Source organism: Lycorma delicatula, chromosome 1 (genome assembly GCF_047948215.1).
Source record: "Lycorma delicatula isolate Av1 chromosome 1, ASM4794821v1, whole genome shotgun sequence".
NCBI classification, from domain to species: Eukaryota; Metazoa; Arthropoda; class Insecta; order Hemiptera; family Fulgoridae; genus Lycorma; species Lycorma delicatula.
Window position 1 is genome coordinate 130,063,359 of NC_134455.1, and position 72,089 is coordinate 130,135,447.

General features: G+C 30.6%; 1 protein-coding gene across 1 annotated transcript; it reads right to left on the reverse strand.

Moving 5' to 3' along the window:
- Positions 1 to 2,513: 2,513 nt before the first annotated feature.
- LOC142318183 (uncharacterized) lies at positions 2,514 to 42,547 on the reverse strand. Its single transcript, XM_075354735.1, has 6 exons — positions 42,465 to 42,547; positions 35,323 to 35,516; positions 24,521 to 24,663; positions 19,460 to 19,556; positions 15,720 to 15,763; positions 2,514 to 3,184 (listed from the first exon to the last, which is right to left on the reverse strand). The coding sequence occupies exons 2-6, from the start codon at positions 35,504 to 35,506 to the stop codon at positions 2,825 to 2,827; spliced, it is 828 nt and encodes a 275-aa protein (XP_075210850.1). The 5' UTR covers positions 35,507 to 35,516; positions 42,465 to 42,547; the 3' UTR covers positions 2,514 to 2,824.
- Positions 42,548 to 72,089: the final 29,542 nt, after the last annotated feature.

A 72,089-nucleotide genomic window follows, 5' to 3' on the forward strand; every position in this document is an offset into this window, starting at 1 on the left:
CTTCTTTGACTTAGAGAAAGTAACTTATTATGATTCCATTGCCGTTTTTAATAAATAGCCGAACAAACTGAAAATCTTCCAATTTATTTAAAATACAATTAAAAGATTTTCTTTTGTGGGAACAGTATTATTCGGTTGATGAAGTTTTAAATAATCTAATTTTTAAAAAAACTTGCTTTATCTGCATTCTGTTTGATGTTCATGTAAGTATGTGCTTTGAAGTGTCCTGTTTGCCAAAATGTATTTTATGATGAGCAAAAGTAATATTTTGGTTACACTGTGATATGTGTTTTCATTTATGTTTGCAATTAAAGGAGATAATTTATTGATGATAAGAGTAAGCACTACATCAGCTATTTTAGTTCTCCAAATTTAATATGTGAATCTGATAATGAATATTAACTACTGAACATGAATGAAGAAGTAAATGGAAGCACGACCATTAGAAATTATCCACACACTTCAAAATAAACTAATCAATACAGAGCAATTCAAATAAAACTGAAGAAATTGTTTTTATTTATTAATTCATTAGAACAGCTGCTGTGAGATGATTGCACACATATCTGTTGTTTTCTCATTATTTTTTTATAACAATGTTATTATTGTTTCAATACAGTTATCATCATTGTAATCTGAGGTGAAATACACAATCAGTAACATCTGTTCATTGTGAAACATTACGGAATAACAACAAATTAGGTTGCAGCTACGCAAAGGGCACATCAGATAAAATTTGGAGTTAGGCCAGACAGGAACATAATACTGGTATAAATTCACAAGTAGGAAACAACTGGTAATCTTCTGAGGTAAATGAAACCAGAACACATTATTGGATGTTCAGGAGACTGCTGTGGTCACCTGGTAAGTCATTAAGGCACCATGAATAACCACAAATGGTTATCCAACACTTTATTGAATTAAACCAATTAAATGTCTACAGCACCATTACTGTTAAAGATAACTCTAAAGCTGAGTTTCAAAAAGTTATTAAGAATATTTTACAAAGCATATGAAAAATAAAAACCAAAGTGCAGTAAAATCTGTGAAGATTATTCCTGGAGTGAGATATTGATTTAAATGAACAAAACCTAATAAATATTTAAACAAGCAATATAAATAAATTATGGTTATACTACTGACGGATATGATAGACTGACTGACATATGGTCTTAAGGAACTAAAACTGAATACAAGTGATGTCACAAATTGGTTAAAGGAATAAAACTGTCAAAAGAATAAAAAAAGTAAATAAATTTAGTTTTGATATTGCATTAGATAAGATAACTAACTGCCACATAAAATTGAGAAAGGTGGTGAAAAAAGTACAATGATGTCCAAAACCAAAAACGCTCTGTCACTAGGTTTTCACTAGTTATCACAAAAAATAATGTTGATGAGTTATTAAGTGATCTGAAGCTTAAGTGCATAAAACCTGAAACAAGCTACAGTAACTGAAAAAACTATCTTGATTTTTTGTTAAATACAATGTTACTAACTACAAATTTCAAGTAAACTTACAGATTTCACAGGAATACATTAAAAATATTAGATTAATTATATATTAGATCTCTTTCTTATTGTTTTACTTGGCATGCACATGGAATCTACTGATCTTTAAGTGAAAAAAAAATAGTACTAGTTGTATTGATAACAGGGAATAAGGAATTGGCTTCAGGACACTGCATAGTAGCCTTCGTTTAAGTCTTGTGTGTGTTCGTGTAGCCTTCATTTAAGTCTTGTGTGTGTTCGTGTGAGTCATTAGTTTTGCCAGTCCAGCTGCTGCTATTGGCACAGAGCAAACACATGATGTGCCGGCTGGATGCACGCCAATGATCTCTGCCGTACAATAAAGAATCCATTTTTACTGCTAAATATTAACTAATAATCTCTTTCTTTTATTACTAAAAATACAACTATAAATAAAAGCAATCTACACTTAGAAATTAAATAATATTGTAAATTAATTGACAATGGACTGCTTCTAGTGGGAGTCAGCATGCGCAGCTGTCCGGCACAATTGATCCGCTCAGCGCTAATAGCAACTAAAACAAAAATGTGAGCATATATGACAAACAAACAAACCCATGCACCATCCTTTTTTATGAGAAAAACATGCATAGTTTTAACATTTTTACAGAAAACTCTGGGTAGGGCAGTATAATTAATCATAGCGTCATTACTTACACAATTTTATAGATTTTTATTTTAAGGCATAATATTAAAACAAAAAATATATATATAAATCTAAAAAAATAAATTCCCAGTAATGAAATCTAAGTAACTTCCAGTATCAGAACATCAATCTTCTTTGTTTCCAAATTATTTTTGTAAAAAAAGGTATTCATTTCAAGCAAAACTTTTAAGATACTTTTTTTCTAATTGCTGTTAATTTATGCACTACAATAATTTTATAATGATGCAAAATTAACAATTAAAACTATAATACCCAAATTTAATATACCAGTACTGTACGTAATAAAACAGTTTATCAGATTTTGAACTAGATAAAATTCATTAAAAAATAATTTTATTGAAATATAGGTACACATATAATAAAAATAATACTTTTTTAACATTTATACATAATGGAACTGAAATTTGAAATAAATAAAAAAATCTATAAATATTTCATAAAACTTTTAAAAAACTACATTTAAAAATTTGTAACTACATGAAAATTTTAAAAGATAAAGGTAAACAAGAATGGCATTAAAAAGGAATAAATATCCTGCTTTGAACAGACTACCATATCATGTTATTTACATATATAATATTAAATGTTATATATATACTGCGCGTACAGTTTTCAATAAATAAAATATCAATATTTTGAATCATCATCATCATCATCATCATCATCATCATCATCACTGGATAAAAATGCAGCAAGATGTTTATAAAGTTTTTCTAACTGAACTTTTGTTTCACTATTTAATGAAGGCATTTCTTCCCGCTGGAAACCAGGAGTTGGTAAAATAGTAACAACTCTTCCATCATGCAGAGGCACTGAAACAGTAGCAACATCTTCTCTTGGAACAGAAGATAACATAAGTGGGCTTCCAGACATTGATACTGCTTGCTCCCCAATTCTTGCGTGCCTTAGCACTGTTAAAGGTTTGTTCATATTAACTTTGGGAGTGATAGGGGTCATTGGAGAACGAAGCATTGAATTGACTGGTGTCTAGAAAACAAATAAAAAAGAATTATAAAGATAAGTAAAATACACGTAATAACAAAAATCAATAAACTAAAGTGAATTTTAAGTTTAAAGTAAATTGAAGGTGCTTAAACTTTAAAAAACACAATCAGAAATTGCTCTGATATATTTATAACATAGGAAAACTTAAAAAATAAATCAACCTCACCAATATATGTTGTGTATAGGAGTCTAAGGCCCAGTCATTTTTGTAAATATTACATAAACATATATAAAAACTACTTATTTAAAAACACATAATTACAAGGTATGAAAATAATTTCAATATACTGAAAGTTTGTCACAATGATAAAAAATTTTCATTTCTGATAAACTGATCATTATTCATATTTTTTGTTTTCTCCAACCAGTTTTCCAGGTAATGCCAGGTTTGAGTGTGAGTGCATGTGTATAGGCAGATGCAATTTCTGACACTGGCTTGCTAGGCCTGATTTAACTGCAGTGTAAGTTTAAATGTTCCAGTAAACATGTAGTCTGGAACAGATTCAGGTCAACCACTCCTGGGGTGTGTGGTTAATTGAAACCCAACCACCACGAAACACTGGTACCCACAGTCTACCATTCAAATCATATAAAAACTGCCTTTTCAAGGACTTGAAACCTTTGAAGTCTCAACTTTGAAAATCAGCTGATTTTGCAATGATCAGTTTAACCACTAGACTAACCAGTGGGTTCTTATTCATATTAATGTACAATATTCTTATATTTATTTTAAATACAAACTGATGAGGATAACTTTAAAGTTTTTCTGTTAAGTATTTTAAATAATATAAAGTTACTTTATTGTTTTGATGATTAAAAACTGATAAGAGAACTGAATTCTGTATAATGAATACAGTCTCCTTTACATAAAGTTTACTTTTGTTAATTCACGTATTTCTGCCGAAAAGAAATTACCAACAAAAATAATGTTTCTTTCCATTGTCACCGAGCAAGATGACACACCCTTTTATCCACTATCTACTCTAATTACATTCTATTCTCATCATAAATTATTGTATTCTATCATCATAATGATAGAATATAATATTTAACAGTATAATTCAGTTTTTTGTTTGTTAATCTCGTTACCATTTGACAATTTGCTTATTTTTGATTTCATTAGATTTTACCTTTTTGTAAACATACAAAAATGCAACTCGCATAATCTTCATTTGTTTCTGTAAGATAGCTTTTCCATAAAAAAAGTGCGTGGATTTCTTTAAAATTTTTGCACAAAAAAAGATTTTTTTAATTTCTTTAAAATGTTTGCACATTTTTATTTTAGTTACTATTGGCACAGAGCAGACCAATGGTGGTGTGTCAGGCAGTTGCATGCAGCATACAAACGATTTATACTTCTTGATACGGAATAATTTATCCAAAATTATATTTGTGTTTTGGGGATAAAAAAGGAAAACGTAGGGTTAGAGCTGTCAAAAAATCACAACTCAAAACTAAAAATGTTCAGGATTTTGAAGCTTTTCATTGTAAGTTTTTGTTAGTATGCTAAATTCATGAACATTAGTTACAACTGGCAAAAACATTAAACAAAATCATGTGTAATGTATGAAGCATAAACCATGTAACATTTTCGCAGCAGGCCACAGGTCCACCTTTTTCCTTGTTCAATTTCCTATTGCTTCGATTACTCCCATTCTGTTGTATGAAATATACATGAAATGTACAAATGTTTATGTGCTATCTTGCTAGTTTCAAAAGGAATTCCTCTGTCTCCTTACACTATATACTTTAATATGACTTTGGCTGTTTGCATTTCACTTTGCCTTCACCCTCTTCAATTTCCAGGACACTACTACCTTAGATATTTCAGAGATCTAACCATCAAGTTTGTTAGTAATGCAATTTACAATCTTACCCAAGATTTCACTTATTATACAAATTTGAGTTTTTTATAAATATATGTGTAAGTAGCATCCATTCTATTTCATTGATTACACTGGTCAACATGATTTTTGTCTCACGAGTACCAATATATGTACTTAATGCAGGTTTTTTATCCTGTTTTAAAATATATATTTGGAATTTCTCAATCACCTACAGTTTTTTGTTATTTTAATTTTTTTAAATATTTTAAAGCATTTTTTCACCAATTTGTCCATTGTCAAGTAAAAGCTACTTACAGCATTGTAAATATGATGGAACCAAATGAGCTAACTCAAAGGGTAGCGTTACTACTGTTGTGCAGGTTCAGATGTGTATAGATATGTACAAAAGTGGTCTAGTGTAGCACACATTCATCAGAACGATGCTAGTTGTGAGATAGTAGTGAACCAGTAAACACGTCATTGTGAGTGCTTATCTGTCTGAATTATTGTGTAATACATATTTACAGCTATCATTTCTTTTAATTTGTTGTTAGTTACAAAATTCCTAGTTTTTTAAATCATCCTAACAATTTTTTATACATGTGGTGAAGTAATACTCAAGTCCAAAGGCAAAAACCTTACCCCATTAGTAAAAAAAGAATTATGAACTTTATTTTGGGTGTAAAGTCTGGGACCAAACAAGGGCTTGAGCCTCACATATCTGTTGTTTATCATTTTCTAGGCTTCTTACTGCATGGAAAAATGGCACACGCCACATGCCATTTGCTATGCCCCCTATTTGGAGGGAACACAAAGATCACTCTTCCGACCATTATTTCTACTTAACAAACATAAGGGGATTACATCAAAATCAAACATACAGTGATGTACCCTAACTTACAATCTGCAACAAGACCAGTTCCACACTACAAATAATTGCCCATACCAAAGCCTCCAGAACATGTGATATTACATGAAGAGAGTTCAGAGTCTGATGGAAGTAAGGAAGAAAAAGAAACAGATTCTGGTGATACAACATTTAAACAAGCAGTTCATCTGAGCCTCATTTACTAACAAGAAAATCTTAACGATCTCATATGAGATTTAAAGTTATCCATAAAACAATCTGAAATGCCTGCTTCCCAGCTAAAAGGATGGAATCTTCAAAAGAATACAAAGATATGTACTTATCATAATCGTCATTCTGACTTTAAAGACTCTTTTTGTGAAGAAAATGTCTTAGTGTTTTGTAATGACATTTCTTCTCTTATGGAGACACTTTGTAATAAGCATAACCCAACAGAATGGCACTTGTTCACAGACTCCTCTAAAGTTAGTTTAAAAGCTATGCTTCTGCATAATGGCAATAAATTTCCATCAGTACCTGTGGCTCTCACTCTGCTAGTATGAAAGAAGCATATAAAACTTTAATTTATATTGGAAAAGCTTCAATATGCAGTGTATGAATGGAATATTTGTGGTAATTACACTTATTGCAACTTACATAAAGTACTGTTGTTTTTTGTGTGAATGGGAAAGTAAGGACAGAAAAAACCATTTCATTAGAAAAGAAAGGCCTAAACATGAATCACTCATTCCTGAACAGAAAAATATGAAACATGACCCATTTTGTAATCCTAAAATGTGTTACACATCAAACTAGGATTAATGAAGAATTTTGTCACCTAGAATTCTTCCAGGAAAATCTTGGCTCAGTGAGCAATGAGCACGGGGAACATTTTCATCATGAGATTTCAGCTATGAAAATTGGTAAATGGAATCCTAACATGCTGCTGATTATCATCGGACCATCAAGAGGGATGCTCCACAGGTGGAATAAGTAGAAAATCGTCATTTCTTACTTTCTAGGTGAGTCAAGTGTTTGAATATTGTGTAGTTACGAATGCAGAAAGTTTTATGTTTGAAATTATAAATGCCTGTCTCCTGGAAACCTTGTGTGATCGGGAAAAACTGCATATTTGAATTCAGGAGAAAAAATACTAATGGAATCACACATGTTTCTTCCAGAAAAAAAAAATTCATCTTCGTTCCCCAGTGTTATCAATACCAATAAACATTAGAACAATAAATGGAGTTAAAATGACTAATGATCCAATTATCTTTTTTCTAAAGCAACTCCTGGTTCTAATCAAACTTCCAGTAATTATTATACTTATACACAGTATACAGTAGGGAATGTCTGGGAATTTTATAACAGACTACACTTTCTACGTAAACTCTGGTTTAAATTCTGCCTATATGTGTATCATGTTGGCTAAAAAGGTCAAGATGTAATAATATTTTGTCAGCTCTTTGAGCAGTGTACCAGATTAAATAGAGAGCAAACAATAAAGGAAAACATAAATCATCTTATTGGTCTCAGAACCATTTCTAATTTTTGAATTTTTGAGGGCAAAATTGTTGAACTTAATCAATTAAAGTGATCTGGGGAGATGTATTTGAGTTTATGCTCAATAGAAGTACAAAAATATATAAATAATACTGGTATCCACAGGTTTTGGTATATAAGAAGTTTGCTGCGTTTGAAACTTTTTACACTGAATTTAAAAAACCTACAAGTATTTAACCAATGCACATAAGTTTTTTAAAATAACATTTTTAATGTACGGCTGCCAAAATTTCAGATATTTTTTAATTAGTGTTAACTAATGTAAAAAAATACTTTAAACAATTCTGAACAGAGGACAGGACTCCTTTGTTAGAATGAAAAGAACAATAATGAAGATGATAGTTGTATATGCAGGATAATTCATTCAATAAATGCATCATGACATGTCACCAGACAGCAGTGTACTTAACCATTCTGCTGTGGTCGCAATGTTTCATAAAAGTAATTTCTAATTTACCAAACTAGTCTTAACTGCCTCCTCTATGAATCATGAGACCTTGCCGTTGGTGAGGGGGCTTGAGTGCTCAGGGATACAGAGTAGCTGGACCGAAGGTGCAACCATATCGGAGAGGTATCTGTTGAGAGCCAGACTAAGGAATGATTCCTGAAAGAGGGCAGCAGCTCTTTCAGTAGTTGTTAGGGGCGTGAGTCACAATGACTTAAACGGCCGTATCAACATCACTCAGTCCTCTGAGTACTGCGCAGCTGAAAGCAATGGAAAACTACAGCTGCTTTTTTTCCAAGAAAATGTGGCTCTCTGCATTTTCACATAGCAACAATGGAGGCGCCTTCCTTGGTAAAATATTCCGGAGGTAAAATAGTCCCCCGTTCGGATCTCCGGGTGGGGACTACTAAGGAAGGGGTCACCAGAAAATTAAAAAATAACATTCTACGAGTCGGAGCGTGGAATGTTAGAAGCTTAAAAAAGGTTGGTAGGCTAGAAAATTTAAAAAGGGAAATGGATAGGGTGAATGTGGATATAGTAGGAATTAGTGAGGTTCGGTGGGAAGAGGAAGGCGACTTTTGGTCAGGTGATTTTAGAGTAATTAACTCAGCTTCAAATAATGGGCAGGCAGGAGTAGGTTTCGTGATGAACAAGAAGATAGGGAGGAGAGTGGAGTATTTCAAAACGCATAGCGATAGAATCATTGTAATAAGGATAAAATCAAAACCTAAACCGACAACGATTGTTAACGTTTATATGCCTACAAGCGCCCATGATGATGATGAGGTAGAGTGTGTATACGAAGAGATTGATGAAGCAATTAAACACGTAAAGGGAGATGAAAATTTAATAATAGTTGGAGATTGGAATGCAAGCATTGGAAAAGGCAAGGAAGGAAATATAGTGGGTGAATACGGGCTGGGCAAAAGGAATGAAAGAGGGGACCGACTTATAGAGTTTTGCACGAAGTATAATTTAGTAATTGCCAACACCCAATTTAAAAATCATAATAGAAGAATATACACTTGGAAAAAGCCAGGCGATACTGGAAGGTATCAGATAGATTATATCATGGTTAAGCAAAGATTTAGAAATCAACTCGTTGACTGCAGAACTTACCCTGGAGCAGACATTGATAGCGACCATAATTTGGTGATAATGAAATGTAGATTGGGGTTTAAAAACCTGAAGAAAAGTTGTCAGATGAATCGGTGGAATTTAGAGAAGCTTGAGGAAGAGGAGGTAAAGAAGATTTTTGAGGAGGACATCGCAAGAGGTCTGAGTAAAAAAGATATGGTAGAAAATGTAGAAGAAGAATGGGAGAATGTTAAAAAGGAAATTCTTAAATCAGCAGAAGCAAACTTAGGCGGAATAAAGAGAACCGGTAGAAAACCTTGGGTTTCAGACGATATATTGCAGCTGATGGATGAACGTAGAAAATATAAGAATGCTAATGATGAAGAAAGTAAAAGGAACTATCGGCAATTAAGAAATGCTATAAATAGGAAATGCAAACTGGCGAAAGAAGAGTGGATTAAAGAAAAGTGTTCAGAAGTGGAAAGAGAAATGAACATTGGTAAAATTGACGGAGCATACAGGAAAGTTAAGGAAAATTTTGGGGTAAATAAATTAAAATCTAATAATGTGTTAAACAAAGATGGTACACCAATATATAATACGAAAGGTAAAGTCGATAGATGGGTGGAATATATTGAAGAGTTATACGGAGGAAATGAATTAGAAAATGGTGTTATAGAGGAAGAAGAGGAAGTTGAGGAGGATGAAATGGGAGAAACAATACTGAGATCTGAATTTAAGAGAGCATTAAAAGATTTAAATGGCAGAAAGGCTCCTGGAATAGACGGAATACCTGTAGAATTACTGCGCAGTGCAGGTGAGGAAGCGATTGATAGATTATACAAACTGGTGTGTAATATTTATGAAAAAGGGGAATTTCCGTCAGACTTCAAAAAAAGTGTTATAGTTATGATACCAAAGAAAGCAGGGGCAGATAAATGTGAAGAATACAGAACAATTAGTTTAACTAGTCATGCATCAAAAATCTTAACTAGAATTTTATACAGAAGAATTGAGAGGAGAGTGGAAGAAGTGTTAGGAGAAGACCAATTTGGTTTCAGGGAAAGTATAGGGACAAGGGAAGCAATTTTAGGCCTCAGATTAATAGTAGAAGGAAGATTAAAGAAAAACAAACCAACATACTTGGCGTTTATAGACCTAGAAAAGGCTTTCGATAACGTAGATTGGAATAAAATGTTCAGCATTTTAAAAAAATTAGGGTTCAAATACAGAGATAGAAGAACAATTGCTAACATGTACAGGAACCAAACAGCAACAATAACAATTGAAGAACATAAGAAAGAAGCCCTAATAAGAAAGGGAGTCCGACAAGGATGTTCCCTATCTCCGTTACTTTTTAATCTTTACATGGAACTAGCAGTTAATGATGTTAAAGAACAGTTTAGATTCGGAGTAACAGTACAAGGTGAAAAGATAAAGATGCTACGATTTGCTGATGATATAGTAATTCTAGCCGAGAGTAAAAAGGATTTAGAAGAAACAATGAACGGCATAGATGAAGTCCTACGCAAGAACTATCGCATGAAAATAAACAAGAACAAAACAAAAGTAATGAAATGTAGTAGAAATAACAAAGATGGACCACTGAATGTGAAAATAGGAGGAGAAAAGATTATGGAGGTAGAAGAATTTTGTTATTTGGGAAGTAAAATTACTAAAGATGGACGAAGCAGGAGCGATATAAAATGCCGAATAGCACAAGCTAAACGAGCCTTCAGTAAGAAATATAATTTGTTTACATCAAAAATTAATTTAAATCTCAGGAAAAGATTTTTGAAAGTGTATGTTTGGAGTGTCGCTTTATATGGAAGTGAAACTTGGACAATCGGAGTATCTGAGAAGAAAAGATTAGAAGCTTTTGAAATGTGGTGCTATAGGAGAATGTTAAAAATCAGATGGGTGGATAAAGTGACAAATGAAGAGGTATTGCGGCAAATAGATGAAGAAAGAAGCATTTGGAAGAATATAGTTAAAAGAAGAGACAGACTTATAGGCCACATACTAAGGCATCCTGGAATAGTCGCTTTAATATTGGAAGGACAGGTAGAAGGGAAAAATTGTGTAGGCAGGCCACGTTTGGAGTATGTAAAACAAATTGTTGGGGATGTAGGATGTAGAGGGTATACTGAAATGAAACGACTAGCACTAGATAGGGAATCTTGGAGAGCTGCATCAAACCAGTCAAATGACTGAAGACAAAAAAAAAAGTCTTAACTGCTTTTGTTATCTTTAATTTCAATGTTGTCAAAGTTCCTAGAAGTCTAATTTTCTTTGTTAGCGATGATGTCATTTCTTCAACTTGTTCGTATTCAGAAATTATTTTATCAGTCTTACGTAATTCTTTAACGGTCTGCTTGCTTGTAAATTATTTTTGTTTTGTCTTCGTTCCTGAATTCCACACGTTTTCTCTAATCGTCCTCACACTAACACTTTCACACACACTCTTCTGTCCATTGCCTAGTTCGCTTCCTCTACTTCTCACCACGCCACATTTTGTCATTCCAGTTCAGATCTGACTTTCACTATGTGTGGATCGTTCTCGTCTTTCTCTCTCTCTCTCTCTCGTACAGTGTAGTCCAGGAAAGACTTTCACTATGTGTCGTTGCCTGCGATTTGATTTCATCTCTGTCTCTCTCATATAGTTTGGTTATATTCATTGCCTTTGTGCATTCTTAAACGTTGTGGTAATACTCGGCTGCCATATCGTCTTGTTGTACTCTGTTGAAAGTGGTTCAGCTACTACAAACCAGCCAAATTTATCGACGCAGTATCTTGCGTCGATAAATTTGCTCCGTATTGTTCAATTTCTAGTAACTAAGTGTTACCTCTGTATTTTCTGATACACCACTGTAGATTACGCCAAGGATAAACTGTATGTATATATGTGTACTTTAATTCACGAGTTCATTTTTTACAAAAAATAATGTGTGATTAAGGCAAATTAAAATTATTCATTATTTACTATATTAAACAGTTATGTTATTAGTAAAATTAGTGAAATACTCAATTAATTGTACATTATGAATTTGAAATTCAAGATTGGCTAAAAAAATCATTTCTTTACTCAAGTGTAGTCATGAAATGTGGCTTAGATAAAGGTTATGTTATTATTTTTCATGCGTGACATATTTTATATGTTATTAATGATAACTATTATTAATAATATTCTGGTTGTTCATTAAAAGTCTTTGAGTCAGTTGCTGAGGGTAAATTACGTTTTTACTTGAAATGTTTTTAAATACTGACTCTATCATTTAATTTAATTTGTTAAGTGCAGAGATTAATTCTTATCTATTCATGAACTGAATTCATGTTACTTTTCTTAAATTAATCTAAAGAAAATAACTCCTGAAGTGAAGTTATGATTTTGGACTTCTTTGTAATTAATATTGTGATTTGTTCTAGTAATATTTATTGCTTTTGTATTCCATCCTGTAGTTTGAATAATAATGTATTTAGTTCTTTAAACTATTTTTAGACTTGTATTTAATACAAAAGATTTTCAAAATAGTTATTTGAAAAATGTATGTTTATGTATTTGTCATTCAATATTATAATTGATAAGTTGATTCAGCTGATATTCCTTGCATAAATACTGTATAGGATTAAGTTTATTTTGTAATTTAATTTACAAATTAATTTAATTTCTTTTAAGTTTATGATTTAAAAGAAAAGGTTTACTTGTTTTTTTTTCTAATTAAAGTGCAATTTTTTTGGCAAAAACGAGCTGTGTCATTTTATTTTGTAATTTTACCTGACACTTAGTCTAGTTTCATTATAGTTTAATCAAAAAATTTACTATGTGAAGTGTGTTGCATTACATAGAGAAAAATATGCCAATAGTGTGTATATCATTCAGATACATTCTGTAATGTGTATGGAGATCTGACAAGTAAAGATCAGTGAGAATGTTTGACTGCAATAGTTGAAAATATTTTTTTTTTGTCTTAAGTCATTTGACTGCTTTGATGCAGCTCTTCAAGATTCCCTGTCTAGTGCTAGTCATTTCATTTCGGTATACCCACTACATCCTACATCCCTAACAATTTTTTTTACATACTCCAAACGTTGCCTGCCTGCACAATATATCCTTCTACCTGTCCCTACAATATGAAACCGACTACTCCAGGATGCCTTAATATGTGGCCTAGTCTGTCTCTTCTTTTAACTATATTTTTCCAAATGCTTCTTTCTTGATCGATTTGCCGCAATAACTCCTCATTTGTCACTTTATCCACCCATCTGATTTTTAACATTCTCCTATAGCACCGCATTTCAAAAGCTTCTAATCTTTTCTTCTCCAAGTTTCACTTCTATATAAGGCTATGCTTATACATTTATCTGCTTCTGCTTTCTTTGGTATCATGACGGCTGTAACACTCTTTTTGAAGTCTGATAGAACTTCTCCTTTTTCATAAATATTTCACACCAGTTTGTATAAACTATCAATTGCTTCCTCACCTGCACTGCACAGTAATTCTACAGGTATTCCGTCTATTCCAGGAGCCTTTCTGTCATTCAAATCTTTTAATGCTCTCTTAGTATTGTTTCTCCCCTTTCATCTTCTTCATTTATTTTATTAATTCATTTCCTCCATATAACTCTTTAATATATTCCACCCACCTATGGACTTTGCCTTTCATATTAAATTGGTGTACCATCTTTGTTTAACATATTATTAGATTTTAATTTATGTACCCCAAAATTTTCCTTAACTTTCCTGTATGCTCCGTGTATTTTACCAATGTTCATTTCTCTTTCCACTTAATACTTTTCTTTAATCCACTCTTCTTTCGCCAGTTTGCACTTCCTGTTTATAGTATTTCTTAATTGTCGACAATTACTTTTACTTTCTTCATCACTAGCATTCTTATATTTTCTACGTTCATCCATCAGCTGCAATATCGTCTGAAATCCAAGGTGTTTTACCAGTTCTCTTTGTTTTGCCTAAGTTCGCTTCTGCTGATTTAAGAATTTCCTTTTTAACATTCTCTCATTCTTCTTCTACACTTTCTACCTCATCTTTTTTATTCAGACCTCTTGTGATGTCCTCCTTAAAAATGTTCTTTCCCTCCTCTTCCTCAAGCTTCTCTAAATTCCACCGATTCATCTGACATCTTTTCTTCAGGTTTTTAAACCCCAATCTATATTTCATTAACGCTAAATTATGGTTGCTATGAATGTCTGCTCCAGGGTAAGTTTGACAGTTGAGATTTCTAAATCTTTGCTTAACCATAATATATAATCTATCTGATACCTTGCAGTATCACCTGGCTTTTTCCATGTGCATATTATGTGAAAATATTATGAATCATATTTTGGCTGTAAAGTGGGAATCAAGATAAAAACTGGGTAGTTCATATATGCTGTTCAACCTGTGGAATTTTTGACAAACCAGGCTAAGGGTCCTCAGCAAACTCTGGTATAACCACTAAGTGATAAAAATCAAAAATAATAATCAGGCTTTTACTTAAGTGTTATAAATAATAAATCCAAATGCTCAGTAAAGTACACAAATTTATTATCTGCTATGAGGTACAGTAAAAACTTACTACAACCATATCATACAACATATTTAACTAAAGAAAATGAATTAGGAAATGAGTTATATAATTTCTGTAGCTACAGAAATTCAAAATGAGAAGCAAGGTGATACTGTGAACCTACTCTCATAACTCAAGGCAAATTAAAAGACCTTATACGAGATTTGAAACTGCCAAAATAAAGGCAGGGCAAACTTTTAGATTCTAAGCTGAAAGACTAAAATGTGTTTTTCATATGAAAAAATTTCCTGGTTGTTAGTGATGGAAAAATCAAAGAAATTTTTGTGTACCCCCAAATAAGAACTTGATTAAAGTTGGGGGCCATTCAAATGTGTTGAATATTTTTGAGGAAACCATAGAGCCCTAAACTACTGACACTGCGGGTGAACTGTTAGTCATGTAAGTATAGGGATGCAGCATGTCCCTCAAAATTTATTTCTTGGACCCACCTATCTATATTTCTTCCTAACCAATCTTGGTACCAACAGTGACAAACTGAAAGAGCTTTCCATGTTTTTCATTAAATATAATTTAATTGAATACTTTACATTGTGCATTTCTTTAGTGTAGCAAAAATGTAACAATGATTTGGTTGTGTTTAATGTATAAATAAATATTGAAACAAAGTTAATCAGAAGTAGACTGATTAAATCTGTAAAAGTCAATGTTTTATTTTATAGAATCCTGAATATGTAACAAGCTAGTGAAATTGAAATGTAACTGAAGCACTGACTGATTACCTTCTGCTGCATATGAACCTTAAATAGGTCGTTTCAATAAGATTCAACTACTATCAGATACATTAACAACTTTAAATCTGAAGAATGAATTAAATAAACAAATATTGCCTTAAGATGATATCTGTACATCATCACGAAATATTGTATTAAAAATAACTTTCAGTAGTAATGAGATTGCTTTAGAAGTGTTTAAATGTTAAATGAATGTAAATCACACATATTATTTTATCATATACTAACAGTTTACAAACTACTTTAACAGCTGTTATCACTTACAATTTCACAGACAAAAGACCCATAAATTTGTTCTAATAATATCTTCTGGAAGCACAACTAGTTAAATATTTTATCAAAATACAGCCATTTTTACCAAGAGATTATGAGGAACTACATATAAACAATTACTTAAAATGTATTCCAATATATATTGTAAACATAATAGTTTATATACTCACTCCAGTATATTTTCCGCGTTTCTTTTTACCTTTCTTCAAAACCACTAAAAAAAAATGCAAAATTAGTAAAAAACAAATTAAATCTTTCATAATCATTCAATACAGTACAGTAATCCCAAAATCCTAAAATAAAACTTGAAACCTGTCACAAATTGTTTGTTACTTACCCTCTTTGTAAGAATTGGAAAATAGTCCCACTTGCATGAAGGGTTTTGGGAGGAGGTGGAAAGCTGGTAAAATGTGATCTTTTCCAAATATCTCAAAAATTATGCATTCTACCACAAACATCACTCTGAATTTAATTTAAAGAAAATTAAATTCAAACTTAAATGGTCCTATACATATTTTAAAAGTCAACTGTTACAGAGATGTGGAGTAAATTTCATTGAGTTTCCACTTTTTGTAAAAATTACTTAGAGCATCTTCAGACCAGCTCTCAAAGCGGCAAATTATTTCAGTGCAAGAAATAGGTATAAAATCTATAATAAATTGCATTTAATAAAATGTAATTTTTTACATTTATTAAATGTAATATACATTTTTTTTTTTTTTAATTAAAAAAATGTATAATTTAATCCACAATGGATTAAGTGTCATTTAAATAATTAACTTATCCAGAGCTTTGATATTCTCAATAGGCTTCTCTGCCTCTTCAGGGAAAAATCTTCTTTGTGATCATGATCCTCTTCTGAAAGATTTCTTGTTGCTATCTCAATTGCCTGTTTGTAATTTTGGATGGATGTATGTTAATTCAGTACCTTTTTTTTTCCTGTTTAGCCTCCGGTAACTACTGTTTAGATAATACTACAGAGGATGATATGTATGAGTGTAAATGAAGTGTAGTCTTGTACATTCTCACTTTGACTATTCCTGAGATGTGTGGTTAATTGAAACCCAATCACCAAAGAACACCGGCATCCATGATCTAGTATTCAAATCTGTGTAAAAATAATTGGTTTTACTAGGACTTGAACGCTGGAACTCTCGGCTTCCAAATCAGCTGTACCATGCCAGGCTTACTAGAGAAAGTGAGGCAAGAGAAGCAAAGCATCCCCAATTTTCTTCTTCACTGTGCCAAATGTACGAACTCTAACCAGAGGAATAGGTTTGACTAATAGTTTCCAATCAAGTCTTCTTCAAAGTAGTCCTCTATAATCCAATATAATAAATATCTTTATTATATTGGAATATAAGTAAGAATATAAATAGTCTTTCCATGGCTGGAAAATTGTTTATATTCCTTTTTTGGAATGGCTACCAGCTATGTTGTCATTAAACCCTCTTGATTGACAAATCAGTACCCTTTTAACGGCATTTTAGGAAACGAGCATGACTGGTGAGTAAAGAACTTAATTTCTTTCTTGACCAAGAAATCCTGGATTAGATGTGAGAAATGGATGGCTGCATTGTTGTGATCCATTGCCAATTTGTAGTTCCCACAGGTCTGGTCTCTTGTGCTGAAGTGCAGTGAGAAAGTGATGCAGAATACTTTTTGTCAGCTACACTTTAACTTTGTTATTTACTTAGCTTTTTAGACTCTTACAGATGATGGAGATTTCCACTGTAATGACTAGGTTATGGTTTTGAGTTGTACCTATCCATCATTAGTTATTAAGGTCTTAAGAATGCTAGGATTACCATTATGGTGCAATCTAGTGTGTCCTGAGCAATGTCTGTTCTGACACTTTTTGTTGAATAGAAAGCAGTTTTGCCAAAAGATTTTAAAATAACCATAATCTGTGTATCTTTTAACTGTCAATTAAATTATGTAATGAGAACAATCATTAATCCTTTTCTAGGACGGTCAGCTGATGATATTCCATTATTAAATTGGCATTACTATTAAGACATTTGGATCTCAGCTTGACAATCTACTGGTACAGGCCCCATAATTTTATTCCCAAAAATATCACCAAGCTTTTGGCAGAACTAGATACAGTATTGCTGTAATTCTTAAGTCATTATTAACCAAATTAACATATGACAATCACTTGTAACACTAACACATAGTGGCTTCTGGACAACTGACATAGTCACAGGTTACAAAAAAATAACATGAATTTCACATTAAGTACTACTGCTGTGCTCTAACAAGTGTTATTGCTCATTCGTTTTTTAGAAAAGAAAAAAGAAAATGGCTAAACATTTTGAACAGACCTCTTACTGTAGTTTCACCAGATTTACAAAATCAGAGTAAGATCACTGTATCTGTTTATTGTTATTTTCAACATTTAAAAACTTCCGGTGATGTTTTTTGTGAATATTTTTCCAATGCTCAACAAGCTACACCAGATGCTTGTTGTGTCAGAATTGTAGAGTGAATTACTGCAGAGGGTAATAAGAGCTTTACTAAAAGGAAAGCTGATAACAAAAAAGTGTACATTTTTTTCTTCCCCGAAGAAAAAAGCCATATAATAAAAGTGACAGATTTGAATGGTTATGATTGATTAGGACGTGATACGTAAAACCATCCTTTGAGTTCTATGAGCATGGGGAGTTACAAAGTACCCATTACAAAGTAAAACACAAATTACAAGAGAAAATTAATTACAGTGGTAACGTGATGTTTTTATGGAGAATTTTTAAGGATCTTGGATTTTCATTTGAAAAATGTAACTTCGTCATTAATAAATGGTTGGTCACTTGAAAAAATGTTTTTTCAGTCAATAAGCTTGATCTTCTAAATTCAGTTTAACCCAACTTAACTTCTGTGGGCCCAAATTAAAAAGATGTTGCTGAATGATGCCTTGTAATCACTGATGACTAGGTTAGGTGCATTAGTCATGATGAAAAACTTAAGAAAAACGATTTTGTCAAAGGGCTGAGAAAAGAAACAATGAATAGTTTTATTATAAATATCCATGAAAATGAAGACAATGAACCTGGCAGTTTGTCAAAGTAACTTACTTTTTTTATTTTAAGGTTATTTATAAGTAAAATAAAATAAATCTGTATATTTATGGAAATTTTGTCAAGTTAATAGTATGTTTACTTTATTTTTTTTTTAAACACAGTGCTGTTTGTTCATCAGTAAAATTCATATTATTCAAACATTGTATATTATAGTGATCTTTATTTCAGAGAATAAGTATGAGTGATCAACATCACAGTTCCAAAGAACTGTTAATAAAATAATTATTCTCACAATAAATAAATATGCCATCATCTGATAATACTTATTATTTAACCATGACTTAAAAAAAAAAAAAACGACATTTAACCCATTTGCTTACAAATTTTGCCCATAAAACCCACTATTATCTCTTTATTTATTTTTTACATCAATTTAGTTTTTTAAAAATACATTCAATCAATTTATTTCTTATGCTAATCAATTCTGGATTGGAAAGATTTTTGCTGTGTAAAAAATAATTTCTAATTCCTCTTGTGACAGATTCAAGCATTATGTGCATGAAAATAAACAAAAGTAAGATAAAATAATTTTATCATATTATATAAAATGAGCAATGATCATACAAAAAGACCTAGGAAACAAACAATAAAATATGTGAAGTACGACTGACCAAAATGTGTTTCAATGAAACTGGTAACCCAAACCATTTTATTATATATTATTTTTTAAATTTAAATCAATTAAATACAATATTTTAATGTGTAAGGTATTATACCAAAGAAATGAGACCTGTGAATTCATAGCGAGCCATATTTGTCAAAGGTAAGCAAATGGGTTATATATTTCAACAATTTATAACAAATTTACTTAAAGTAAATAACATTACCGTCTGGTATCTTGAATTCTGAAACCAATTCATTATTTTCTTCAGATAGGCATTTTATTTCTTCCTCAGCAGGCTCTTCTATTATATCAACAGCATACTGTAGAGTGAAAAATCACTAATATAAAATGAAGATCACATTGTATCATAAAGAACATAAGAGTTTAACATTAAGTGTACACTTTACGTGTACTTTAATAATTGACACTTGTAAAACAAACCAAAAATGTACTAAGAGAAGAATCTGAAAGATAAGCAAAGGATATCAAAGCAACTGGTTACTTGATATTCCAGTATAGAAATATGTTAATTGCTCACGTTTCGCTTATTTTATCCAAGAATATATGGAGTGCCAACAGTTATCTTTAGCATACACCACACCATTTTTTTTAATTACTGATCAAACAACAGTTTTTTAATTTTATTTTAAAACATTGTTTTAAAATAAAGTTGTTCATATTTTTTACATCTATTTCTAATTTTTAATAAGGTAAATGCACTTCCTAGCACATTGCCATACTATACTATAACCACAATTTGGAATATAATTTAATCATTAAAAAAAAAAAATAAAACTAACTATTCTGCATGCTACAACCCCAAAAAATATAAAACCCTTACAGATTACAAATGCTTTTTATAGTTTCACAAAAAAAAAGCTTCTTACTGAAGTAAATTTTTAAATGAGACCTGCTCCAAAATTCGAGCATTTTCAAAATATAAAATAAATTGTTAAAGTCTTTTTAACCATTTACTGTTTATTTATTGACTGATTTCAATCTGGTCTTGATCAAGTTGGACATTAAAATATTGTTTGTGAATTAAAATATATAAACAGATGTTAACTCTTCAAAAATTGATTTTCTACAGTTTCCAGTTTTCAATTCAAGTATAAACTAAAATGAATTCCTTGATATAAAACTGCTGAGAAAAAAATAAAATAACCAAAACCAGAATTTCCATCATTCCATAACGTGGTTTACACACTATCATGCTAGGATATGCCTTGAATATGTATGAAATGCATATACCTTAAATTACATATACCATATTTTTTCCATCAATGCAGCTTATTGCCCCATTTTACTTCCTTTTACGAAGTAAGGAAGTATTGTGATCGCGAAAGATTTCGGTTTTCAGATTTTAGCTGAAATATCCATTTTGAGTAGTGTCAGCGTGACGTCTGTATATATGTATGTATCTCATCACTCAAAGCCATAGGATGTTGAAATTTTATATTTAGGTCTGTTGTAACATCTAGTTGTACACCTCCCTTTTTGATTGCGCTCACAGAGAGCTTTTCAACAATATATCATAAGTGGTACTTCTTTTCATTGATTCCAGAGTTACAGCCAAATGAAATTTTAATTAATGAAATATTTGGATCTTAGAAGGGGAAGAAGTAATCGGTTCTAATCAGACTTCATCTCCTTTTTTTTAATTTAAATATATTGATTTATTAACGTCTGATTGTAAAAGAAGTTATAAATGAAATAAAATTTTATGTACTTTTCACAAAAAAAAAAAAAAAAAAAAAAAAAAAAAAAAAATGCGTAATGTAATTTAATAGGCATACAAGGAAGTCGAGAGGGGCCCACATCAGATTTTTTTACAATTTAAAAATTCTGCTCACATATATATTAGATGTAGTAGTCCCTTACACATACATACAACCTGAAAAATGTAGATACACAGGTTATATATTAAGTTGTAATTAAATCTGAGGTTACTGATTACTTTTCATTATTTTAAAAACAAAGATTCCTGTTTGTAGTTTTTTTATACAAGGACAACATGAGTTTCAAGTCAATTCTTATGTAAATGTAACCCTAGTTCATTAGACTAAACTTTTTTTTAAATCATCTTTGTCTATGGTATATTAAATTAAAATTATTTTAATGCGAGAATTAGCCATCACCAGATTTAAATATAACAATATTCAAGCTGTCTTTATTTGCAGTAAAAAAATTATAATTAAAATATTTAATTATACTATTAATAGAAATAACAATTAATTTCAAGTGCACAGGTAGGATTTGAAGTCTTACCACAACATAAAACTATCATCATCATAGAAAATTGGTATACAATTATCAAATGTAGGTTCATTATTACAACAAATAAATAAAAAGAAGCATAAACAGATTCCTAAGATAAAAATCATCCTTAGAAATAATACAGCTATATAAAGTATATTTGCACGGTGTTTACGCCATGCGTAAAATTTCGGTATTTCCAATGAATTCAAAGCTAGGGTTGGGTCATGTTGTTATCACAGGCTTGATATATTTATTACTATGTTTTGTTTTGGGCTTGTGTTATGTGCATCTGTTTGTTTAAATTTGTTCGTTTTATTCGAGCCCTGGCGTCAACCAGACGGTGATTTCTGTCATTCTAGTGACCGCGTGTTTTCATTTTTCGCAAATTTATTGCTGCTCTCATACACTCCCTTTTTGCTTCGTTCACATACTAATACTGGCACACATCTCCTGTTGCCAACACACACTCTCTTAGATCTGCCTAGGCTCGGTTTCCCCTTCTTTTCGTTCACGCCATCTTTTCGGCAGAGTTGACCGTCACAATTTAAGACGCCTTTACGTTTCGCTCTCAAGATTTGTGATAATATCTTCATCACCTTCATACTCGCATACACGGTGCGGTATTTCTGTGTCGAAAATATTTTCTAGTTCTACTCATCAAGTTTTTCGTGATTTCACAGTTTTCTATGTTCGTCCAGCCTCGTTTCTTCGTTAAGTGATTCTTCAAATTCTACATTACTTCTCTGTGGAAAGTGTTTCAATCATTACAAGCTGTCAATTCAGTCAACGCCGAATTTTCTCCAGCTTCTTATTACAATATCAGCGAAGCAGAATTTCTTCAAACTCGTTGCTACACATTTCAGACGCCCAGTCTTGCTCAACCTCGAAGCCACATTCTCACCCCTGTATTCCTGATACACCACGGCGGACTACACTCAGGAATTTACTGTATGTATTCGTTTTACCTTCATTCACGAGTTCGTCTCTTACAAATATTTGTGTGCTACAGGCAAGTTCAGTTTTTCATTACTTATTACGTTAAACAGTTATGTTATAAAATTTATGGAACATTCAGTTCATCATACCTATGACTTTCAAGTTTCAATTTCAATTTCATGTTTAGTTTAACACCCATTTACACACCGTACAGTCACAACAGGTGACTTTCATAAAGTTGTGTCAACGTTTCAGCTGCAGCCTATTTTACGTGCTCAATTAATTTCAATGCGATTATATTGCAATTAACTCTTTTTATATTGAAACTATTGTAATTTAATTATCTAAGTTAATGACATCCGTTCATTGCTATTTGTCATATTATAGTATATGTCAGTAGTACAACTATTTTCCAGTTACATTTTTCTATTGATATTATGTTTTTCTAAATTTGCAATTGAAAATAAGGTGTTTTATGTTCTCTTGTTTTCAGGAGTTGTTAAATTGTATATTGTCAAAATGTGTATTTAAAAGATATAGAATTGTAAATATCATTTAATATCATTGTTCATATACTGATTCAGCTGATATTTATTTAACATCATTAAGTTATGTTAACTTCATAATTTCTTTTCATTTTTTAAGATTATGATTTAACTTAAGTTCATTTGTTCTTTCTCATTAAAGTCCAATTTCTTTTGGCAGATACGAGCTGTGTTTTTTGTTAACTTTACCCAACACACGGATTTACACAAATGTAAGCAGACATGAAAAATGTAATCTTTTTTCAGAAATAAAAACTTGTTCTGACCAAACTTGATATATGAATTTGTAACGTAAGAACTAAATTAAAAATTATAAATACAGAATTAATTCTAACAAAAATATAATTAATGTTTGGTCTCATCAAGAAACAGAAATTTGCATTATGTGGTTCAAATGCTACACCACATACCTTAACAGTACAAAAAAAGAAAAAAATGAAGGATGTGGCTGGCTATTAATGGTTAACAAATTTCAACAAACAAGAACAAATTTTTCTCTGTGATTTTTAACTCGTATATGAATTGGTGTGGTTTGCTTCGCATTTCTCCTGCCACCACCCCATTCGGTCGCCCTAAAGCACAAGACCGAATGTCTGTGCCACAAATGGGTACTGAGCCTCGAAACAGTTTAGCAACCAGTATCCAAAACAGCTCCTAGAGCTTACTTAACAGTGTGAGCAGACTAAGCGTGGTGCTATACACCACCGGCTTACATGTCCCATCCGCTCACTTGGTCATATATTTACTAAAATGGGTAGGCGCACCCAATCAGCTACTAAAAATATATATGATACCCATTAATTAAAATTTACTTCGTCTAGACAGTAATTCGCTGCCATGTCTAGGTCACTGAATCCCAGAAAGTACTTGCCCACCATATTAAAGCGCTTGGAGCCTTAATTGGCTGGTAGTCAGCCATATACCTCTAGGTTAGCTTTTGACAGCAGTGTGGTAGGAGTCTTTCCCTTATGTAAACTACTGATGCCGGTTGAACATAGCAACCACATCAAGGAACTCCTGCACAGTCTGACAATGTGACTCGCACCACATTGACTCGCCGCTTGTGAGTGGCAAATCTTCCCCTTGACCTCTAAGTTCGAGGGTGGCCCGATCTCTGTCTCCCCCCAAGAGCAAGGCAATCAAACATCAGGTGTTTATTTGACTGGACCTCCCCGCAAACGCACAGCTCATCAGCTGCCAGGGGGAGCCGAAACATATTGGTCCTATATGAATTATATCTTTTTGTTATAATTACAAGATTGTATGTAAATCTAACTTCTAGAGAGTGTGTTCACTGGTGACAAATCATGGCTCTACGCCAGCTATCTCTCTGTGAATGCGATTAGAGTTTCTCTCTAAAATGCTACTAATTCTGAATATTAACACATGTCAACTTGAAATGTATACGACATGCGAGATTTCAAGATATATCTTGTCCATGCCATGAGCGTTTCTCACTTAGGTAGTTTATTTTTGAATATTTACATTATTTCTAATCAAACTTTAATACTTATAATTACGAAAAATATAAAAAGAAAACTTACCATTTCCCTATATACTTTATATGATTTTAAAGGCTGATACAAAAAAGTTGAAGAAAGTGAAAGTTTTTTCATAACAAATGCTGTTTCAAATGACTCTATATCATCTAGGAACATTTTTTCAAATGCCTTAATATTTTCATCTTCTATTAAAAAAAAAGAAAAACATTCTCAGTTAGATATTATATTATTTAAATATATAATATTAATCAACGTAATCCATCCAAGTACAGAAATAAGAAAATTCTTACCTTATTTTTTATTATCCTTCTTTTCTTTATAATTTTCACGATTCTACATTCACGAGATCCTGCATCATCAGTCATATAATTTGTATACAATTGCATATTAAACACAAAATATTAAAAGATTAAAATTATGCAAAGGCATATGAAGTCATAAGTAAAATAAAATAAAAACATATAATCTGTATGTGGCTAGCCAAATACTAATACTGTGCTATTTAAATAATGAAAATTTCATGTATTACCTACAAAAGTACTGCTATTTATTGGAGCTTTTATGAGTATATCTCCTTCAAAATCTGTCGGTTGATTAAGTTGAATCTTTGCTTATATTTATACATATAATATTTTTCTAAAATATCTTAATTTTTATTTACATTTCCAATATTTCTAAATAATTATTAACATCAGAAATAGAATGTTTATTATTTATAAGCTGCAATATTAGAAAAGCCCAATTTTTTATTTTTATAATACTTAAAATGTTTATAAAATCTGGCTTTAAACGAACTACTGATTTTACCTATATAAATATACTCACAATCATTACATTTTATCTCATAAACCCGAGTATACTTATAATCTTATAGACCAAAGTTACAATTTGATTACTTTTGTTAATTTCAATACTAACATCTAGAAAATTTATTGTTCTGTTTATATCTATTTCAAAAGTAAATTTTAAATTATTACAAATAAATTTATTCATAATTATGAGGTGTTCATTATTTATAACCAGATCATAAACAACATCAACATAATGAGTCTATAATAAAACGTTGTGTGAATAATGCCATAAGACAATTTTGCTCTCAAAATCTTGTATATCTCTGAATTGATACAGATAAAGGAAATCCATAGGTAAGGAATTTTCCTTGTTATTAAATTCAAAGTAATTTTGTTGACATATATTCCTTAAAATAGTGATGTCATCAATAAATGTAGGGCCTTCATGATTATTAATTAATTTTTTATTATATGAATTATTTTATTGATAGGTATGCTAGGATACATATTACTTGCATCATAACTTACCATCACAATGTTTCCCTTGAATGTTAAGTTTTTTTAATTTATTTACAAATTATGCTATAACTATGAGACTAAATCAGATATAAACGGGATTTTATTTTTAAAAAAATTTATTCATTGAAAAATAAAAGGCAAACATAATTTATTTTTCTACGTAGTTTCCTGCTTTGCAAATACATTTTTCCCAGTGAGAAGGAAGGTTTTTTATCGCAGTATCATAGCATGAATATGGTTGCATCAGGAGCCAATTGCACATGAATCCCTCCATGCCCTCATCATCTTCAAATTGTTGCCCTCCTAGAGCTTCTTTAAGCAGCCCAAACATATGAAAATCACAGGGCGATAGGTCTGAGCTGTAGAAAGGTTGATTAAGTTGAGTCCAATGCATTTTTGTTTTGAGAACGTTAAGAGATGCAATATAAGGTCTGGCATTGTTGTGGAGGAGGATGGCCTCTTGAATCAGTTGGTCTCATCTTTTGTGGAGATATTCAGCCCTCGTCTCGTTCAACAGCTTGCAATAATAAGCAGCATTGATTGTGTGTCACTCATGCAAAAAATCAAAGAGCAAAATGCCTTACTGGTAGAAAAAAATGGTTGAATTGAAAGAACCTTATCAGCTGACAGTATTCATGGCTTTCACTGGCTCACTTTTCCACCACTACTCCATACTGGCTAGTTTGGACTGGGGAGTTAGTGGTAGACCCACGTTTTGTCACAGCTGACGATCCGACTCAAAAACGCATCACATTCTTGCACAAACCTTGCTGGGGTATCCCATTTTAATTCAACAAATTTTCAAAGATTTTATTGCATCACTATTTTTGATTTTGATGATATTTGGTATATGATGAATTATGCTGATTTAGGTAGGGAATATGAATAATTAAAATATCAATCTAGGAAAAGTTTATATTTTAAGTTTATTACTAAGCTGCTGGGGCATTCAAAATGAGTTGTGTTAGTCAGTATTTAGCCTGTCAATCCAAACAATTAGTTAAAACAAGTGGAATTTTGCCACAAATCGGCAAAAAGAAACCCAGTCATGTAATTGAAATGTTATTAAATGTGTCAAAGATTTTTACCAGAATGATGAGCAGAGTTGAGTGATGCCAGGCAAGAAGGATTGTGACTCTGTAAAACCCAAATTTGATGATATAAGACTTGATGATTTAAGATTTTATGTTCTGGCTGGTGGTTCAGGTACTCACTCTGTGTGTGTGTGTGTGTCATCCACCAATATGTAAAACTCTAAAAATGTTATCTGATGATAATTTTGATTCTGAAATTATCTTCAAACAGTGGGTTTCTGTTGACTGTTGTGAACCAACTACTCAAATTCTTCCACTTCAAGAGTACTTAGATAAACTTACTGAAAATTTAAATAATCTAAAAAGGCATCATTTTGTTGCAAAGAAACAAGCTAATTTCCTCAACATTAAAAAGAAAAACTTGTTGGAGGGTGAATGTATTGTAATGGGAGACTTCTCTCAAAATTTTCCTTTTGTGATACAGGATGAAGTTGTCATATCACTGATCAAAAGCTTATGCCACAGTGTACATCCATTTCCCATATATTTTAAAAAAGAGGGAAAATTACAAAGCCAAAGCTACTGGGTGATTAGTGAGTACATGAAACACAATACATGATTCTTCTGCTACCAAAAGCAAGTTATAAATATGAAGTAAAAACACTGTTACCAATAATTAAACAATTTTTTTATATTTCTGATGGATCCTCAAGCCAGAATAAAAACAACAAAAAAAAATTCATAAATTTGTGATACCATCAAGAAGATATTGAAATCGCAGCTGAATTTTTGCCTCATACCATGAAAAAGGACCATGTGATGGTATTGGTGGAACTGTACAAAGGACTGTGACTACAGCAAGTCAATTAGGACAGTCAACAATTAAATTGTTACACCTTCTAAAATCTACAATTATTGCAAAGACAATATTAAAAATATAACATTTATTTTCTGCTCTAATAAAGATGTTCCAGAGACTGAAGAATACCTCAGTTCTTTTTATCAGGTAATCACAACAGCTCCATAAGCAAGAACCTCTCACAGTTATCTTCCAAAAAGTCAGAAACGTATTCTGAAAGTCCAGGTGACCACTGAATCCGAAACATTTACGTTAGTATTTGTATACAAGGACATTAGGTTTACCAAAGCCAAAGTGTAAAAATGATGTCTGCTGCATATATACGATGTCAGGTGGTGGTTAGGCGAAGTCACTGAAGTCACATGAAAATGAAGAGGAATATCGAATACACTTCATTCAAGAAATTATTGAGATAATCAAACATGGGTTCAACTGGAAAATATTTTAAAGATTCTCACACCTTCAGAGGTTTTTCTTTCAACTACTGGAAGAGGACACAACATTACACCAAGCACTAAGTTAGTTAAGTTCCATTAGCAAGAGTAAAATAAGGTAAAAGTGAATTGAACAACTTGATAATGTATTTGAATAATCAATTTATTCATTCTAATGACTTTAGTTGTAATTTTTGTAATCTGAAAAAATATATAATTTCAGTATTTTTGGATATGTCGTTTATGGTTAGAATGAGTGGTGTTTTTAGCGGTTTTGTTGGCTTCATTACTTGTCAACTCCTTTGAGTAACAAAATAAATTTTATATGGTTTTAAAGTACATAAAAAGTACTTACTGCAGTAAACATCCCACAATTTTGCCACCTGTCCCACATGTGATCTTTGGGCCCCAAAAATGAGAAATTTTTCAAACTCATACAATTTTGTGGCCATTTTTTTAGAGGACAATTGGCAAGTCCAATTTTTTTTATAATTACTATTATTACCTAAAAGTTAAAAAACAGGCCTGTTACCCTAAGCCTTTCATTATTTAATTTGGACCCAAAATTTAAAAAAAAAAAATTTTTAGACTAACTTCAGTAAACATTACGAGATTTGGTTAAGTAACAAAATGAATTTTGGGTACACTAAGATGAACTTCCATCTTTAATCTTTCCGAAACGCACTTTTTGACCTCTGTATGATGTAAAATAAGAATGCTACAGCCCATTAAAAAAGTTATGAAAACGGCTGTTTATACCAGCTGGCAAGTTAGAAAATAAAAGTTACTCAAGAAAAACATCTTTTAGAAATATAAAAAAATATTTTTTGGCTACTACCAGGTGGATAGTTATCATATACCAAATATCATCAAAATCAAAAATAGTGATACACTGATCATTTGTTGAATTAACATGAAATACCCATACTGTAAGCCTCTGACAGACCTAATGTCTCAGCTTTTGATCTGTGGTCGAAAGATGAGGGACCCATTTGCCAGACATATCATGACAGTGGAACTGTAGGTTGTTTGTGATGATTGCTTGACAACTCCCATAACTTATTCCGACCTATTCTGCAATTTCAGATACTCTCCCCCCGATGATCGTTTTCAAGAATTTCTCGAACCACGTGAATGTGTTCCTGATATTTTCTCCTTCCTTGAACTCTTTATCCCAGGCAAACACACGAGTCCTTGATAATGTTTGGTCCCAAAACTGTGCAGTCTTTTTTCTGGAAAAGTTTTGTTGCTTTAACTCCTTCAGGGGCAAGAAATTTTATAATTATGCGTTGCACAGTGGAGGGGTGCACCTGTTGCTCCGACATCATGAATGTTACTGACAAATTGGTTGGGAGTGTGGAATGGCCGGCTGTCCCCACCCCAGCATACTAGAAGTGCAGGCCCAGTCCTACCAACCGTAGACTCAGGAACAAAAATCCCATTTATATTTTATTTATCCTTGTATAATGTAAATTCATTTTTATCGTAAGGATTTTATCTATAATTTTGGAAACAATATAAGATGGAGCAGATGCAAAATCAACCAAAGGTCGCATTGGAATGCATGCCGGGTTTATGTATTTTTGAAAGTACTGTTAATTTTGAAACAAAGAGTATTAATCACATTACCAGTTTTAATATGTTGAGATTCTTTTAGCTATGTTGAGTTTTAACAATTTTAATCACATAATCAAAGATCACTTGTCCTAAAATATTTAATAATTGAAGGTATGTATTATATAATCTAATACTTAAACAATTTCTTTTGTAATAACCCTGTTTAATTTCTCGTTATCACAGGCTTGATATATTTATTACTATGTTTTGTTTTGGGCTTGTGTTATGTGCATCTGTTTGTTTAAATTTGTTCGTTTTATTCGAGCCCTGGCGTCAACCAGACGGTGATTTCTGTCATTCTAGTGACCGCGTGTTTTCATTTTTCGCAAATTTATTGCTGCTCTCATACACTCCCTTTTTGCTTCGTTCACATACTAATACTGGCACACATCTCCTGTTGCCAACACACACTCTCTTAGATCTGCCTAGGCTCGGTTTCCCCTTCTTTTCGTTCACGCCATCTTTTCGGCAGAGTTGACCGTCACAATTTAAGACGCCTTTACGTTTCGCTCTCAAGATTTGTGATAATATCTTCATCACCTTCATACTCGCATACACGGTGCGGTATTTCTGTGTCGAAAATATTTTCTAGTTCTACTCGTCAAGTTTTTCGTGATTTCACAGTTTTCTATGTTCGTCCAGCCTCGTTTCTTCGTTAAGTGATTCTTCAAATTCTACATTACTTCTCTGTGGAAAGTGTTTCAATCATTACAAGCTGTCAATTCAGTCAACGCCGAATTTTCTCCAGCTTCTTATTACAATATCAGCGAAGCAGAATTTCTTCAAACTCGTTGCTACACATTTCAGACGCCCAGTCTTGCTCAACCTCGAAGCCACATTCTCACCCCTGTATTCCTGATACACCACGGCGGACTACACTCAGGAATTTACTGTATGTATTCGTTTTACCTTCATTCACGAGTTCGTCTCTTACAAATATTTGTGTGCTACAGGCAAGTTCAGTTTTTCATTACTTATTACGTTAAACAGTTATGTTATAAAATTTATGGAACATTCAGTTCATCATACCTATGACTTTCAAGTTTCAATTTCAATTTCATGTTTAGTTTAACACCCATTTACACACCGTACAGTCACAACAGGTGACTTTCATAAAGTTGTGTCATCGTTTCAGCTGCAGCCTATTTTACGTGCTCAATTAATTTCAATGCGATTATATTGCAATTAACTCTTTTTATATTGAAACTATTGTAATTTAATTATCTAAGTTAATGACATCCGTTCATTGCTATTTGTCATATTATAGTATATGTCAGTAGTACAACTATTTTCCAGTTACATTTTTCTATTGATATTATGTTTTTCTAAATTTGCAATTGAAAATAAGGTGTTTTATGTTCTCTTGTTTTCAGGAGTTGTTAAATTGTATATTGTCAAAATGTGTATTTAAAAGATATAGAATTGTAAATATCATTTAATATCATTGTTCATATACTGATTCAGCTGATATTTATTTAACATCATTAAGTTATGTTAACTTCATAATTTCTTTTCATTTTTTAAGATTATGATTTAACTTAAGTTCATTTGTTCTTTCTCATTAAAGTCCAATTTCTTTTGGCAGATACGAGCTGTGTTTTTTGTTAACTTTACCCAACACACGGATTTACACAAATGTAAGCAGACATGAAAAATGTAATCTTTTTTCAGAAATAAAAACTTGTTCTGACCAAACTTGATATATGAATTTGTAACGTAAGAACTAAATTAAAAATTATAAATACAGAATTAATTCTAACAAAAATATAATTAATGTTTGGTCTCATCAAGAAACAGAAATTTGCATTATGTGGTTCAAATGCTACACCACATACCTTAACAGTACAAAAAAAGAAAAAAATGAAGGATGTGGCTGGCTATTAATGGTTAACAAATTTCAACAAACAAGAACAAATTTTTCTCTGTGATTTTTAACTCGTATATGAATTGGTGTGGTTTGCTTCGCATTTCTCCTGCCACCACCCCATTCGGTCGCCCTAAAGCACAAGACCGAATGTCTGTGCCACAAATGGGTACTGAGCCTCGAAACAGTTTAGCAACCAGTATCCAAAACAGCTCCTAGAGCTTACTTAACAGTGTGAGCAGACTAAGCGTGGTGCTATACACCACCGGCTTACATGTCCCATCCGCTCACTTGGTCATCGGTGTCATGGTCAAAGTGTAAAAATGATGTCTGCTGCATATATACGATGTCACGTGGTGGTTAGGCGAAGTCACTGAAGTCACATGAAAATGAAGAGGAATATCGAATACACTTCATTCAAGAAATTATTGAGATAATCAAACATGGGTTCAACTGGAAAATATTTTAAAGATTCTCACACCTTCAGAGGTTTTTCTTTCAACTACTGGAAGAGGACACAACATTACACCAAGCACTAAGTTAGTTAAGTTCCATTAGCAAGAGTAAAATAAGGTAAAAGTGAATTGAACAACTTGATAATGTATTTGAATAATCAATTTATTCATTCTAATGACTTTAGTTGTAATTTTTGTAATCTGAAAAAAATATATAATTTCAGTATTTTTGGATATGTCGTTTATGGTTAGAATGAGTGGTGTTTTTAGCGGTTTTGTTGGCTTCATTACTTGTCAACTCCTTTGAGTAACAAAATAAATTTTATATGGTTTTAAAGTACATAAAAAGTACTTACTGCAGTAAACATCCCACAATTTTGCCACCTGTTCCACATGTGATCTTTGGGCCCCAAAAATGAGAAATTTTTCAAACTCATACAATTTTGTGGCCATTTTTTTAGAGGACAATTGGCAAGTCCAATTTTTTTTATAATTACTATTATTACCTAAAAGTTAAAAAACAGGCCTGTTACCCTAAGCCTTTCATTATTTAATTTGGACCCAAAATTTAAAAAACCCTGTTTAATTTCCTGTTTCATCCTAAATCTTTCTGCAAATTCTTTTGCTTTCAATATATTATTATTAAATTTAGAGCCATATTTATCCTAGCATATTTTAGAATAATCCAAGATATGTTTTATTACAATTTATTAAATGTAATAAATTATAATGTTTAATATGTAATTTTTAAAATCTAAAGGATAATTTTGCTTGGTCAGCATTCATAATTATTTTTCTAAAATCATACAATTATAATTATCTACCCAAACAGCATTATAAAAATTTTCAGGCAATTATACAACAAAAACTCAACTGTTTTAAGTGGTTTATAAAACAACTGACACGTATTAGATAATTAAACTATACACTGTGAATTAATACTAAGTATTTTATAATTTTAATATTAATTTTTTTGGGCTTTAAATTATATTAGATTAAACAAAATTGATGGAGACAAAACATACAACTTTAAGTATTCTTGAACAAAACTGACACTTTTAAAAGTAGTACCTAAATACTACAAACAAATATACTTCCTTAAAAGAAAAATCAAGATAACAGCTTAAATCATATATTACTCGCATTGTTACGTATACTCAACAAGAAGAATAGGCAAGTGGTCTGACTATGTCAAGAGAATAAAAAAACTCAATTGCAATCTCATGTTTACATGATCAACAGATGCCACTTATAATCCTTTATTATGAATACGAATAATAGAAAAAAAATCTGCATATGCATATGTAAGAAAAAAATAAAAATTAAAAAACTACATGGAGATCTGAATCAGAGACTTCACTTACGAGAGTGGAATGCTTGGCTGCTGCTATGAATGTAGATATACAAACAAGTTACTTGAACCACTCAAAAATCTTTATAGTTTATTTTTACCAGTGGGGACAATTTGGAAGCTGCTATTTTGGATTTAAAGTAGGGATAGCGGTCCCCTCCCATCACATCACAAATGGGTATCAATCAACTGTTGCAAGCTGACTGCCCGCCCCTATAACTTCTATTTACTCCTTTATTTAATAACATCATGAATTCAAAAATATTTAACCCTGTACAAGTCTGTTTATAATTAAAATTATTTTTTCATTTTTTTTTGCGAACAATGAAGGTTCATTATTAGCACCTGGAAGCAATGATTCTATAGTATATAAACTACTTTTATAAAAACACGCGTTATGTATAACGATATATAAACTAAATAACAGAAAAATTAAATTAAAACACTAACCACAGAATAACATAGGAAAAAATAAAGCGCACTATAAATAACTACTGCAATAATAGCATGTTTAGTGTGAACTTAGCAATTTATATAAAAATTTTTTTGGAAACTGATAGTTATCATGACTTGCAATCTGTTATATTTGATCATGACAATTACAGTTTTTAATGTGATGGTGACAATGCATTACATGGTCTAAATATTTTATAACTGATTCATGAATTCAAAAATCTTTCATGTACTAAATTGCAAAGTTATGTGTTATACATACATATATAATTAATTAATATTTGATATTTCTTAAAATAACAAAAAAATAGAGAAAAAATAAAACAGAAATCACTGAATATTATTAAGATATTTCACATACAAAATATCCGTAATAGTCATTTCTCAGAAGAAAAATTTATAACAATGTCACATTCATACATGCAGGAGGTTAAACAGTTTGCTTTATCAGGCTGTAAATAAAATAACTAGTTATTATGAAAGTATAAATAATACAATGAAACACACATAAATTAATCAAGAGTGAAGGGCTACAAAATCCTAAATATAAAGAATAAAAATCAATAAAACACCCATAACTAAATTTCAAATGTCAGTAAAATCAATCTCAAAAATTTACTGACCTGCCTAATTTGGCATATTATGCAGTAATGCCAAAACTAAGAGTTTATACTACAATATATACTTGTAAAGAACATAACAGTTTTTATACAATAGTTAAGTAGTAGAGATTCTGGAGATCACCAATCGATATAAGAAATAAATGCACATGCTCTAAATACAAAGAGCAAAGAATGGCTGTAACCCAGCTTCTATTACAGATAGATTTCACATCAAGTTAACAAATATGGCCAATTCACACAGTTAAACCCAACTTTCATGAAGAGTGTTTGTTATAAACTATCAGAAGGCCTATGAGATGGTTGTAGAATGAACAGAAGAAAAGTCATACAAGAGAAAAAACAACGCAATCAATAGATCTCTAATACAGTAGAAATCTAATATTAAAGATTTGATGGGTCAATTTTGTAAACACAAGGCTGAAACACTTTATTGTCCCAATCTTTTTACATTTTTACATAGTTTCAATACTACAAATTCTAATCTCATTCATAACCTTATGAACTACTTAAATTCAGCATAATTTACATAGCAGCCTTTTTTAGCAAATGTATTATCCAAGATAAAGTACAGTCCACCCTCCTAAAGCTTATAACTTGGATGAGTGACATCCAAAATAAACTAATATGACTGATAAAGATAAATTCAAATTAACAGAATGTACAGATTAACAAGGTAATAATATACAACTATACTAAATAAATAACATTTATTTGTATAACACAGATTTAATAAAGGAAAACAAAAACATTAATTACTAACTAAACTTATCATAGTGAGCTCACTATGCACATGCTATATTAAATTACTACAAAAGTAACTAACTCTTTTATCATACTAACTCACCTTCTTTTAAAAATTTTTTAATCTCTTTACGGTTACTCTTACATATAGGAGAAGATGAAAATCCATTTACACCTAAAGAATCATGGTTTATTGTAGAAGATGCTAGACTTGATATTCGAACCAGTGCACGTTCAACTGCAGCAGTATTTCTAAATGTTGACTTAGGTCTTTTTGTTCTTCCCATATTTCATTCACTTGAAAATTAAATAATAATAACAGAAATTAATAATGTGTAGGATTTACACTGAATTATTAGGGAAAAAAATTAGTACATAATATCTGTCAGCAGCAAAATCCTGAGATACTAAGTCATAACTTAAAAATAAGATTATATGATCAATGGATGAAGCCTTTACTTGATGAAAATTCATAATAACAAAAAGAAAAAATGAGTTTTTTGATTTTCAAAAAAATTATTAAAAAATGACAGCTATTTCAACAAACATAGTATCTTCCTTACATGTTGTATACAGAATAACAAAGAACAAGTAAATACATAAAACCAATAGAGATAAAATAAATTAATACAACAAGCAACAAGAGGGAGTGTATACATGTATCAGTAATATAAAAATTTAACTGTAAATACTATTGGTCAATCCAGAAAAGGGGACAGGGCGGTATTTACAGTAAGATACAAAACTTACCTCACTTTCATAAATTTAATAATGGTGAATTATTAAAGTCTAATTAATCATATAAAAGCAATTAGAATTTTTAAGTTTATTAATTTACAGTGATCAAAAGGTTCAGTTTCAACAAATTGAACTTTTTGTTTTCAACACAAGTATTTTGAAATATGATAATAATGATCAACATAATTAAAAATATGATTTTAGTCAAATGACAAGCATGATAGAATCCCTCTTTTTATTAGCAAACAAGATTTGTGATCCCTTATACATTTTTCATAAGATCTATTAGTCTATCCAATGTAAACTTAATCACAAGATCTATATTCAAGTTTGTAAACACTCCTGATTTTTAAACTTATCAGTTTTATGAGAGGTTATCTCTAAAGTAAAGACCATTTGATTGTAAAAACGTTTATCATGAAAACTTGATAAATAGTTTTTATTTCTCTTATAACTACATACCTTCTCTATATAATCACCACAAGAATTATGACATTTATCGTAGCTATACACCAGCTTCAATACACCCTCATTGTAATCTTCTGCCGCCAGTTCATTTAGCCACTGATTAACAACATTTTTAAGTTCATTGTCACCTGCAAATTGCTTACCACTCAAAAATTCTTTCAATTTCCCAAACAAATGGCAATCAGAAGAAGCTAAGTCCGAATTATATGGTGGGTGATCGTAAATTTCCCATTCAAATGTTCTCAGTAAATCACATGTTGGACCCGCAACATGTGGACATGCATTATCGTGCAGCAGGACGACACAGTCGGTTATGGCACGCCATAACTTATGTGGTTCACAGTAGGCTTCTGTATTTATAGTTGTTCCACGTGGCATGAAATCGATCAGCAGTATGTCAAACTGATACCAAAAGACTGTGGTCATCAGTTTGCATCCAAATGGCTATGGCTTGACCTCTGTTGGTCTAGTTGGTGATTAAAGATGATACCATTCACTCTACAACGTGTAATATCTATGTAGTAATAATTATAATAAATGGCGTGCAATATCTTGTGTATCCCTATGCTATGTTTCCTTGCCAGTAACAATTGAATTAAAGAATGCATCACCTTTTTCTGTGTAGTGCATCAACAGTGATCCTATTTGTATTCTTTTGTGACGTTCAGTGAAAACATCAACAATGCAACCAAAAAGAGCTCTTGAAACATCAGAAAAAAGAAGGGCCAGGTCGGAAAACATTGAGCAACGACCTTTTCTGATTTCATCATAGACTCGTTTCAACAAGTCCTTGGTGATTATCAAGGGCTTCCCTGAATGTTCTTCATCATGCACATAAATTCTGTTACTTCTACCACTTCACACCATTTCTTTCACTCATTACATTATCACCGTACACAGCAACCAACAGCCTATGAATTTCAGCTGACGTAACATTTTGATTGTTTAAAAAACGTATGACTCCAGGTATTTCACAGTCAGCAGCAACATCGATTTTCCTATTCATTTTATAATGTAATAACTCACACGTAATCAAAGATATTACAATGTGACAACTATGCAGTGTGTACATTACTAGCGTGGCCATAAATGACACAGGTTTGCCAACCTTAAGGAGAGAAATTTCCCAGTGGTCTTTAGTTTGGAGATATCCCACATACATTTATTATTCTTAATGAATTTACCTATAGAATTATCAAATTTGAAAACAATAACAAAATCTGCTTACGAAAAACTTATTAATTTTCTCTGTGGGTTTATCTATATGAGTGTGTAAAATTTCTTTACTGGAGTGAATTACTTGAAGAAGGAAAAACTTCACTAACTGCAATTTTGTATAATTTATTCTGAAACAGTTGATCAGACTCATTTAGTAACCATTATTTACGGCTGTTTGTCTTATAATATTACGTTCTTTCTAAAAATTATTATCTGAGATTGGAATATTTAACAACCTATGAATATCACTATTAAAAGCAGCCAATTTATGTGCAAATGGATATAATGATATAGTATGAATGACAGTATCAGATTGTGAGGGTTTGTGATGAATGCTAAAATTTAGTTTTTAATAACATTTACATCTAAAAAGACAATAGAATTATTTTGTTCCACTTCCAAAGTAAAAACTACATTTTTTTATGTGTTAATATATATCTTAATATAATTCAAGAATATTCCTACTTTTCTCACGTTATTAAAAAATAACCAAAATTATCTGCGCATCAATACAAAAATTTGAAGGGATGAGCCAAAATTTTGTTTACTTAAACATTCATAAAAATTTCAGCAGCTAAAGAGCTAGGTAGATCATGTATAATTAGACCTTCTTCAGTGTAAATGTTAATGTTCAATTCAAAATAATTCTAATTAAAACTAACATTCAATGTTTCAACCAACTTGATTCTTGTAACTTCATTAGTTAACAGTACTGTTAACTACACTGTTGCCACACTGTGGTACTTACCTATTGTGGTAATAAAGGAAAAACAAATTTCATCAAAAGAGATTAAGAGTAGAATTATCCAGAATATATAAATCTTTTAACATTTTCAACAAGCTCAGTTGAGTTTTTAAACTAACTGTTATATATCATCCTCCTAGAAAATTTAAAAGCAGCAGCATTAACATATGAAACTACTGGCCTAACTGAATGATTCTCTTTATGTAGTTTAAAACTGGTTTCAACAGTAAAATTTGGGTACAAATTTGGGTACTTCGGGTTTCATTACTGTTGAAACCATCACTCTCCCTGAAAATAGAACACTTTTTAATAATTCTTTTAACTTCTATTTGAAATTTAGCTGTAGGATTCAGCTTAATAATATGAAATTTGTTGGGATCTAAAAATTCAAGTTTTTGAGATACATTAACTTTTTTCCAAAGCAATAGTTTTTCTTGCCTCATTAAACCATGCAACAAACCAAAATATAACACATATTGGTTTTAATTTAATTTAGTGCAATCCAAGCGAGAAAAACATTTCTCTTTACTTGCAACATAAAACTAAAGTAAAAATAACTTGCAACATAGAAATTAGAAAATTATGATAAAATAACTATCTTGAAAATAAAATTTTTAAAGAAAGTAAATTACCGTTACATTAAATTTTTTCAACCAAAACTAAAAAAAAAAATTTGTTACTACAATTTAAGTTTAATAATGGTGAACTATTCAAGAGATTTTGATATTGCTTTCAAATATGATAATCTAGGTAAATTCATTATGAATAACAGAAGTAAAACTGATGAACTTAAAAAATCAGGAATTACAAACTTGAATGTAGTTCTGGTGATTCAGTTTATATTGGACAGACTGGTAAATAAGAGACCACAACAAATCTTATTTTTCCAATAAAAAGATGGATTATAATTATGCTTGTCATTTAATTGAAGAAAATCATGTTTTTTAATTACAATTTCAAAGTACTTCACATTAAGAACAACATATTAGAAACTGAACCTTTTAGTCATTGCACATAATTTAAAAATTCTAATTTGTTTTTATAAGATCAATGGGACTTGAATAGTTCACCATTATTAGATTTATAAAAGTGAGATAAGTCTCGTATCTTACTGTAAATACAACCTGTTTTTCTGAATTGACCAATAGTCCTTACTGTTAAATTTTTATATTACTGATACATGTATGCACTCCCTACTATTGCTCTATTTTATATCTACTGGTTTTATGTATTTTCACCTTTAAACTTTTGTATTCTGTACATCACATCAATGATGCTATGTACAGAAACAGCTGTCATTTTTTAAACAAATTTTGTGAAAATCAACAAGAAAAATGTTTTGTTTACATTTTCTTTTTGTTAGTAAAATGATATATTTGTAAGTTCCTAATCCAAGGCTTGATCTGATTCTCACTCCAGCTACTATTAATTTTACAAAAAGCTTATTCAGTAAAGCACTGATACATAGGTGCGTTAATGGCAATAAGTTATAGTGCACTAGTCATCAATGTCACAAAAATTGAGGCTCAACATGAGATGAATCAAATAAAAGTGTCTGGGGAAGAACCAAATGTTATACGCTACAGGGGTTCTGTTACAATCCTTTAGTAAGAATTATTTTTACAGAACAGAAAATATAAGTATTTAGTTAGTAAATTTGAAAACAATACTAAGAAAAAAAACCATAAAAGAAACATACACATATTGCTATCCCTTAAAAAAAATTCCAACACCGTTTCTAATGGATATATTAAACTCCTTTACTGTTTAGAGCACTACTATATACATATACCTCTTATCTGATTTTTATAAAAATCTAATAGTAACGAATCGTATGTAAATCACCACCAAACCAATTAGAATTAACAAGCAAAATAGATACACATGAGAAGGAGAGAACAGCACCCACGTTTTTGCAACTTTGAACTAGGGGAACTGAAAAACAAAGTACAAAAATAAAATACTGGTTATCCAAAATTTTAACCCATCATAACACTTTGTCCAGATGTAGTATTCTGTAATTTAATATCCAGGAAAGTAAAACTGAAGTATGTAAACATGGTTTATGAGAATAGATCATTTAAAATACAATGAAACATTTTATTATAATCTTAAAAACTAGTGCACTAGTGTTTTAGGGTACTTCTTCCTTCTTCATTTGCAGCTCCAAATCTATATTTCAGACTGCTAAGTGGAGCATCAGTATTGAAGAAAACTCTACTAAATCTTAACCAAAAAATTGCTGAAAAAATATTTACAACTTCTCATTAACAAATTAGTAGTAAATTTCTTAACACTTATTGCAGTAAATACCTTAGAACAATTCAGAGAAACCATTACACTTTTAATTTACACCTTCAGTTGAATATTGACAATTAATGGGGGCATCTTGAAAAAGTAGAACATAGTGGTATAAATTAGTTATTTCACATTTAAATGAAAAAAATCAAAGTTAACTGTAGACTTACTTCGCAGTTTACTCAAGACTAGAGTGCTTACAATTCCAGCATGCCTAAAGAAATTCAAAAGTAGATTTAATCACTGAACATTTTCAATTTCAGCAAGGGTTATGATAATTATCTCTGAAAATTAGGTTTCATCTATCATAAAAAAAGTTTTATGAATTTCAGAAAAATAAAAATTTTATTGTACAGTAATGATGACAAAATGATTTTTTTTGTAGTTAATTTACCACAAGCTTAGTGAATCTGGGAACACTCCCACAAGGAATAACAGTAAATAAATATTTTAGTTCACAAATAAACCATCGTAAAATTCACTTCACTGACATTAAAATTCTCCTAATTATCTTACTTAATGTACACTGAAATGCAAAAATCTGCTGAACTTAAAAAACTTTTAAACTAACTTAAGTAAATTAAAGTAATAAATTATCAAGACTTATTATATAAATAATTTATGGGCCAAATTTCACAGTAATTGTAATTTCATTAAACAGCTTTTATAATTTCTGTAATAATCATTCCACCTTGAACAAGGATTTGCAATCACAATGTAACAGAAAATATTAAGGTTGCAGTAGCAATATACAAACAGAATCAGGTTATACCAGCATCATTATAATAGTCAATTAGTTTAAAATATTGTAATAAAAAAGGTTAAGGGCTCTTTTTAATACAAAAGAAATTATTAAGTATAAGTGTAACATGAAAGTGGATTCTCAAACACTGAAACTATAATTCCTAGGAACTGGATCAAGCATGTAAATTAGTTAACAGACATGATCAATTTCCCTGTGTGAAGCAGGTAATTGTGTATGTACTAAGCATAATAGTCATGTTACATCAAGTCATGCACCAATGTATTAAGTTTATTTGCACTTGTGAATGCGTGTGTGTATATAGTTTGTGCAAGCAGGTTTGCTGCTACTAGACTAACAAGAATTTAAAGCAGCATTTTAAAATTCTTAATTATTTTTGAAAATTTACAAAGGAAAAACGTAATTTCATAATTTTAACAATGAAAAACATGATTATTTGTTAGTCAAATAACTTTTTACATAAACTAAATCATACAAAAAAAAAAATGGATATGCAAATTCTGCTAAAACGAAAAGCAACCTCGTCAAATTGTAAATAATCTAATATTTATACAGAACTAATAAATGTTAAAAATTGCGGTCATAAGAATGTAATCGAAGAATTGCGTTGTAAGAATATAATTATAATTGAACTCTTTTTTTTTTTTAGAAATATTCTATTTTTACCAGGTTAACGAAATGTTATAACCATAAAAGTTTACTTTAACTTTTACAATATTTCACATGAACAAAAGTACTTTCCGACGTAACCCCATTTAATGGGGTTCAAATGTACCATTTAATTTTAAACATAAATAACTAAATTTAGGAAAAAGCGTTTGTTAACCAATAATTTAAATAAGGCAGTAACAACATTTTCACGTTACTAATCGCCATTTTTTAAACTGCTAATTTTACCATTTTCGATTTACACCATACTTTATTTTTTAAAATATTTTTTGGTAAAAAATCATTCATGGAGAAATCGAATAAATAATAATTTACAATTCACAATGATAATAAAAATAAAACTTACAGGAAACAAACACTTTTACACAAGCACACGCCACAGACTTCAACTGAAACATATACAGCACAACAAATTACCGGTTAAAAGCAGTTTAACCAACACAAATCTTATTATTTCAAAAACTTTCTTTCGAATAAATAACGTCTTCTGAAGTCCATCGGATGGCTGCAATGAATTTGAATTAACCAATCAATTGACAGAACCAACTGTGGTTTAAAAGCAAACTATTTTCCTATAAAAAGTGTATTTAAAATCTGTTTTTTACGTAATAAAGGAAGTTGCAAAATTTAAATCTTTGAATAAATTTTCCTTTATTTTAAGATAATAAAATTCACATTGCTTTATTTTGTATTATTTTAACACATCGGTTATTGTTATTATATCTCCATAAAGTGATTGGTCATGAAGAATTTACTTAAAAAAACCGTTTAAGAAAATAATAATTTTTTTTTACATCTATATTTACAAAATTGTTTCAGATTATTACAGTTATTAGTAGTGGTAAGTAGCAGTGATAATAGAGCGGGTAAAATCATTATAATTTTTCTCTTTTTTTATGAAAGAGCAGGAATTAACAGCTCTGTCATTAGCTTGTAAAATTAATTTGTTATCGACATGAGTGAAAATGCTAGCTAATTTACTGTAAACTGTATATTTTTTCTTTTTCAGTTTAGCATCCGGTACCACCGTAAAGTATTACTTAGGAGGATGATATGTAAATGAAATGCAGTCTTGTACAGTCCCAAGTTGACCATTACTGAGACATGTGGTTTATGGAAACCCAACCAGCAAAGAACACCGGTGTCCACGATCTAGTTTTCAAATCTGCATTAACGTAACTGCCTTTACTAGGATTTGGACCTTAGAACTCTCGACCTCAAAATTATTATTTCTGATCTGTGATGACGAATTAACCACTAGACCGGCCTGTCTGATTTACAATGACGAGTCACTACTAGATTAACCCAGTGGGTTATAACCTCTACACCGATATGATCGTAACTACAGCAGGGTATTTACGTTAATTACTTTTGATCTGAAAGAAATTTTTAGCTGTTCAAATTCAATTATAACCTTTTTCTTGAAACCAAAATAATTTTAATTATGTGAGTTCAATTCAAAAGATATATAACCTGAAGTTTTGATATATTTCATTTGTAAATTTTTTTTATGAGCATTTTCAAATTACTAAAAACAACGTAGGGTAAATTTGATTTGGAATGCGTTTAGAAACATATTTGTCTAGTAACTTGTGTCATGAATTGTAAACTATAATTTTAGTTACTCAGTCAAGTATTTTTTTTTTTTAATGTATTTTATAACTTTCCTCAACCTTAAGATTTGTTATTTTTAACTACATGAATGTATTAGTTATGAATGCACTGACTTATATATAGTCCAGCTGTTTTATTGTGACAATTACCATTAGCCTACATAAAAAAATGATTAAGCTATTTATTACATTTGCAACTTCAGTGGAACACCAGTTTTCCAGACAGTTTACACAATTTTAATAAGTAAAATTGTGTTTCTAAATTTAATTTATGAGAAAACACGCTACACTTTTGTGGTTTTACAGTATGTGATTTAATCATTTTATTTCACTTATTTTTCAGACAGAATAATATAAATGAGAAAATTAATAAATTACGGCATGTTCACTGCCTGTGCTTTAATGCTTACCCTACAATGGAGGTATCTGTATGAATTTATACCAAAACTATACATAAAAAACAATTTAAAAAAAAATCAATCAGATCAGCCTCTTACCTTTCAGTTTTTAAGTGATTATTGATACAAATGCACATGATGTAATTTTTTTAAGCATCAATCTTAATTTAAACATATGTTGTCCACATCAAACAAGCCTGTCTGGAAAGATTGATTTCGTCAATTTCAATATGCTTATTGTTAAATCTCAATAAAAGATAAAATGAGGGGAAACTTTAATACATCACATGCATAAACATTTACATTTATTATTAAAAGTTTCTAAGGAAAAGTATAAAGATTTTAAATTTAAATGGGTTATTAAATATTAATGACAAAAACTTATTAATTTTTTCAGTGGATGATTAATTGATGAGTTTTAAAAACATATATTTATAAAAATAACTACAGCAATATTTAATGTAATTATTAATGTGCATTATTTAGAATGATTATTTAAAAAAAAAAAAAAATGCAAAAACAAGCTGCTACAAGTATACATTGTAATTCCACTATGAGCAACTCTTTAATAAGAGTAATCACATTTTGTAAGCTTTTGAATGGCTATTTTGATCTTCACTCGGTGCATTACTCATCAAAGTTTAGAAAGAAATTATAGGTGAACTATAGTTCTAAAGGTGTATGAAGTATTGTTGGCACTGCATAGTTCAGTGCAAGAGATCCTGTAAGTTTTGTTGTCATGGCTAATACTAAGAAAATAAAAAAGGTTGTAGGCAGCAAGCAAGAAACCAGTCACCAGTCCAGCAATCCATACTTGCCCTACAGTTCAACTGAACTTTCTAAACTTTGACAAGTAATACTTAAAATATACTTGAAGCGAAGAACATAATTTTTGTTCTTTCTTGCTCGAAATTAACTAACAGTCTAATTTAGATCTTAAAGAAAATATTAACTCATTTAAAATATAAAAATTATTTACATTTAACAAAAGTAACTTATTATACATATAAAAACCATTCAGGTCAACCTGAATTATTTGACTACTCTTCAAAAAGATTTCCTAAGCAAGTGCAATTAATAGTGCCACTCGAGACTTAAGAAGATGGTATTCAATTAAGTTTCAAAAGGTCTTCTATAAATACAGTCTCCTTGCAATTTTGAAAGTGTCATTAATCATTTTTAACAGTATCGTTACTCAACTTAACCATATATATATATAAAATTAAAAAAAAAATTTTCTTGTGTGAATTATAATTAATATTTATAAACCACCAGATACACACACTTATAAAGCAAGAATAATCTTACTTTCAATCTAATAAGGCCTTTTTAAATCCTTTACATCCATCATCAGTTATTAAAAACATTGAGGTACTTCATCAACCTTATCATGACTGATTAAAATTATTAGTCGGATGTTAAAATTCTATTCTATATGTGTGTATCTGGTGGTTTGAAAAAATTCCTTATAATTCAACACAGGACAACATGTTTAAAAAATTAACATTACAGCCAAACCAGGCTGAAGTTGTTTATAAATACTATAATTTACAGGTCAAACATTAAGATTATATTATGTATATCTTTCAACAAAATTTGTTTAAAAAATAATATTACTCCAAAATATGCCATATTAAAATACAGAAATACATATTATAATTTTAAGATAAAAAAATCAACACAATATGCTCAAAAATATAGAATTAAATTAGAAATAAAAAGTGCAACAAAATAAATTTAGAAATATATATAATATGCACTTAAATCTAGTAAATCAGTTTCGTTTATTAATTTTTAATGAAATCCAGAGTCAAATAAAAGTTAAATTAGAAATTATAAAATGAAAAATTCAACATAGACATAATAAGAAAATTGATAATTTTTGAGTAATAAATTTTCTATAATAAATATGCATTATGATACAGTAAATGAAGTAGATAACAACAGGGATAATAATGATAAATATGTAAACATGAATAACATCCAATTTAATCATGAAGATAAAGGAATTTATAATATTTTCAAATATTCATTCATATGATGAAACCAAATTATTAAAAAATGTTACAGGAGATACAGAAATGAATTTTGATTATATTAATTATGATAATGGAAAGAAGGTAATTAGATGACATAGTATATAATATTAATAAACTATTGAACAAGAAGCATAATCAACTGAATAAAAACAAAGATTTCATTAATATAAAACATAAAAAAAATTGAAATAAGTCACTAAAATTGAATGCCATAATTATAAAGTTAGATTAAGACTAATACTCCACTAACAACATATAAAGAAACTTATATTGACAAAATTAATAATTATATAGAAGAAAATGGATTCAGGGAAAAGAAAGATCCTACAAAGAATATTTAAAAATTGTAAAAACAGTATAGGAATTTTTTCAACAATAACAACAAATTAACATACCACAGCAAAATTTATCAATTCTGTCCAAAAGCTCCTACATCATCTGGTTTACCAAAAATACATAAATCAGATATACCATTTTTTAAAACTGCTCCTGCATATTTCATTTCAAAAATAGTAGACAAAATACTTATATTAAAATTAAGTTTACCATATAAATATAATATAAATAATGGATAAATAGAAAAATTACACAGGCTGAACATTAATAATGCCAATAGAACTATTTTGAGTTCAATAATAAATATTATTCACAAGAGGATTGTTTACCTAGGGGTACTATGGGTATGTCACTGTCTTCCAATACGTCAGAGATTTATCTACAGAATTTTGAGAGGATCATTATACATGGTATGTTACACACTCATGATATTCTTTTAAGGGTGAGATATGTGGATGAGATAATTGTAATATTTAACTCTAACATCGGAACATCAAATATATTAAACAAGCTAAATTTATCCAATAATAAACTCAAATTCACTATGGAACAGACAATAACAGGACAATACATTTTTTTAGAAATAAACATAAAAATTAATAACAATAACAAAATTGAAACAAGTGTATATAGAAAATCTACCAACAACAATGAAACTATTCAAATAAACCCATTCAAATAACCCATTTTCACATAAGAGAAACACTATGGTATGATACATAAAGCTGTTATTTATTTGCACAACAATGAGGTGGTATTAAATAATGAACTGGAATATATAAAAAATGTAGCTTTACAAATTGGCTACAATAAATCTTTTATTGATAACATTTACAGGGTATATTTAAAGAAGAAATATAACAAAAGCATTACCCTTATTCCAGTGAAAGTTTTTGAAAAATTACGGCAGGAAATATATATATTTAAAAAAATATATATTTTGTGTTTTGTATTATATAAAAAAAAACACAAACAGAATAGTGAATCTTTATAATAAAGAACAATATACAGTTGCATATAAACCAGTAAATATTTTGAAAAAATTCTTTAATTATAACTAATTATATTTTAGACAAATTTAACGTAAGTGGCATATATACAATTAAATGCACAGACTTGTGATAACATATATATATATATAGATAAGACTGATATCATTTAAAGCAAAATTCTCAAAACATCTAAGAGCATTTAATAATATAGATCACTATTTCAAATGTATATAAAATTACAGATTTAGTAAATAATCTTAAAATATTATTAATTTGTAACGTAAAAAACAAACTGGAGCAATTGGAGAAATATTATATTTATAAACATTTCAAACTAATAAACCACCAGCTAAGTTTTGAGCAGGATGATCTGTTTAAATTGATAGGCCTGTATAATAGAATTTTAACATCTGACTAGTAATTTTAATCAGTCTTGATATGGTTGAGAAAATACCTTAATGCTAAAGTTAATTATAGTGTTTTTAATAACTGAGATGTATCTAAAGGATTTGTAAAGGCCTTATTAGATTGAAAGTAAGATCACTCTTACTTTCTATGTGTGTATCTGGTGTTTTATGAATATATTATATATACACACACACCCACCAGTGTTATCCAGGGATCACTCACGTGTCTGAAAATTACATGATTACTCAAGCGTTAGATTTTATCTAACATTGGTGTATACCTGAATAAAACAAGGTTATTTCTCAAACACAATTAATAATGGCAACAAAATTTTTATTATTTAAAGAAATGATGAATTTACTATATCTTACAGTACTTATACATATAAATGAAATAGGGTACTAAAAAAAAGTATTAAATTTGAAACTTCAAAGAACATTTCAAAATAACATTATTGTGATCTTTTAATCGTGAAAACAAAATGATTACTAACATTATAAGGCATCTAAATCTATAATAAAATACATAATTATTGTATATTTAAATATTTAGTTCATTGACTGAATCAATATTGCAACATATTATGGGTTTATTTTGAATGTTCCTTTTTTATTTCATTCTATTTCTACATGGTCATTACACTTGGAACACGTCAGAAGTCTCTGCTGTGTGATCCTTTACATATAAGGAATGAATAGCTGCCACATAGATACCTAGTGTATTTTTACATATTGTTAAATTGGTTTTTGCACATGGAACAGTAGACACAGCATGGCCTCCCATTTAGTGGCTGAGGGTTTGATGGAGGTGGTGAGGGAAGTTGTGCTACTCACTGTATTTTTTGCTTGAGGGTCTCAAGAAGGTTTAGAATGGCTGCCCATCTCACGAGATGTGGCTGCACCAGGAGTTGCCAGCTGGGTGAGGTAACTTCTTGACATGGCTTGTTGTGTGTTTGATATAAATACTATCTGAGAGTTTATAGTACCAATGTTCAAAGGGAGAAGAACAAAGTTAGAGGTCATCAATTACTGATTCTAGAAAAATCATACTCACGATCCACAATGTCTACACCCCCTCTCACCATATTAAGTTATAAAATGTTATAACTTCTGTTTTCAAGTCTCCTGAAGTTACATCAATGGTGTCATCATTGAAAGTAGGAAAATGTTTTTGCCTTTCTTGGGGAATTTTGAAGTCAGTATGGATTTGTTGGGGCATTTTCCAAATGCAAACAGAGGATTTCTGAGGATGATCCCTAATAAAAGTGAGTTCAATGGGGATTTGAGGTTTGTGCTTGCGAATTGTACCTACAACAGTCAGTCTATGATTTCGAAATAAATCTTTTGTAAGAGGGACATTAGTAAAGTGGTTGTCCATAGTTGCATTACGCCCTGTATTGTCTATGGGTTCAATAAGATATTTCACTACACTGCTGGCATCATTTTGAATAAATATGGTCCTTGAGGCTGCTGCCCAGCACATACTTCCAGTTTACTTGTGTAAAAAGTACGAGTACCTACAAGTACACTTTTATCCCATATTTTGCTGGTTTATTTGGGGTATAAATCAAAAATTTACAGCGACCATGAAATGCGTCCAGCATATCATCGATAGTAACATATTCACTTATTGAATAACCTTCTTCACATTTTTGAACAAACTGTTCAGAAAGCTGTCTAATTGGTACTAAGTTATCAATAAATTTTTTGGCAGCTCTGGTATTTTTTTTTGTCAAACCATATAGCTTGAACCAGTGTTTGAAATCGTTTCTTTGATAGTATAGCTGAAAAAAGTTCTGGACATGTTTTGTCATTGGTCCATAACTCTTCAATTTTTAGATAACTAGCTTTTTTAACACCAGCTAAATAAAGAATGCCCAAGAAAGCCTTCAATTCAGTTATATCAGTTTGTTATATCAGTTTTGGCATCCCTGATGCCATGTGTATATGAGTGGTTCATTAGCAACAATTGCTGGTTCGTGCAGTGAACAACAAACTGTAATTGCATCTTTTCCTTTAGCCACATTTCTTACCCCCTGGCAATCTAGTAACTATATTTTCTCTAGAGGTTCGGATAGGTCATGACAATGCTGAATTGTGTGCATACCAATTACTTTTGCCATCCTTATCATGGAAAATTAGACCGCTGACACCACTAATCGGTCCTTGATTTGAGCATTCAACTACTGCTTGTTGATGTGACAAGATGGCAGGCTGCAGAACATCTTCTTCATCTGACTGTACTGAATCTGTTGTCTTCTTGATATTCGGGCTCAGCATCTGTGTCAGAAAAAACTGCTTATAACTCAATAGCAACTTCTGCTTCATCATAAGTCTTACCTTGTATGGACTTCTCCTCTTCCAACCATGCCAGAATATGAAAATCATTATCCTGTTCCATTATTCTTTTGTGAAAACCGAACCATCAGATTCCAAAATACTCAATAAAAAAATATATATATAAATAAAAAATGAAAAATAAATACTCAATAAAACTGTCACAAATTATAAGCATCAAAAAACGTGTCTGTAATCACTCATGCGTTAGATATTTTCTAACAACTAGACTGAGGTGATCACTTGCGCATTAGATTCAAACTAACAGAACATGCACATCTCACTCCTGACTTTCAGGACCCCGCCCAAAGGTCCCACACCTCAAGTCCAACATCAACAATTGTGTAAAAATTTCCTGCCAAGGCAATAATGAAGTTTCAAGTATTTATTACACAAGTATCCAAAATGTTAGATTTTATCTAATGTATGAGTGATCCCAGGTTATAATGCTTTTTTACTCTCTTCACAATGCAGTGACTTTATGCATTGTCCAGCTGTTTTATTATATTAGATAAAAAAAAAAAATTACGCTATTTATTACATTTGCAACTTCACTGGGACACCAATTTTCTGGACGTCCAACTATCTGAATTACTTACATCTTCACTAGGCAATTTGAAAAGAAATTAATGCATTATTTAAAAAATCTAAAATATGTTCAAATAAGGCTTTTCTTCAATAGAAAATTTATTTTTAAGTATCTGTTTTAAATTGATTTTTTTGCGTTCATGTAACCAAAACAAATATAAAAATTTAAGCCTGTGTTAAACTAATTATAAATTAAATTTGAAAAGATTGGTGCAAACATATTAACGGATCAAACAAGACTGGTCCTAGGCGACAGGCAACTACCTGAACTAGAGCACAAAAAAAAAACCTACAAAAGTATATTTCAATTGCTTGAATCTAGAGAATAATTCTATTTACAATTTATTAGTACAATAATATTATTACTGTACTAGTTTTGTTTATTGTTTTAAAAGTATATTTAAATTATCTCTGAAAATAGTAGGTGTACTAGTTTTAGTTTGCAAGTTCATTATCGTTAGCTTATTAAAAATATAAATTCTGTTTATCAATAAAACAATTTTCCATAAATCTGTATTAGTATTGTTGTCTTAACTCAATTATATGTAATTTTTTTGGTTAAGATGGTTCTTTTATAATTCTATTTTTTTTTTAATTTTAAGTTTTTTGAAGCTTGGGGGCGGCATTTTTTGGATTTGCCTACAGTGGCAGAAATGCTAGGGGTGGCCCTGCAAGCATGAAATATGATGTAGTGACTCACCCCCAGGGTCATCACATGAAAAAAACACTCATGACTGTTTGTCTTTTATGTGGACTGTTTTAAGAAATAGTTTCTAAAGGTATGTTTTGATTATTGACTTTCACTAAGTTTTTTCTATCAAATTTTTTTAAATTTTTGGTAATTTTTAAGAAATGATATTTTTTATAACATATTAACTCAATTTCTCTTCAGTACATTTTTTTTCTTATAAGTGTTGCAAATGACATTTTTTTTATAAAACTGTAATGTAGTAAATTTATATTTAATTTTTGTAAACTCAGATTCTTTTATTGGCAAATTTCTAGCTCTGAATTTTATTTTAATTTATTGTTTTATCTATTTTTTGTTATAATCTTCTGCTCTGAAGTACCTTTTTAATTTTACCGAAATAAATTCATTTTTTATATTTTCATATTTTTATTTTTTAAATGTGGTACCATGTATCCATTAAACATTAAAGTGATAAACCTTTTTTAATTTTCTGGAATCGGCCTTGCAAAGATCAATCCATATAATCAGCATTCCACTGTATTACATATTAATTTATCCTCAGATATAAATTAAAACAATAAATATATTAAGATAAAGAAGGTGAAAATACATACTATCATATCATATTTCTGAAAAAAAAAATAAAGGTGAAATAAGTAAATGCCATAATTATCAAGCTACAAAACAAACAATCTGAAAAAAAATAAATAAACTGTTAGCGTAATTAGTTAATTTAGTTTAGGAAAGTAAAGCCCTCATTGGATGATATTCAGGCATTGATAAATTGTAACATACAATAATGTCTATCAGCAGCATCTACCCTTTGGTTCACTGATTTGGAAATATCTTTTAACAGTCTCATATAATTAACCTTTGTTCTTGAACAGTGCATAACTTTTATTAAATACATCCATTCAGGTAACCAGAGATAAAATGCCCTTAAAGCTTAAGCCAGACTTTTGAGACAAGTGATGAAGCCAGGAAAGGATTGATTACAGTCTGAATAAGTCATTATAAGACAAAACATGTCTTGCAATTGTATTGATGAAAGTTTGTACCGAGTTGATATCTTATGTATTGAAGGCATGACTACACAAAACAGCTACAGTTCAATAATAATTACAGAGTGATGTCAAACATCATTGGTGTTAGAATTTTCTCTAGTTTTAAATTTATTTTCAACTGCTATTCACTTTCTTTTTTTTTGGGAAAGGAGTCCATTACACTCGCTTCTTATAGAATGAGTTAATACAGTAATTTTTTAATTTGTTTACTTGTTTGTGTCTAGATCCTAAGTAATTTAATTTTTTAAGGGATTGATTTTCATGCATATTTAGTTTTCAAAATGTTCTCGTTGATGGATGATATCTGTTTACCACTCCTATATTCTTTATTTGCAATTTGGCACATGTATTGCAGTGAAAATACATTATTGACTGTTTTTGTATTTAAATTCTTATTTATGTGCACTATATTTTGAAAATATCCTTTAGATCTTTTTCTCAAAACTTTATTAAAATTTTTCATAGTTTGAAGTAATGTAGCATTCTATTGTTTGTGTTTCTCTGGTGATAATAACCTATTTTGTTGTTTTCCTTTAAGAAGAAAAAAACTTTAATAAAGTTAAATATGTTTGGTATCTTGTTTAGTGTTACATATTTTTAAATAGAAAAATATATGATTGCAATATGTATTCCGATTGCTGAACTGTGAAGGGTGAAAACAAAAAATGAGATACTGGCAAGCTGAACACTGCAAATGTTCTTAAAAATAAATCCGTTAGAGGTTGATTAAGGTGACAATTATTGTAAAGAAAACAGGGGATTGATATTAGGTTGTGCAGATATAAAGAAATGATGACCAAATTGTAAAAACATTGCTCACATTTACACCTATGTTGGAAGAGGTCTTCTTCCTCAGGAAAACCCAGGGATATTATAACATAATTGAATCTGGGTGAAGTTATGACACAGGAAAACCTGACGATTCCAAACTAGAAGACTCTTCCTGAATTATAGGAAAGTGTAAAGAAGACAGCTGCACCACAACGTGATGTTTCAACCTTTCATCTGTTACATCCTGGATTCAATTCCTGATCAGGCTTTGACTGAACTATTGGTGGTATGTTTAATTATGTGTTTTAATGGCTTTATGATGACGAATTACACTTTTCAACATTGTTTTTTGTTATTATTATACGATAATTCTAAGAAAACTCTTACATAAATATCTGATTGAAACTCAATAATTATTTAGAAAATGTTATGAAAGGTCTGTCATGATTTCAAATAAACACATTTTTACATTCCTGAAGTGTAGATAAAAGTGAAATAATTGTTCTTTATGCACAGTAATGTGAATTTTATTGGTAATTATGTTTTTTGAGATAAATTATATTAGAATATTGTGATCGGGTGATATGCTACAAAATTTCCATTCCATATTCCTAAGCACAATCATAAATCTTATGTGGTGAATTAATAATCTATAATAAAAAGTAGGGTTTGTAAAATTGGTTATCAAATGGGTACATCATCAATTAGGCTCAAAGAATTTTTTTGTACTAGTTTCTATAAAAAGATATTAACTAACTGTTTGAGGATTTGGTACAATAATCCTCACGTGTGTTTTCAGTCAGTGCTAACATTTATACCAATTCTTTCAAACGTAGAACATAGGGTGACATATTAACTCTCTCACTTAAAAGAATGAAATGTTTATATTACTGTATATTTATGAAATATTTTTGTTTGTACTATATATATTTTTTGTAAAAAGTTATCGATACAACATAAAGGAGTGAGCTGTAAACAAATTTACAATTGTAAAAGCAGTTATTTATGACTAAAGTTTTTGACACAGAAATTATCACAAAAGTTTCTGTTATAGCAAGGAAACATTATTACTTTTGTGGGTAGGCATCTAAATTTTACACCCTCTATACCAGTTAGTTACAGAATAAATGTTTAAGTAAATGAGGATTAAGAACTGATATTGCAGATGAATGAAATATATTACAAATCTAATGTTAATATTGATTTTGTTAACAGTAGTCATAAAATATTTAAAAAAGTTTAATCTTTGCAATATGATCAGTAAATATATTTTTAGAGAACTAGAAATAATTTTTATTTCTTTAAACTGGTGAAAGGCTTGTGTTTCTGTAATTTTCATTCTCCAATATTTTTGAACAAAATGTTTTAAACCACCAGTTTCTTGAGGAAAACGGTACAACAATTTGTTGTTTTATCTTTTTATCAAAGGTACCGCTTGTGTGGCTAAACATTTACTATTTTGATTAAAATGCTGATATGCGATTATATTAAGTTCATTGAAGAAGGAAACAGGAAACAACTTCACTTCACTAAGGTAACTTCTCAGTTACCTTAGTAAGCCTGATATGGAATGTGCTGAGAATGACTATGCCGTGTCAGGAATGACTTGCAACTCTTGTTGAGTTTGTCTACTCCAATTTTTTTTACAGTACTGTTTGAAGGGGATTCGCATAATGAAGTAGAATTCCGAGCTGCTCGTGCTTGTGAGACACTCCAACTGTTGAGTCTCCAACATAAGATGATTTTCAGCCAAGAGAAAGCCACAATGATGTTACTTAAGGGCCGATTGGCTGATGAATCCAGGTTTGGATGGCCTTGGTCTCCCCATTTGGTATGTTACGACTCAAAAATACCCGGGTGTTATCCTTGATGAGAATTTTCGGTTCAAGGAACATCTACAGTATGTAGCAAAAAAGGCCGCTGATGCTTTTTTGGAATCTGTACAGTCATTCATTCTGATTGGAGGTTGAATTACTGTACCATGTGTATCCTTAACAAAGGTGTCAGCGAAGCTATTATGCTGTTTGCTGCGCCTGTCTGGGCCCACCGCATGGCTTTTAAAATGTCCATTTCATGGAAATTTTGCTGCGGCCTTATCCTCTTGCTGGCTATTATAGGCAGTTACAGAACAGTCTCGAGGAGGCAGTCTGTGTTATAGCTGGAGTCAAACCAATAGATATCTTGGCTAATGAGCGTATATTTCCAAGGTAAATAACCTTTAGACTTCAGAATGAAAGCAGGAGATTGAAGAACGGGGCCTTGCATTCTGGCAGGTCAGGTGGGATGAATTCCTCACAGGTCGCTATACGCATGGTATATTTCCTATAGTTTCTAATTTAGGTGTGATTAGATGGGTCTCCCCAAATTGATATCACACAATTTCTCTCTGGGCATGGTGCTTTTTGGGAGAGTTTGGCTAGGTTTTGTTTGGTGGATTCAAGTCAATGCCTGGATTGTGCGATTGATGATACAGTGGACCATGTCCTCTATATCTGTCCCTGATACGAGGTTGAACGTTCATGAGCTGTTAGGGAACTTGTTAGAGAATACATTCCTTTCTGGATCTCCATACCACCTGGATGATCTATAGTGGCTGGTTTTCTTTGTGCCCTTACAATGTGTAGGTCTGCAGAGGGAGTTTGATCAAGGTACTTGATCATGGTAGGATCCTGGGTGGCTAGAGATCTGGCTTAGGGATTGGCTTGGTTGGAGGTAGGGGCATTGGCATTGTGCCATGGTTATATTGGTATTGTTTGTGATTCGATTTGGGGCTCCCGCTGATGAGGGTGGCTGCACTGCCGGGGTATGGTAGCCCGTGCAATCGGGGATGTGGCTTTCTCTGCCAGTGGTGGTCCTGATTGTGACTTGGTAATGCTACACGAGACACCATGATGTGACCGGGTGGGGTTGCGGGGTTTGTCCCTGGCTACTGCCTGGATCGGAATGAGGTTGTGTGCTTCTTGTTAGGTGACCTAAACTGGTCGACTTATTTGGGTGTAGGTCTGAATTTCTATGTTGCGTAAAACACAATTTTTATTGGTACGAGTGTAGCACTGATTTAACTTTCATTTGTTTTTTGAGATATACAGTCACAAATGATATTGTCAAATCTGTACTAGGCATGGGGTTCGTGCTTCTGCTGTTTTGGTTAGTTAGTTTGAGGGAATCATGTTAGGTTGGATGTGAAGATGTCTGCTGAGGCATTTACATTGGTGGCATCCCAACTGAGGCCTGGCTGATGACTGTGACATGTAATTAGTTAGAGGGTCTAAAGATGACCTCCGGTAAAGCCCCTCAGGGTTTGTAATGGAGGGGGTGGTGTGACGACCAGTAACGTCACAAGGTGGTTGTCTTCCTCCTACGGGGTTGGGATGTAGTAGCTAACATACATAAATAATTATGTTTCCGTTTATTCTGTTCTTTCTTATAGTAAATACTTTGAGGCAATGGTTAATTGAATATAAAAATCTTAAGCCTAAAAATGATCAGAGTGATATCCAAGAAAACTAAGAATTCTAATAGATAAAATTAAACACTTACTTACTTTGCCACTCTCTTTATTTACAAGAATTCATTTTTTGTTCAATAAAACTTATAAATGTTCTCTGGAGGAATCATATTCATGATCATCAGACACAAAATTATCAAATTATACACTATCAAATAGATGTTATGAGATTCTGTTTATTACTAGAGTTCAATTGGTTTTAAATTTGAAATCTCTAATCCAGACTTCAAAAAATGTTTCCTCTCTTTTCTTATACACAAAATCTGAGAACTAGACTAATAATTCTTAAGGAGCAATCTAGTTGGGTTTTTCTTCTTTTTTACAGTCCTAATTCTAGTATCAGTGTATTATCAATAAATAATAAATTGCATCAACAAATTTTACCTTTTTTTTATAATTACCAGGAAAATCATAAAGTAAGAAAAAATCTTCATTTTCCTCATAATCTCACTAGGCTGACTGCACTGCTGCTTATCACAACCATAAATCATTTGTTCATTGTAAGAATTGTTTCATTTTAGCTGTTCGTAGTCATGTTTAAAAGTCAATAAACAATGAAAAGATGTAAGCCAGGCTTAACTCTCCTGAGCCATGACTAGGTTGCATGTCAACTGACAGTCATATATAAAGAGAATTATTACAAAATTTGACAGATGCTTTTGAGATATTTTGAAGATGATAGTCAATGAGACGTGAGTGAATCACTTTGAACCCAAGCCATAAGCAACAAAGTTTTGTCTGGAAAATCATTCATCTCCTACAGCAAGAAAATTCAAAACTCATATCTCTACTTTAAAGTTTATGATGACAATACGGATAACAAAAAATGACTATTCATCTGACCAGAAATTTAGAGAATTTTCTTTCCAGGAAAGAATTAAAATGCTTGTTAAATGAATCATGTATGTAAATGCAAATAAAAATGTTTTCATGAATTTTACTTACTTATTACTTACTTATTTTTGTCTTACTCTTCCATTTTTTAAATATTTTAGTCAGCTATTATTTTAAATATGCTATTTACTTTAAAATTTATATTTTAATGATAAATCATCTATTTGTAATGTTATAGATATTATATACGATGTACTGAACTAAATAAATAAAACAATATTCACATAGTTATATTTACTCTATGTAAAAGGTAATCCAAAAATTAAAATAATTATAATGTTACACATTTGTTCTGTAATAAAAAATAATTTAAGCAAATTATAGAAGCTAGAAACATACATAGAATAATTATAATTAAGAATATAAATAAAACCATTTCTTTGCTGCTTAATTCATTACTTAAACTGTAAACCAAATTTTTATCATTTTAAATAGATTTTTTAAAAATTTATCTAATGATTAGAAATAATTGAACACGAAACTTATTTCTTAATTGTGAATTCAGAAAAATTTAACAGTTATTTTGTGGGCGATAGCAGAGTATTGTAAATATTGTCATGAAACCCTGGGTTTCATGAATATATATGTTTACAAAGAGGAATAAATTATAAGTATACAAGGAGAGCAAAGGGCACATTATATCTGACTGCCTTTTGGTTAGACTCAAAATGTTATCCAGATAACAGATCTTACTGAGACTCAAGTTATTACAGAAAATAAGAGATTAAAAATTTGCAAGAACTTTTTTAATAAGATCAAGTTAAAATAAAAAACCTTAACTGGAAAGTAATTCTAGTTAGTTTTCTGCACAGTTCCTAAATATGATTTCCTTACTTCACAGATTGCTAATAAATACTATATCAAATCAGTTATTCATGAAGTGAAACATGATTGGCATCATTATTGGATGTGTAATCACATGCTAGTGCCAGTACACCAAACTTTTGAAATTTCCATTGGGTAAGGATTATTATTTCTGATTTTAAAATGAAATATAGATTAATAATCATTATAAAATAGAATAAACCAAATCTTAAGTTATATGAAAAATGAAAATTAAACTATTATTAATGTGCTTTTTTCATTCAAAATAATACTTCATTTTTGATAATTATTACGTAACAAATAAGAAATGCAAAGGAGATATGGATAAACAAGAACTGCTAGGAGATTGAGAACCTAGAACAGAGACATGATAGTTTTAATGTACATAAGTTGCAGAAATCATTTTTACTTATGAAAGACAAACTAAAACAGAATTAGTGGGAGATGAAAAATTAATTGTGGATAAAAAGACTAGTTGACAAAATGAAAATCATTCTGAAATTTTCTTCAATCAAGCAGAAATTTTCTTTGATAACTGACTAAAAGTTACAATTAAAGATAATAAAAGAATTGTAAAGCCCCAGGACCAGATGAATTAAAGGTTGAGGTGTTGTAAATGATGAAGATTTAAATCTGCTTCTCAAAACTTGTAATCATATTTATCTTGGGAAAATTCCTTTAAGTCCCATGCACTGAAGATTTTCTTGTACATCAACGGAAGAGTGCCTTTGAATATTATATATGTATATATATAATTTTGAGAGAGCTTTTGATAATTTAAAGCATTATAAATTGTTTGATATTTTCAAATATAGCAGAGTTTATAACAAGGAATCTGAATATTTGAATCTTGTATTGGAATCAGGTGATACGATTTAGGATGGGAGAGGCATAAGGGTATCTGGCAAGGAAGTGTATTGTCAGTTACTTTTTAACTTATATTCTATAACCATGTTTCAGGAGACACTGGAAGAAATGGAGAAGGTATAAATGTTAATGGTGGCACCTTATTAACAACTTAAGATATGCAAATGATACCATGCTTTTTGCACATAATGACATTCTCTGGCCTTTCATATGGAGGTTACAGGTTCGAATCCCAGTAAGCCATGACATTTTTTAAATGCTACAAAATTCTATTACCATTTCCATGTAAAAGCTTTAAGTGTATCAACAAGCAAAAAAAAAAAAAAAAAAAAAAAAAAAAGTAAAGGTAAACATGAACAGATAGACTGATCTATTCCAAGAGTTTCATTGTTATATGTCAGACATCTATATTTTTTCTAAAAATTATAATTTATGCACATTTTACAATCCAAAAGCTACATTATTTTCAAAATATGTGTTAGAAAGAAAAGAAACCAGTAATCTGTAATTTAATCACTACTGTGGGTTATTTAATATAATTAACAAAATTAATTAGATTTTTTTAAGTTTATCACAGTAAAATGTTAATTCATATGACAAGAAATTGTGTAATCAGATTGTGATTTTAAAAAAGGACTAATTATTCTGTATTAATATAAATTATTTTATTTTCCTATAAATAACTGTAAAAGAACCTTCAAAGTCATAAACAAGACACACAAATGGTGCCCCTACTCTTTTAATTAATTTAAAAAAAAACTGCTTACTTAATCCCAAATTTTATTTCTTCCTTGCCAGTATTACCAGAAGTGATGCACAAATATAATTCCAAACATTTCGAGTTCTAAAAAAACAAACAGTAATTAAGTAAAATAATTTGACTTAAGCCAAAGTCAATAATCTAGCAGCTAACTCTTACATTGGGAATACAGAGATTTGTAAAAAAATTCTGTATGTGATGGATTAATTACTAGTGGGAACAAAATACTATTTTAACAATGAACTAAATCATGACAATGTAGATGAATTTGGTTTAGAACTCTTCAGATGTCTGCAAAAAAAGGCATAATTGTTTCTTATGAACATGACGACATCAATGTGTCTTAATTCGTGCCTTTGCTATGGATGACTTATATAACCATTAATAACATAAATCATATACTAATTGAATATATTCAATTACTAATACGTAAATATTTATCATATTGACTTTTAAAAACCTGAGAAATTTTTTGCTATAAAAGTGTACATACTCAGAATTCATCTACTCTACCTTTCTTCACCACTCATAAACTTTGTAATTTACTACAGTCAGGTTTACTAAAATCTATTAACTCCCCCTTCTACGTATATATATATATATATATATATATATATATATATATATATATATGTTTCAGCACCCTATTAAGATTTAAGTTAACATTCTAGTCTTGAAATGCCAGAGCCATTATTTTATTTATTTTTTTTTTATGAAAAAGAGATGTTTTCATGTTTTTAATTTTTATCTTAATTCTACTAGTTAAAAACTTCTACTAGTATCAATTTTTAATATGTTGATTACCATCTCTGTTGCTGTGTAGGCCAACTTATACATGTAATCGCATTACTGTCTAATAACTTTCCTCCAATCATCTGATATGCATCTAAAATATTTATTTTATTACAGACGCTATAGTACAATTCCTACTTCACTATCTGTATTGTTCAAAAGAACAGTTTGTTTTTTGTTCAATCTAGCTTTTTGACAGAATTTGGCTAAGTATTAATTTTTATTTGCATTCAATTATTCTTACCAAAAATGGCAGCAAAGGTATATATTTATAAGTAACATACGTCAAAAAAAATTAATGTCTTAATTGAGAACACAGGTAGTCAAATTTGGCATTTCCTGTTTAGAGTAAATATTAGATAAAAAATTTTATCTACATATTGATATCTAAGTTTATCTGCATATTTACACCTTTAATTGCAATTGAGCTATGTATTATTTGCTAATCTTTACTTAACCTCTACTGCAATGAAAAATGAAAACATATACTACATTACCATTGAACCAATTTTTATTTTATTTGTACCAAATTACTAGTCATTTAAAGGGCCTTCCAATGAGGTGTCACATGCTATATCGTCTCATTAAAAAAAAAAAAAATAGGTTTTCATTTGAAAATTTAGAAAACATTTAAGGGAAAAATATGGTGCTGATAATTTAAAAAATAATTTTCAGAGTTTTAATCTACAGATTATGATTACTTCAAATGGTTTAAGAAGTAATATCATGTAATTAGTTATTTTGTTGGACTGAATTTAAAAAAAGTACTACCCCCAAATGGTTTTTCACACCTACCGAGCGAAGGGTGGGTGAATTTTAATTTTCTTTTTACCAAAATTCATTATTTTTTCAGGTTGTCAATTAATGGAATTAAATGTTACTATTGCCATTTAAGGCTTTTGAGTTGGAGTAGGTGTATTGGAGAGGGTGGCTCCATCTCTTTGAAAATAATTTTAAAAAGGTTTCCCCTGAGAATGATAAACATGCCAGCAAATACAAATACAATGGAACTGATAGCTGTTTAATAATAAATGTGGTAGGTAACTTTTCAAATGATCATCCGGCACATATTAAATAGTTTAAATAGCTGTCAATAGCACATCACATTAAAATATAATTTGCATCAGAAAATCGTAAGAGTTTCATCTAGACTTCATCAGTTTCTTGTAAAGTGTTTTTGTTAACATTTTCTCCATTTCCATTTCTGTTTTCTTTATCACTGAAAATGAAGATTCTAGATAAAGCAACTACTTGGTGTCCAAGAGCTTCAATCATAACATTCTTTTGGTGTTTGATTGTTCTGAAACAAGAAATAAGTTTTCTAATTTATTCAATATAAATTTAAAGTAGATGTTTAATAATAATAAGTGTACATTAGATTTTAAGTAGTGCAATCATTAAAAATAAATGTAAAGGCTTGCCTATCAAACTTTAGATTTTTTACAAACAAAATATTCAAGTACGTCCTGACCCCAAGAATGAAAGACACTAATGACAATCCCGGTTGCCACATCACCCCTTCCATTCCTAACCATTATGGGCTTTACCAGAGATCGTCTTTTAGACCCTCTAAACTTGATAACACAACACAATTATCAGTTTGGCCTCTGTCACGATGCTACTGATGCAAATGCCTTGGCAGACATTTCCATCATGCATTTACACAACCTATTATTGCCTTCGTGTGGCCTCTTCCATCCAAGATCAACATAAATTACAACCCTCAACTATCAAATTAACTGATTTGCAGAATTGTGATCCCTGCGCCTTCCTCTAACACCAAAGATTTTACCCAAAACTCTTTCTATATCTAACTTCAATTAGAAAATGCTCTCAGATCATTACTTGATTGAATCTTTAAACACCAAAAATACTATTCTCATACCAACAAAACAAGTGTTGATCGCAACAATGACAATTGTTCTACAATTCAACTTACTCAAAGTCCTTTTGATTTACTTAAAAATCAAGAAATAAATTCACAAATTTAATAAGCCTATAATTAAATGATTCTCTCTCTGCTCTGCTTTAGAGAGAAAGGTCAAAGCCTACACCCTCCCACACTGCAGCTCCATCACAGAGTTCTCCACACATCCATCTCAGCTAACTAGGGCTGGATGCCAAAACACCTATCTTGGGCAAAGTAAGCACAGCAAGGTTGCTATTTTATCTATATATTTACAACAGCATCAGACTCCCTCAGCCATCCTCCACAGGGTTAATAATAATATTCAACAATAAAATCTACATAATAAAATAAAAAAGTCGAAATGTAAAAAAAAATGGAAGTGTACACTTAGCAATTTCATCATAAATATCACCCTTTCAGAAATTATTAAAATTAAGCCTTTTTTATTTTAAAAACCAAAAACTAGTTTTGAATCCTCTTTTACAAAATATTAATAGTTGTTTTTTTAGTATCTAAAATTCTTAATAACTATTACAGCAATAATTTAAATTTATTTCTTTTTGTACAGTACTAAAACCTTTTTAAAGATTAGTTCTTTCAGTTTTATATTGTTGAAAAATATGGGCTATTTCATTATTTTTCAACATTCTTTATTTTGAGGATTTTTTTTAAAAGATATTAAATCAATTTTGTAATGTCAATCAAATCTGTCCAACAAATCTGAATCAGTTTTAGAAAAATGTTGATTTTCAATTACTGAAGTAGGTAAAAGAAAGGTGATCTTACTTCTGTTTCATTCTTTGTATGATTCAGAATAAATTTTTATAAATAAATAAATAATTTCATATTTTCCTTCACCAAAACCATGATATTACAATAAATGAAAACAAATGTCACAAGGGCAATAATTTTTGTAATTTTAATCCCCTAACTGGTTTTATATATATTCCTATATTCAATTATTTAAGGAAGAAAATGTAGAACTTACCATATAATACGTTATTATGTAAGTTCTACTGACCGAATTAAGGTCGGTCATGAGTTCTACTGAACAGAATTAAGGTCGATTATAACACATTTTTCATACCATTTTATGAGTTTCTTCATTCCCTCTTCAAGAAATTCCACTGCCAGTGACTTAAATCAAATAACAAAACATCAAAGACAATTGTGAGATAGTGGATTGTTGGTTTTTTAAAATTTTTCCATTAACTTTTTCAATCAAATCATCTTTTATCATAACCAGGCAGCCTCTATTTTCTTTATCATAGAAATTCATTTGCCCTTCTCAAAATGACCAGCATCACTGTCTTACTTTAAGTATGTAACACTTATTTTCAATGTATACATTATATCTAGATTTACTGATTATCTTATATTATCTAATATTTTAGTAGGATTTAAGTCTGGTAAGAATTGCACTGATGCTCTAATTTTACCCAAATCACTTTGTTTTTTCAGTTACTAATGGTACTTTACATTTGTGAATATGAAAAAAGCCTAAAAATATAATAGCTCTAATTTGCGGAGGGAGGCAGAAATGCATTTATGCACGGAGTGTCAGCTCCCTTTGATGGTATTATCTACTCACAATCAGCAGACAACTGACTAAAACCATCCCCTTTCTACCAGGACTCGACCCGGAACCGTTTAACACAGTACTTCCGGCCGAGTCCTCCTATACTAGCCTGAGAAGGCCGCTACCTAATATTCAGGACTATCTGGTCCTAAGAATGCTGCCATCGCAACACAGATTTTTTAGTTTATTGAACATAAATAAAAAAGAATGTTCCAATTAAGTTTCAATGGTATTATTATCATTATGATTTTATTAAACAAAAGGATATAAAAAAACATTATTGGCATACATATAAAAAAAAAGACTCGATCAAATCTAAAAAATAAATATTTTTTTCATTTTATTGTAAAGTATTCTTTACATTTTCATTTTGCTGAAAATCTCAATATATAAAATACAGTTGCATTTTTAAAAAAAATTATAACTTGAAAAAAAATTAACTGAATGAAAGCAATCCGTCTGGACATGCAAGAGAAAAATTATCAGAATATAGAATATCAATTAAAAAAAAAAAAAAAAAAAAAAAGTTAAAATATTAATATTAATTACTGAAAACTTATTTAATTGTAATAGTTAAATGCTTTTTTGCTTATTATGAAAGAACAGGCGTTAACATTGGCGTTGGTCATTTTCCTAATGGAAATTTAGTAGCATAAGAAAAAATACCATGTTTAGCCAGGATTAAAAAAAAAAAATAAAAAATATATATATATATATACGGTGGTAAATCAATTATCCGCAATTTAGTTATATTTTTGTTTATGTCGGTAGTACTGTCGTGTTGCGTAGATGATGCATGCGTGATTTAATTATTGTTATGTCTGTGCAGGTTTGATGCTGCTAGGTTAGTTCCATTATCGCTACCCCGCCATTAACCATGGCTTTCTGTTTGCACCAAAGAAGAGCAACGTTCAGTGATCTGTTTTTTGTGGTCGGAAGGTGAATTAGGGGCCAAAATTCGTCGAAGACTTTCAATACAGTAAGGGAACAGTGTGTTGCCGCAACGTGTCTACGAATGGATTGAAAAATTCAAAAACGGTCGCACAAGTGTTACGCACAACAAAGGACCGTTTACCGCCACAAATGAGGAAAATATTGAGTGTGCATGTGACATGGTTTTCTTAGACAGACGAGTAACTATTGATGAAGTGGCACATTGTCTGCAAATTAGTCACGGTTCTGCCTACGAAATCATCCATAACAGACTTTGGTTTCATAAAGTCTGTGCAAGATGGGTCCCAAAACAACTTACACAGTTGCATAAACAAACGTGCTTTTACATCTGCCAAAAACATTTGGATCGCTATAGTAACGAACGTGAAATCTTCTTAGACAAAATCATCACTGTTGACTAAACATGGATCCATCATTACGAGCCAAAGAGTAAACGGCAGAGTATGGAATGGAAACATCCAAATTCGCCCTGAAAAAAAGAGTTCAAGACCCAACCGTTCGCAGGAAAACTGATGCTTATGGTTTTGTGGGACACAAGGTCCAGTACTGAAACATTATGAGGAAAGGGGCACGACGATAAACAGTGGGCGTTACAGTGAGATGCTTACTGCCAAGCTGAAGCCTGCTATTCGAAGCAAACGCCGAGGACCGCTGCCCACACTACTGAAACGCTCCAGAAACTGAACTTTGGAGTACTGGTTCATCCTCCGTATAGTCCTGATCTTGCCCATTCTGACTACTACTTGTTTGGTCCACTCAAAGGGGCATTAAGGGGGCCGTCGATTTACCTCGGACGAAACGGTAAAGAAGCGGTGCCTTCCTGGCCGCAGCTCAACTGAAAACCTTCTTTTATGAGGGCATCAGGAAGCTTATGCAACGATGGACCAAGTTCGTAGAAATGCAAGGGGACTATGTTGAAAAATTATGTACATGTAAGTTTCCTATTTGTATTGAAATAAAATTTATTCCTACATTGTGGATAATAATTGACTTACCCTCGTATATTTTGTTAATATCAATTAATTTACAAATTAAATATGTAAATACGAAGGTTAATTTTTTCAAGGTCAGATCGGTCACGAAATTAAAACCACAGTGAAAAAAAAAATTTTTTTATTTGTAACAACTACTTACATAGTTACGCTATTTGTCTACATAGTCGCCACTCCGATTTAGAAATTAGTCATGGCCAGGTACAAACTTTCCATTACCCTCGTCATAGAACAGAGCTACCGAACTTGAAGTTCTTTGGTTTATTGGGAAAATGAGAATGCATCCACTGTTTGGATTGTTCTTTTGTTTCTTCGGTTTCGAAATGGACCCATGTCTCGTCCCCTGACAATTTTGTTCAAAAAATCGTCTCCTTCATTGTGGTAGCGCTGGAGAAACGTGAGGGAGAGTCCATTCTCATTGTTTTGTGATGGTCGGACAGCATCTTGGGAACCCACCTCGCACACAGTTTGCGGTACTGAAGTCTCTCACTCATAGTGGTGTAGAAAGCTGACCTTGAAATTTCAAGAAACGAATCACTCAATACAGAAATTGTGAACCGACGATTTTATCGAATTGCTTCATCCAGTCGCTCAACGAGATCATCGGTTGACACTCGCTTCCTTCCCTGACCGCCTGCATCATGAACATCTGCACGTCCTTCTTCAAAGTTCCTGCACCATTGTCGCACTTTTTCATTGAAGTTTCACCGTACACATTACTTATTCGTCGATGAATTTCAGCTGCATTACACCTCTCAGCCTGAAGAAATCGAATTACCGCACGCACGTCACACTTGGCGGGAGATGCTATTGTTGTAGATATGTTTACGTGCTAGCTGCGTGTTCAGAACTAAACTAAGTTTCGCGGAGTGATTGAAGGCCATACTAGAGACGCTGCTTAACACATATGTGCAAAGGTTCATGTGATTTTTGCGCGGGGTTTTATTTCGCGACCGATTGGACCTTGAAAAAACATAATCCTCGTATTAATTAGTTTTAACAATTAATTTAAATATTAAAAAAATTAAATGTTTAAATATTAATTAGTTTATTTAACTTTGATATCAAGTTTTGAGTATTCAAATGCTAACAAACAATTATTATGTCAATAGTGTTTTGTTGTAATATTTTCCTTTTTAAACTTTTATAAATATTCATTTTAAATTTTCATCCTCAGTTTGAAAAAAATGAATATCTATTAAGATCTAATTAATATTGAAGTATTAAAACTATCAATGTATTTTAATTTCTTCAGAGGAACAGTTTGGACAGTGCAGGGGACCTGAAATTTTGAGTGATCTTAAGTATGTGGGTTTCTAAATAATCAGTCTTCAAATAGTAGTTATACTAGTTACCTGTAAGAAAGGATGAGTATAAAATAACCAGCTCAACAATCTGTTTTGTCCGGTTCTTAGTGTTACCCAACAAACACCAATAGGTGACCATATTTTGTTTCTCATTTTTATTAAAGATTTTTCTTATTCGTATTTCACGTTTTTAGTCAAGTAACCAGAGGCAGGTCAAATTTTTTTACCTTTCTTCACCTTCTTTCAATGTCAAGTTTTGAAAAAGCTCTCTAACCCCCAGTAATCTCATTAAGATTAATAAAAACATAAGAAATTTCATACAAACGCAATAACACAATTACAAATACATTAAGCTATTAGCTGACGTAGATAAGCCTGAAAACTTACTTGATAAAATTCTACCTAATTTACTTTGCATGGTAAATGTATACATACCTCTCCTACGATATTGAATTTGGCCTAACCATGAGCTGGCTGATGAAAGATGAAAAAAAGGGCGAGAGTGAAGAAGAGTCTTTAATACCTATATTCACTGACCATCCTTTTTGCTTATCGCTAGCACACGCGGCTCCCTATGACGCATTCTGGTGCATTCACTAATATCCTATCAGGTGCATTCCGGCTAGACTGAAGGGGGAACCATGCTGAGAGAAAGATGCGAATGTAGTGCTAGTCTTCCAAAGCCAGCCTAAGTAATGATATTTCTAGCAGATCTGTAAGGATCAGTTTGCAATCCACAATGGTTTTTTACTATAGTGATAAAGATGCCGTATATTGCTTTCTGTGCTTTTTATTTATATCTTCTAAAAGCAAGAAATTTAGAAATTTGGATGGATATAAAAACTTGAAACATTTGAACCCAAACATAAATGTTCATGAGAATTAATTGGAATACATAAATAACTCCACTGCATGGAAACTATTAGAGAAAAAAACATAGAAAAGGTGGTTTAATTGATGATGCTATTCAAATCACATTAAATAAGATAAAAAATGGAGACATATTTTGACCATTAATTTGAAAAGAATTTTATTTTGTGCTAAAAACAATTTGTCATTACGTGGGCCAGTGATAACTGTGGAATATTTTTAAATCTCAAAACATTTGTGAGTGAATTTTATATCACCTTGAAAAATGTGCTGGATTCCATATTAAACATCATAACTATTTACCACCGAAAATTCAATTTGAACTTATAAATCTTTTAGCTTCAAAGGTACACAGCAAAATAATAAAAGAAATTCAGCAGTCAAAATAATACAGTATAATTTTAGGCAGCACCTCAGATTTCATACAAAAGATCAAGTAACAGAAATTATATGATATGTTAAGTATTCCAATGGGAAATATATGATGGAAGAAAGATTTATAGAAAAACACACCAAAGAAAACTGGAGAAGAAATAGCAACTGAAATTAAGAAAAAACTGATCGATCATGGGATACCAATCAAAAATATTCATGGCCAGGGCTATGACAATGGAAGAAATATGTCTGGCATATAAATGTATACAAGCTGTAATAAAAAATAACTTGCTTGCAAAATATATCACATGTTGGTCATAGTATAAATCTTGTTGGTATTTATACAGCATCGGTAAATGTTGATGTCAGTTTATTAATTCTATACAAAAAATTTTAAATTTCTTTTATTCTACTAGTAGATGGGAAAAATGATCATCTATTATTGAAATTAGCCTCAAAATACAATTCAGTATGGTGCTCTAAAGCAAATGCAGTCAAGTTAGTTTTTGATCAATTTGAGGATACTGTTTCAGTCTTGAGAAATATGAAAGACGATTTGTTTTACTGACTCTTATTCATTTGCCAAATCGCTGTACAAGCAAATTTACATTTATAAATTTGTTATACCATTGAATCTGGTAATAAACGCATTAAATAATGTCAATATCTTACTTCAGAAAAGAAATCAATATAAGGGCTTACTGATAATTTTAAAGATTTTTGAAAGAATAATGTAGATCAAATTTTCAAAAAGGTTGTTGATCTATGAGATAAATTAAGCATTAATACAAAACTAACCAGATAAAAGAAAACATAAAAGGAAGAAAGTGACAGATGAACTTGTCAGTGATGAATTGCTGAGTTTAGATTTCATTAAAATGTCATGTTACACCATATCACAGATGCTGTAATAATACAATTGGAAGAACGCTTTCACTACATTCAACAGATTGCAGAAGAGTTCTATTTCACCATCAGTAGAAGAAAATGAAATCTATTGTCAGCAGCATACCCAGAAATAGACAAAATTAAGTTCATAAATGAACTGAAATGTTTCAAATAACAAATAAAAGATTTATTGGGAAATAAAGATTTGAGCACTATTTATCATATGGATATTTTGAATATACTGAATGAATGGGATTTAGAAGAATCATATTCAAGTACCGTACAAGTTATACTCATATTTCTGATGCCAGCAACAATAGCCACGGCCAAAACAAGTTTTAGCAAATTAAGCATAATCAAAAATTATTTAAGATCTACAAGTAATCAAGAACGTCCAACAGATTTAAGCCTTTTGTTAACAGAAAATAAATTAGTGAGTGATTTGAAATTCAACGATATCATTAATGATTTCAATAATTAAAAGTGAAAAAAATAAAATTATGGATTCCTTTTTTTATTTAAATTTTAAGTGTGAATAGTAAAATTAGTCCCACAAGTAAATGTTATCTTTTATTGTAAATTTGTTTTACATTTTTATAGTTTTAAAAAAGCTTCATTTTGTACAATTAATTTTATTGCAATATATGATTTTCATAATTAAATTATTTCTTCAATTATATTTTTGTCATTTAGCTCGAAGTATCGGGTGCCAAATTATCAACATTATATAATGAAAAATTATTAATATGTTATATAATTTAATTGTAGAGTTATTAAAGAAACAATTAATTTTAAAACAGCATTTGTTTTTTTGTTGGTGGTGTAAAAAAATTGAAGCACAGTTGTCAGTAACTGTGAAATATTAGCATTTTTTTCAGTTATTTATACATCTGCATTTCAAATTGCATTTATGATAATTATGAAAATTTTCTTGACACTTTTCACCCAAGAAAGTAAAGAATTTCATGTAAATTTAATATTTCAGCAAAGATTAAAAGTATCTAGATTTTCTAATTCTTTCTAATTGTTTGATTTAAATACTAAAGGATTGTATTTTTCTTTGGCCGTGTTCGATGAATTATTAACTCATAATGAAATATACCACATTTTTGAATTTATATCCCCCTCCCTAAATCATTCAACTTTTACAATTTCTAGTACACACGTTAACTCTTTATAAAAAAAAATGTATCCCTTTGATACTTATGTAATCCTAGATATCTTTCAATCCTAAGTTTGTTAGAATATGAACAAAAATAAGATTCCTAGCCAATCGTAAATGCACACACCTTCACTATATTCAATATGAATATCATAAAATTAGTTATTGAAAATATATTTCTAAAAAAAAATCTAATATTATTACAAACTGCAAAAAATAAATTTTGATCATGAATAGCTTATTACAACCACCTCATTTGTAGGAATAAACAACAGAATATTAAAAACAGAATCTTAACAATTTTGGTTTTAATATAAATCAGACATTTTTGGTGATGTTATATTTTTATTATTAAAAAAAAAAAAAATATATATTTTATTTCAATAAATAATTTTCATACTAAAATTATTTCTTTAATTATGTTTTTACCATTTAGCTATCTGAAAACAGAAGGCGCTATTTCAGTGTAAGTATAATTTCATAACCCAGCTCACTGCTAAAAATTTGCAAACAATCAGCTATTTAAACAATTTTTTCAAATATGAGCAAGAGCTTGATGGGAGGTTACATAATTGGGCAGTGAAAAAGATCAATAGAAGAGAATCTAAGGAAAAGAAGTAAGAATACTAAGAGAAAAATACTACAGTGGAAGAATATGGAATAAAAAGAAATTGTTGAATTAAAGAAAGTTGATAAAGCATTCAGCACATCAATACCCTTACGGTAGAAAACCATGATATTAGTTGATGATAGTGTAATCTTTTCATCTTCCCTGAATCATTAATGCTTCATGTAAAATTATGAAAAAATTTTACTGAAGGAAAATAAAAAGATGCACACCTTTGCTTTATAAATTTTAAACTGTTCTTTTGTAATATACAAAGATAATATAAAAATGCACCTTATTAACTTGTCCACACTAGTTTTCACTTACAAGTACCACTCATATTTCAAAATAAACTAGAACCAATTGTAAGAATTTCTCTCAGTAAAAGAAGACTTCATTTTGTGAAAACAATTCTGGGTGAAAGGCAGAAATTCTCATTCCACCAA

What these genes read in the sequence shown, in the direction of transcription:
- LOC142318183 (XM_075354735.1), bottom strand. Translation starts at nt 35,506, where the DNA reads ATGGGAAGAACAAAAAGACCTAAGTCAACATTTAGAAATACTGCTGCA. An exon ending in AGAATTCAAGATACCAGACG is followed by an intron (nt 15,764 to 19,459) that starts GTAATGTTATTT and finishes ATTTTTTTTTAG; the next exon opens with TGGTTTTGAAGAAAGGTAAA. An exon ending in AACGCGGAAAATATACTGGA is followed by an intron (nt 3,185 to 15,719) that starts GTGAGTATATAA and finishes TTTGTTTTCTAG; the next exon opens with ACACCAGTCAATTCAATGCT.